Raw genomic sequence first — 72089 nt, forward strand, 5'->3', positions numbered from 1 at the left:
GATTTAACGACTACAAAAAGGAGCCTTTGCCTGACCCCCCGAATATCGAAACCTTCGTCTCTCATAAACATCCATCACGGACCTTTAGGTCATCTCTCGCTATGAAACTCCAAAACACACACCAGAGGAGTGTTATACTTCCCGAAACCTTATCACAAGTATTTACAGGAGACCTTTCGGGAATGTCATACATACAACAGACAAGGTTCAAGCACGGAAGCTTGGGACGAATACAACCAGGAGCGAGTCCTGCCATGAACTTCGGGCCAGGGTTGCTTAGGAGGACGAGTGAATGTCCTACCATCCGAAAAGGCCTAGTCCCGTAAACCAAACCCACATGCTTCCTACCGAGCTACAAGAACTGTCAGGTCAAACCTGTCGAACTACTCAACAATGAAATTGAAGAACCAAGCTTCTCACCCTGGAAAGCTCTGGTCTTATTCTTCAAATAGAAAGGCAAATTACTCGTAATTCCATCGACTTCAGAGGCCCCGACAATATCTCCAGTAGAAACCTTTACTATCTACCTCGCATAGACGAATAGGCCGACCAACCGCAAGGAACGAGATAACCTTCAGGAATTGGACCTGAGATCTGAATATCACCAGTCGCGAGTATTGAAGAAGGATGTCCGAGGACAATCCTCCAATTTCGATGCGGATGCTGAAAGTTCATAGTGATACCCCTCGGATAGGACCAACCCAATCGTAGAATTCATGAACGTAATAAATAGGATATGCCATTCTTACTAGGATCAGTTCGTTATTGTCATTATAAATGACTTGCTTATCTACCCTCGTAGTAAGAAGGAAACCAAGGAGAGCAACTACAACAAACCACGAAAGCAATACGATCAGAGAAGCATTACCCAAAGTTCTCTAGATACGAGTTTTGGAACTGAGGAGTCCAATTCCTAAGACACATCATTATCAAGATGGAAACTCATAAGGACCCTTTCAATTGGTCAAAACCATTGAGAAATAGTCAGCACCAAAGACGTTAGTAGGAATACGCCAAAATTCTGGGTCTCGTTGACCTACCGTCTTAGTTCCTTTGGAACTTCTCGTAAAATACGGAACTCCCTCCCAACTTTGACCCTGAAGGGAGCAACCCTTGACTGGGAAGAGAAGCAAGCAGGAGAAACCTTTAGAACTCCAGATTAAGAAACCAAATTCCTCTGGAAGCCTCACTCTGGGAAGGCTCAGTACGCTTCGGAAAGCATGGAAAGCCAATACCCCAGATATTTATGCCTTTCGAGATTCTTGTCAGAATCAGCCCAGTAACTCGCTACTTCAATCTACTCTCACAAGCTTGATAAAGTACACTTTACCCGACACATCCCAAACTCACAAAAGTAGCTATCCGACGAGACTCTTGCAATTCCCCTCGATGAGATCGAGTTCCACAAGAGCCTCATCTTCTTGGAAGAACCGTAGTGACCATGGACCAAGGTCAAGCGGATGAAACAACGCCACTTCCCATTAGTGAAAGTTCACTAGAATACTAACCAAGGACCTGGAGTCACTTGGGAGCGCGAGAATCAGTCGATTAGGATGTATCCCCACCTCATGGTTCAATTATTCATGCCTACTCCTTGCCTAAATTCAAATTTTGGGACGAAATTCCCTCTAACGGGGGGACGATGTGACAACCGTCAATTTCCGGTCAAGTCAAAGTCAACCGAGTCAACAAGTCAAACCGTTCGACTCATTTTGGCCGTGGGTACTAGAGTTTATGTTAGGTAAATACTAAACAACTCGCTATCCTAATGAAAGATCATAAATCAAAAAGTGCGAACATCTAGATTTCCTTAACCTAAACCTGTGGTACGTGGTGAGCCAAACCGATAAAACAATGTTGCATACTCATCGGGAGTGTGTAAGATCCTTAAACAAGGCTTAACATGTTTTACGGACCTTGCGTGGTGAAGCCGGACACTCACAAATGCCACACACAAAACCTCTCTCAATCGTACTCAATCTATCTCTCTCTATTTAGAATCTCTCCCAAATCTCTCTCTGTATGAGAAATCTCTCCAAGAATGTCAAATCTCTCCCAAATCTCTCTATGTATGTGAAATCTCTCCCAAAACTCTCTTTGTATGAGAAATCTCTCCATGTATGTTAAATCTCTCCCAAATCTCTCTAAGTATGTGAAATCTCTCCCAAAACTCTCTTTGTATGAGAAACCTCTCCATGAATGTCAAATCTCTCCCAAATCTCTCTAAGTATGTGAAATCTCTCCCAAAACTCTCTTTGTATGAGAAATCTCTCCACGTATGTCAAATCTCTCCTAAATCTCTCTAAGTATGTGAAATGTCTCCCAAAACTCTCTTTGTATGAGAAATCTCTCCAAGAATGTGAATTCTCTCCCAAATCTCTCTCAAAAGTTTCCGTAACTTTTTGGAGTCATTCGGGTCTCCGACCCTTAACCGGGTCAAAAACGGCTTGAAACGGGGTAAAATCGAGTAAAATAGGCTTAAGGGCCCGAAACCCCTCTTAGGGTCGAAAGTCCTCTTAGGGACCGAAACCCCTCTTACGACCAAAACCCTAAGCAGCTGAGACTCAGTAGCCGAATCTGAGAATAGAAACCTCTCGGACCGAACCTTGGAAGAGAAGCCTCTCGGGCCGAAACTGAGAAGAGAAGCCTCTCAGGCCGAAACTCGCGAGACCGAGTCTCTCCTCTCGGTTCCTTCTTCTTCGCACTCTCGGTCTCTCCTCTTGCACTCTCGGACTCTTCTCTCCACCTCTCGGTCTTCAATTCTAGTCTCGGTTCCAAGCATCAGAGGCCGAGACCTCGACCAGAATTCGGAAATGCGACACTTTTCACCCATTTTTGATATTTTTAGCATTTTAAGCTCGTTTCTCGAGATTTTAACGCGGGATTTTCACCCAAACTCGTATTTTAACATAATAAACCCCAAATATTCATAATTAAATCATATTTTCATGAAAATCCTTATTTAAATAATAAAATCTAGTGGATGAATAATTAAGGTGGAGTGTTGACTTTGCTTTACCTTATGACACAAGCAACCACTCCCATACCCACTACATGTCACTATTCACCATCAGCCCATCCATAGTCACTTCATAAGTACTTTCTCATTATTTCCAACCATTTCCCACGCTCTAAGAGATGGAACATCCATCCACTCTCCTCACTTCTCTCATTTGCTCTCATTTCACCAAGGATCAAATTCCACTTTTTTCTCAAACTTTCTCTATCAAATTCGAGATTCAAGGCTGATTATCAAGCTTTCTCACACTCTTGGTAAGTATAATTCATCCTCTCTATGATTATTTCACTTCCTTCTACTCCAATCATTGATTGCTTACACAAATTACATCATTTTGGTGTTAGATTCTCGAAAATCTTCAAGGCATCTTCAAGTGTTCTTGAGTTGAACACTTCCCTAGTCCAACATTCATCCACTAACATCACTCAAGGTGAGTTAATACCCCTACATTTCATGTTTTCTCAAGTTTTCAGCAGGGGGGGGGGGGAATACAAGTTAAAACACCAAGAACATAACTAAACTTTTCTAACAGCCTTCATCAGAAAAGTTCAACTCCATTCACGGACTGTTTTGGGCAACTTAAACATTTTTGTTTTAAAAAATGTACAAGGTTCAAGTATTTCAAGTTCTTAGCTTTAAAATGACTACTTGCACATCTCCATACGATTTTTCTATAATTTATGGTGATTTTTACAAAACTGCCTATCATTTCAAACACCAATCCGGACCAGTCTGTGATTATGGACTTTTTCAACCAAGTTGGAGGTCATTAAAAATCATGATAAAAATTATGAGTAAACTAGACACATTTTGGGAACTCTCAGAATTTACGTATTTAGTGTTCGACTTCGTATGATATTTCTATGACTTTTCTAAAACAACGCAAAAAGGTTAAAGTTAGTTAACGTCATATAAATTTCATAACACTTTGTATTATGTTGAGCAAAGTGTATAACAATAAGTTCTAAATATTGAATGTGTTTCCTTGTTATTTTATCATCACAAACTGAAACTTAGTCATTCATGCTATGATTATTTATTCATTTAGAACACGAATATTAAGCTATAATAAGGATAGTTTAATGGATTCATAACACTAATGCATTTTCATAAAAGAGTTCTTATATATTACGAACGTTTTGGATAAACTATAATAGGTATAGTTTATGATTAATTACATAACACAATCGTACAAAAAGGGTACATTCATACAAAAGGTTTCACACTTAAGCACACCACACGTAAACTTGTTAACCCAAAATTGTGAGACAATCTCTTTTCGTACGTCTGAGTGCGGGATTCCTGGTAGTTATAATTAGAGTATCCTTGAGGTAGAACGTGATAGTTGTGTATAGATCTATATTGGGTTTGACACCCCACACCTTGCTGCTAGCTACAGTGGGACCTGCAGGTCTACGGGTGACAAATGTCATTTCAGTTTCGCGATGCCTGAGAAACGTCGTGGCAGGTTCATTCAGTCATAGTATGATTATAGCGACTCACATAGGAAAATAACAATACATAAAGTTTACGGGATTTTTATAAAACTTAAATGGGTTTTATGTCAATTTAAAATCACTTTTTATGTCAATAAGTACGGATATTACTGTACACGTTAGGTTTTGGTATTTATGACTACACATCATTTGAAACCACATTTATATCTTTAAGTATGGCCAATGCTCGTTATTTCATGGTCCTGGGATTTAGGACTACATATACATAAAGTATTAACAAACATAAGAATTTACGGGGATTTCATCTAATTCAAGCGCGTTTATGTCGATTTAAACACATATCATTTTCTATCAGTAAGAGAGGTTACTTATACATTTTGGTCTTTGGTTATAAGACTACATTACACAGATTTTAAAGAAAATATCGGATTTTCTGGATACATATTCTAACGCTTTTACAAGGAAAACGGTTTACTTCTCTAACGAAATCTCTTATGAACTCACCAACCTTTGTGTTGACACTTTTTTCCAAAACTACTTGTATTCTCAGTAATTCAATGAAACAGGAAATCAAGAATGTTTTGAGGATGGGACGATAATTCATCAAATAGTTCATTTTGTATCATAATGTAATTGATGTGAATCATGTAAACATATACTTTGAGGTAACTTTTCTAATTATATTTGTGATGGTTGTATTTACTTTGAGCACTATTATACACGTTGTTGTGATACTCTACATGAAGTCCTCCACCCCCGGACGTTTCCGCCATCCTTGGTTTGGGGGTGTGATAGATTGGTATCAGAGCATTGGTTATATTGAACTCAGTATATCGAACCACATAAGATATACACACTATAAATACATTGGGACTAAGGTCTCTGATTTAAAGATTTTAAAACAATTATACTTTTAGAAATAAATAGTTTCTTGTTAAAAGTATACATGCACGCATACATATTGAGGTCAGTGTCATTGTAAAGCAAAACAAAAGTAACGATTGTTGAATATCATAGCTAAGCTTAGGGATGTATGGTCAGTCTTGGGAGTGGCATAGCCTGATCAACTATGCTGGTCCGAGGAGTGATTAGCACATGCCCAAGAATAGTTGTGATATGGCAACAAGTCTAAAAACTTACCAACACTACCACAATGAAAACATTATAATAGAACATGAGTTTAAAATACTATAGGAGTATTTTGTAATATCATAACTTATCTGAAAGCTAAATAGATCCTTAATAATAGGTCTATTGTCCCTAAATGGTTACTTTAAGGTTATATATAACTTAGAAATCATAGACTTAGAAATTGTGGTCATTACCTTACTTCCTTCTCCTTGTTTGGATGTGGACCTAGGGTGGGATCACTTATTTGAAGGTCTATCGTATCTTGATATATGTAATTAGTAAGCACTATGACATTGTAGAAGTAACTGATAAGGATCACCCCTATAAGTAATTGATTATAGAGTTAGACGCCTAGTAATTATCTCTTCCACTCCTATTCTTGCAAGTACAGCATAGCAAGATCCTACTTACCGGATGACCCTTACTTTCCTAATCCGAACTCGAGGAATGGTGAGTGGATATGAGAAGAATCAGAAGTGGAACCGAAGATAATTGATCCTCCATGCATAGAAAGTGTTCCGCGAACCGTTTCGACTACATCGAACCTATGCCTGTTGGTCAATCGTGATCGATGGTTGAATGTCGATAACAATGACAACAACCACCATGTATTTACGTACGTCTGAGTGCGGGATCTAATTCCTGGTAGTTATAATCAGAGTATCCTGGAGGGAGAACATGATAGTTGTGTATAGATCTATATTGAGTTTGACACCCCACACCTTGCTGCTAGCTACGGTGGGACCTGCAGGTCTACGGGTGACAAATGTCATTTCAGTTTCGCGATGCGTGAGAAACATCGTGGCAAGTTCATTCAGTCATAGTATGATTATATCGACTCACATATGAAAATAACAATACATAAAGTTTACGGGATTTTTATAAAACCTAAGTGGGTTTTATGTCAATTTAAAATCATTTTTTATGTCAATAAGTATGGATATTACTGTACACTTTGGGTTTTGGTATTTATGACTACACATCATTTGAAACCACATTTATATCTTTAAGTATGGCCAATGCTTGTTATTTCACGGTCCTGGGATTTAGGACTACATATACATAAAGTATTAACAAACATAAGAATTTACGGGGATTTCATTTAATTCAAGCGTGTTTATGTCGATTTAAACACATATCATTTTCTATCAGTAAGAGAGGTTACTTATACATTTTGGTCTTCAGTTATAAGACTACATTACACAGATTTTAAAGACAATATCGGATTTTCTGGATACATATTCTAACGCTTTTACAAGGAAAATGGTTTACTTCTCTAATGAAATCTCTTATGAACTCACCAACCTTTGTGTTGACACTTTTTTCCAAAACTACTTGTTTTCTCAGTAATTCAGTGAAACTGGAAATCAACAACGTTTTGAGGATGGGATGATAATTCGTCAAACAGTTCATTTTATATCATAATGTAATTGATGTGAATCATGTAAACATATACTTTGATGTAAATTTTCCAATTATATATTTTGATGGTTGTATTTACTTTGAGACCTATTATACTTGTTGTTGTGATACTCTACATGACGTCCTCCACCCCCGGACGTTTCCGCCATCCTTGGTTTAGGGGTGTGACATTTGATATGTATTGTTTAGTGTTTTCAGAATTCTATGAAAAAGTCAAAGTCAGATCTTGAAATCATATACGTATGTCGGTCAAAATATGTTTGGGATTTCGATTTGGTATTGTTAATCATTATTCAAAGGAGATGGCTTGATAACGAGTTGAACAATCGATGATTTTGAGGTTCGATTTTGAAGTCAATGTTTTGGGTGACTTAAGAGTGAAGGATCAATAGTCAAAAATAGGTTTCGAATTGAGAGTTTATTGATTGTTCGATTGTAACCAAATGTAAAGTTTCGAATCTATTTCAAGGGTTCGATTGATTGAAATCGAAATTATTTTAGATTGATTGTTGATTGTATGGAGTCTCACGATCTCTTTTATATAGATTTGTGTTAATCTTTCAATCTTGTACGATTCTTTTATTGATAGGAAAGGGGCAGATTTGGTTAACCTATCGACAATCACCCAGATAGCATCCAATCCATCTGTTGTGTTAGGTATTTCGGTTATGCAGTCCATGGTAATCCTTTCCGATTTCCACTCGTGTATCACTGGCTGTTGTAATAATCCCGAGGGCTTTTTATACTCCACTTTCACTTTGGTGCAAGTGAGACACTTGCCCATGTAAGTGGCGATCTCTGCCTTAATATTTGGCCACCAATAATGTTGCTTAATGTCCAGGTACATTTTATCCGAACTTGGATGGCCGGAATATCGTGTTTTATGAGCCTCGTTCATGACTATCTCTCTGAATCCCCCAAATTTAGGGACCCACATTCTATTCATGAAGTAGTAAGATCTGTCCTCTTTAGCATCAAGGCTTTTATCCATCACACGCAACGTTTCATTTGGGAGGTTCTCTGTTTTCAACGGGTCTGATTGGCCTCTCTTTATTTGTGAGGTTAGGTGGGAGTGGATGGTTATTGATAATGTCTTCACCCGGCCACCTGAGTATTTTCTCCTGCTCAAGGCATTAGCTACCACGTTAGCCTTGCATGGGTGGTACTTGATCTCACATTCGTAATCAATTAGTAGCTCAATCCACCTTCGTCGCCTCATGTTAAGCTCCTTTTAGTTTAGAATGTGCAAGAGGTTTTTGTGATCCGTGGATATGGTGCACTTTGTACCGTAGAGGTAGTACCTCTAATTCTTTAGGTCAAAGACCATAACTCCCAGCTTGAGATCATGCATGGTGTAACTTAATTCATGTGTCTTCAATTGTCTAGATGCGTAAGCTATCACCTTTCCATGCTACATGAGGACATAGCCTAACCCATGGTTTGAAGCATCGCAATATACTACGAAGTCTTCGGTTCCCACCGGTAAGGGCAGCACAGGTGCACTATAGAGGCCTCGTTTCAAAGTTTGGAAGGCAGCTTCTTGCTAGTCCATCTAGTTGAAAGTTATACCTTTTTGTGTCAAGGTAGTGAGGGGCTTGGCTATCTTAGAAAATTTCTGAATAAATCTTCGATAGTAGTCTGCGAGACCCAAGAATTGTCGAATTTTTGTTGGTATCTTCGGAATCGCCCATCGTTCAACGATCTTTATCTTGGAAGGATTTAAGTGAATCCCTTCCTCACTGACTACATGACCCAAGAAACTTACACTGCGAATCCAGAACTTGCATTTGGAGAGTTTTTCATATAATCTTTCAGCTCTTAAAATTTCCAAGATTTGACGGAGATGTTGACCGTGCTCTTCCTTGCTTTAGGAGTATATGAGGATGTCATCGATGAATACGATCACGAAATTATTGAGGAATGGGCGGAAAAATCAATTCATGAGGTCCATAAATGCGGCGGGGTCATTTGTTAGACCGAAGGGCATCACAACAAATTCGTAATGACCGTATCGTGTTCAAAAGGCAGTTTTTGGAATGTCCTCTTGTCGGAATCAAAGTTGATCATAACCGGATCTTAAATCTATTTTGGAGAACTAACTAGCTCCTTGAAGTTGGTCAAATAGATCGTCCATCCGAGGGAGTAGGCATCGGTTTTTGACAGTGAGCTTATTCAGTTCTCTATAATCGATGCACATCCTGAAGGATCCGTCCTTTTTCTTGACAAACAAGACCGAAGCTCCCCAGGGTGAGAAACTTGGACTAATAAATCATTTTCTCAACAATTTGCTTAATTGGCTGGATAACTCCTGCATTTCGGCAAGAGCTAACCTGTAAGGTGATTTGGCAATTGATGTGGCTTCTGGTACGAGGTCGATTTGAAATTCAACCCGTCTTTCCGGGGGTATTCTCGGAAGGTCCTCAGGAAAAACATCTGGGAAGTCGCATGCTAGTGGAATGTCTTTAATGTCTATTTATTCTTTGGCTTTATCTACAACATGGGCGAGGAATGCGTAGTTCTTCTTATGCAAGCACTTATGTGCGTTGATGTATGAGATAAGTCGAAGATTGGTGCCAGGTTTGTCACCATAGATTAATAGGGTTTCGTGATTGGGGAGGTGAAGGCGAACGACCTTCTCGTGACACAGAATATCAGCATGGTGGGGGCTTAACCAATCCATGCCAATTATCACATCAAAACTCCTAATATTTACTAGCATCAAATCCATTTGAAATGAATGGTTGTTTAGTGATAAAGTGCATCCTACATGAACATCTTTGGTTGATTCGGTTTTCCCACTGTGAAGGCTTTGTTTAGCTTCTAGGGTTGTTGATTTAGTAAGTGTTTGAATGTGTTACTAAAGAAGCCACACTCGGCTCCGCTATCAAATAAGACGCATGTGAAATTGTCGTTAAGTTCGAACGCACAAGTAACAACCTTTGGGTCTTGAATTGCTTCTCCCTAATCCAAAGTCAGGACCCTTCGTGATCCTCCTGCTCCTTGATTGTTGGCCTTGGGGCAATCACGTCTGAAATGACCAATTCCTCTACATTTGTAACATATGTGAGTATCCCCAACATTACTGTTATTGTCATTGTTGTTGCAGTTGTTGTTGTTGTTGTTGTTTGGTTGTTGGTTCTGTTGGAGCTGAGATATGCAGTATCGGGCGATATGGCCCTTGCGGTTGCAATTTGTGTAATAAATCACCCTACACTCTCCATGGTGATGAAATCCACACTTGATACACTTGGGTAGGGTTCCTAAGTATTGTCTTGTAGTAGTTTGTGTAGTTGAGGCTGGAGCATGTGGTGTTGTGGCAACCTAAGCGGTAGCAGCGTGGACTGCCACAGTTTGCTGCTTTTTTGATGACTCTTGGCTTTTTCGCCTCTTTCATTTGTTGTATTTTCTCTTCTAGTTATTCTTTCACTCTTTCTTGCCTTCAGTTTCTCTGGTTTTGTCACCCTTCTTGGTGTCGTGGTCGTACTACTTCTTGGCTATCCTTTTAACACTGTCATACATTTTTGGGCCTGCTGCAATTACATTTCCTTGAATTGGAGAGGTCAGTCCCCAAATGAATCTTTCAATCTTCTTTCCTTCAGACGTGATCATGCCTAGACACAAGAGTGACAACTCACTAAACCTCGAGATGTAAGAATCGATGTCCGAGTTTTAGGCTGTGAGATTCCACAGTTCCTACTCCATCATCTGGATTTCTCCTATTGGACACTATTCTGCCATTATCATTTATTTCAGCTCATCCCAAGGCATAGCATTCACCACTACGAGTGTCATGGCCTCTACGTGACCATTCCACCAAGATATAGCTTGATCAACGAATGTGCAAGCTACAAACATGACCTTGCACTTCTTGGGGCATCCGTAGATCTTGAATATTGATTACACTTTTTCTATCCACCTCTTTAGAGTTATTATGCCTCCTGTCCCATTGAAGTTTCGAGGCTTGGCATTCATGAAATCCTTGTAGGTACGCAACCTTGTGGGTCGTTGGTTCATCCCCTGGTTTGAATTTCCATTTCCTTGCCCATTACCTCCTCTGTTATTCCCATTGTGAGTCTGTGCCAGTGCTGCATTGACCACAACTGACACTACTGCTTGGAACGCGGCTGAATTTATCTCTAGTGATGTTAGTGCCGTGTTGTTTCCATGATTTGGTCTCTAAGGCATCTTCTATCATGGAACGGAAAGATGTTGAGTTTCCAGTGCATTCTAGTTTCACGATTCCTTAATTATAGAACAATATCAGTGATTCGGTTGTGTGTAAGTAAGTGAGTGCATACAAGCAACATGTAATAAAAGTAATAAACCACATAAAACATAACAACATCATGAGAAAAGATATAGCGATTTTTCATTAGTGATAATCTTTTGAGTACATGAAAATTTGCCTATATAAGGCATACAATACACGAAGAAAATTAAATCCGACAGCGTAACAACTCCATGAGTAGTGTAGTCACTTAATCATGTAGTCAGTAGTACATAGAGTAGTACATAAAATAAAATCATAATGGTAGTAGTAGTATGTGAAAATTGGTCTTAGTAGAGGTGGGAAGGGTCTGGTGGTGAATTCACATGTTAAAATGCTGCGCCACGAGGTCATCCATCTCGCTCATCTCCCTAATGACCTTATCCCTCTCATGTTCTGCTTTCATGGCTCAGGCTTCGGCTACTAATAATTGTCGCCGAAGAGTGGCAACTTCCTCCTCTAATAAGCGAGTCCGACCGATGGGATCCCTCGGTGTTGTGGGGTAGTCCTGCATCACCTATGAAGTTGGAGGCTTGCAGGGGACTTCATTAATGTCCCCATCTTCCTCCATATCCCCGTCAGGTTCCCCGGCTCATATTCGGTCTCCATGTATTCCTCAGGTCCTACACCTAGATCTGCCTCCTGACCCATAACAGGTTCTCCTTCAATCAACCCATTGGCCACCATGGCCTGATAGTAAAGGATACCTTGCTGGACTTCTTCCATCATGACTGCACGAGAAACTTGAGGGGTGAGAAGTATGTATGGAGAGTGTATATCATTCAAAATACTCCTATATTATTTTTAATTGTCTATGTTTGGGTTCCTTAAAATCTTTTTGGATAAAAGGTTGGTTAGTTTCTGGATTCATTGCCCACCATGATCACTGCCAAACACATGTTGGCCATATTTTGAATAAATATAGTTGATCAGGCTCTATTTATCCCCAATACGACTACATAACTGTCCGGGTATAACCACGGTGTTCAGTTTCCTCCAGAAGCTCTTAGAATTATAATATTAATGCACACCTAGGTATTATTTTATTCAAAGTGTTTTAGTCCTATTGTATCTATAGTTTCATATCTTGTATGATTAGATATGCCAATTCACTATAAACAATGCTCTGATATCAATCTACCACACCCCGAACCAGACGACGGAAACGTCTGGGAGCCTGGGTGACTTTATTCTTGTAGTATCATCACAAAGTATATAATTGAGACATAACATCATCATCATCACACATGTAATATTACAACATTCATGTTTACATCGTATTTCAATATTACATGCCAAAATATTCAAAGTACGATGAAAATCAAAACATAACAAAATATCCATGTAGTCGTGTTGACCCACCTGCTCAACGGTTTCCTGAGAATACAAGTCAATTTAAAAAGGTCAACGTAAAAATTTTGGTGAGTTCGTAAGCGTTTTTGAGTAAAATGTTTTGTATTGCTTCGTAAACAGCAGAAAATCCGATATTTTATGTAATACAATTTGAAATATTTGAAATGTTTTTGTGTTCAATCTTGTATTAATGCATGTGTGTTAATGTTTTTGTGAGTATAGAGAGAATAATCCCAAACAACCTGATGTTATCTCCTTATGAGAATGTTGGAATCTCAACACCCGAGTTTGAGTACCAGCACGAGTATGTTACCGTGTTATCCAGAAAAGATGGTTTCCTTTAAATTTTATAACATTAATTTCTCTAAGTGAGTCGTCATAACCATACTTGATAATGGCAATTTTGCCTGTCTTGATGTTTGGTAGACGCCAACTTGTTTAAGGTATTGTTTGTCACCGTAGACTGGCCTAGTCTAACTTTAGCGAACAACTCAGGTTTGGGGCATCACCCTCTTATAGATCTATACACAAACTCATGCTATCACTCCGGGAGACTCTAGTTATAACTACAGGCTACGTTTATACACTCATTTGGTGCCAAATGAAACGTCTCACTAGATCCTTAATCAAATTTACGCGAAAAGAGAAAAGAACATATAACGTGTATTCCAGACCCAATAAACATGTACGCGGACAACTAAGGCCCACTAAGCATTGAATTATTTCCAGGCTTAAAAGGAATGAGAATATATATCATGGACCCAATATACATGCAAAAGGATAACTAAGGCCCATTTAACATGTATATTATTTCCAGGTCGAAATAGCATGTAAGGAGCATCCCAGAACCAATAAACATGTAAGTGGACTACTAAGGCCCACTAAGCATGTAAATTAATTTTAGACCCAAAAGGGTAAGAATGATGTAATTAATTCGTTGTTTGTTACGTTAGTGGTATAAGCTTCATTGGTTACCAAATTGACATGAAAAGCCCATTTTTTGTAAATACACTGTAACACCCAAAGTTTCGAAGACCAAGAAAGGAAAGAAAACCCTAAGTTTAGGGGTCGACTCGACGAGTCTAAGGAGGGACTCGGCGAGTCCGAGCGGGATCCGGGTCGGGGAGTAAGTGACCGACTCGGCGAGTCGACCAGGGTGACTCGGCGAGTCTGGTCTGTGCGTGGAAAACCCTAAATTCGGGACTTGGGGCCTATATAAATGTCTTAATCTTCTTCCTAGGGTTCCTTATTGCCACTTTAGCCCTGGATATCAAACCCTAGCCGTCATATCTCCTAGTTGAGCCTTGGAAGGTGCTTTAAAGCTTGGAAAAGGAAGAAGGAACTTGGAGGAGCAAGAAGGAGCTATAGATCGGGGATTGTGAGTTCATTTTGAGCACTTGGAGGTAATAAACTAGTTCCTGGACCCTTTTTGCACCTAGATCTATGTGTGGTTGTTGGGGCTCTTTTGCCATGATGTTATTATTTTGGGTTAGAAGCCGGATCTGGAGTTGCTACTTCAGATTCAAGTGTTTTAGGGCCTGGAGAAGCATAAAGTATCAGCCATTGTGTCGATTTTGAAGTCCCTTGGCCTTACACCCTAGTTAATGGCGTATCTTGCCTAGATCTCCTTCTCTACACGTAATGTTTGCAACTTTACGTAAGGAATAGACCTTAAAAGAGTGGATTTACAGTTTGGAGTCCATGCATGACTCAAAGGTCCTCTGCATGTATGTAGAACCGAATGGACTCGGCGAGTCCTTCGAGTGGACTCGGCGAGTAGCTTGAAGATGAGGAGGAACTCGACGAGTAGGATGAACAACTCGTCGAGTCGGATGAAGATAGGCATGGCCTCGGCGAGTTGGATGAACAACTCGACGAGTTGGTTGAAGATTGTCTAGGACTCGGCGAGTCTATTCTTGGACTCGGCGAGTCAGATCGCGAAACCCTAAACCCTTCGAGTCGAGACCCAAATCAGTGAGTCGGGTGGTGACTCAGCGAGTTGGACAGGACAGGAATTGGACCTAGTTGGACTCGGCGAGTCGAGTCGCGAATAAGAAAGACTCGGGGCATATGAACTCGGCAAGTCAGTAGATAGACTCGGCGAGTAGGGTTGACCCGGAAGGTTAACTTTGACCAGGATTTTGACCTTGACCAGATTTGACCTAGTAACCTTTGGAGGTCAGTCGGACAAAGTGTTATATTGATATTGGTAGCTTGAGGAGCTAGTGGAGCAGCAGTTCGGAGTCAGAGGTCAAGTAGCAGTCAAGAGGATTAGCAGCATCAGTTCAGCAGTCTCAGGTGAGTTTCCTTCCAGTATGGACGGGTCTAAGGCCACAATGTCGGCCCGTCCAGTTAGCAGTAGTTTCCGGACTTCGGCCCGATGCAGTAGTTAGTATGTTTGATGCCTTCGTGGCTCAGACAGGATTTATGTGCTATGTTTTATGTGTTATGTGTTATGTGTTCCGGGCTACGGCCCGATGTAGTATGCAGTATATGTGTTCATGCTAGTTGATATGTTATGCTATGCTATGTTCAGTCAGTTAGCCCGGACTTCGGTCCGATGCAGGGGACAAGGTCCCAGTCAGTTCCCGGACTTCGATCCGATGCAGGGGGCAAGGCTCCAGTTAGCCCGGACTTCGGTCCGATGCAGGGGACAAGGTCCCAGTCAGTTTCCGGACTTCGGTCCGATGCAGGGGGCAAGGCCCTAGTTAGTCCGGACTTCGGTCCGATGCAGGGGACAAGGTCCCAGTCAGTTTCCGGACTTCGGTCCGATGTAGGGGGCAAGGCCCCAGTTAGTCCGGACATTGGTCCGATGCAGTGGGCAAGGCCCAGTATGTTCTTTATATGTTTTTGTATGGTATGTGTTAGATTGGGGGAGCTCACTAAGCTTCGTGCTTACGGTTTTCAGTTTTGGTTTCAGGTACCCAGTTTTCAAAAGAGGAGCTCGGGGAGATTGCAGTGCACACACCGTAGTCAGTTAGCCTGGGAATGTTCGTCTCTGATAATGATATTATGTTTTGAATTAATACTCGAGAATTTATGTTATGACTTATGATACAGTTCTTATAAATATGATTCTAGTAATGCTTTTAAAGAAATTTTTGGTCGTGATTTTGGGTCGTTTCAAGTTGGTATCAGAGCCTTGGTTTGAGGGATTCAGATATGCGTTCGAATGTATTTGAACTCAAACTAAGGACACGATAAAGGATTTTCAAAAGAAAAACATTTTTGAAAAAGGGTTTTGGAAAAAGAACATAGAAAGAAAAGATTTTTTTTGAAAACGAGAAAAGGGTGTGGTGCATGCAATCAGCCGAGCTCAAGTAAGTACTCCCAATTTACCCATACAAGTTATGTTATTATTTTCAATATCAGTTTCAGTATCAGTTTCAGTTCAGTTTCAGTTCCAGCTTCAGTAGAACAACATGCTAGAATAGGACTAAGGATCTAAGATGATGCCTTATGTGCCTGCTTTATGTGTTCCAGCTTGATGAGAATTGCATGCTAGTAATGAGTAGACAGTAGTAGGATAGCCTGTGTAGGCTATGCCTGAAAGTATAAGCTTAGCATTATATGCTAGTGCAGTTTCTTGTTATGAGAATTGTTTTGCCTGAGTATGTTTCCCTTATCCGAATGCTGCTTGCTTTGTGCTTTGTGGGACTCTGAGTGATGAGAGTTAGCCATTAGGTGAATACGTTTCATCACATGTGATCAGGGTTGAATAATCTCAGAGTGCTGGATTTGGCCCTACTGCGCAGCTCTCGTTTGAGTCCAACCGTTGTAGGGACGAGTCCTTTACTTGAAGGATTATCTGAGCCTCGTCACATGTGATGGTATTCAGGTGGTGACTAATTGGCATTACAAGGAGGCCTTCAGCAGCTGAGGACTGTTTGGGTAGAGTTAGAGGTTCCCTAGGGCAAGCCTAGGATGAGAGTAGCAGAGATCAGTAGAAGAGTAAAGGGGACTTGGTGGAGTTGAGATAACTCTTGAGGAAAGTACGGATAGATGTGGAATGTAGTAGGGGCCCATACTACTGAAAGCAGAAGATCCGTACTCGATTCAAGAGGGGCCGAGGCGAAACCAAGGAACTAGTAGAGTATGTGAGAGATCCCTCAGCAGTAGTATGTAATTGATCAGGGATTGTTATATTTTCAACATGGTGACGTTGCGCGAGATATCAGTTGGCAGTTCAGGTGCAGGGGAGGGGTCTGGCTCGGGCTTTAGAGCCGGGCAGCTTGATGATCAAATGAGGGATTTCATTTCCGCAGAGATTATGCGCAACATCATCGACCAGACTCCAGTGATTTTCGGTTCAGTTAGAGAGGCTATTGTGGAGCTCATGGACAGTCATCTTGAGGCCTTTAGGGCCGGGTTAGTTTCAGGACAGATTGGGGCCCGTCTAGGTCCCGAATCTTATGGAGTTCAGGGATCCATCAGGGAGGGAGATCCCATTCCTAGTTCTCTGCTATCAGGGGGCAGGGGTGTGTGGGGCATTCTGTCTCCAAGAGAAACCATTGCATGATTGGATAGTTGAGGAAGTTTCGCGATTCATTCGCGAGGGTCTGCCAGACATGGTCGTGAGGATCACTGATAGATTGATAGCGAGGCTTCAGGATCAGACATTTGTTGTTCAGTCAGCAGACGTTACCGTTGGAGTAACACAGGAGCGAGAGTCGGGCAGGGAGTCGGAAGGGAAGAGGAAAATGGATGAGACTCAGGTTGCCACAGGTTCGAGTAAGAGGCCCAAGAGTTCAGATTTGAGGACGAGGAACTATCAGAGCCGCAGTCGATGTGGGAAGTGCGGAAGGACGCACATGGGTGTGTGTAGGCGTAGAAGTGGTGGCGATGCTGGGTGTTTCAAGTGCGGCCAAATTGGTCATTTTAGTAGAGACTGTGTTGTTACCATCGCCCAGGGACTTGATCCGTTGTGTTTCCATTGCAGTCAGAGGGGCCACAAGAAGGCCCACTGTCCGAGTTTGTATTCGGCAGGGCAGGCGCCAGCTCCTGCCCTTGGAACTTCAAGTACCGTCAGTGGTTGTCAAGGCCGGGCAAGGGTGCCTACGGCTTGGAGCCGAGTTTCTCCGGTAGATTTCAGCAGGGATTCGAGCAGCACTGAGTAATGGAGGTATGTAACTTTGTGTTTGTCAGCTTATGTTATGATTATATTGTTATGGTTTCTGCATCAATTGTGGTATAAGTGTTGTGTTATGGAGTGGCTTGCTTGTGATTACGTCATATGCCATTTTCATACCTCGGATAATTGGTTGGTAGTTAGGGGATGTGCTCATATGGAGAAGTTTCGAAGGATGCAGTAACTGTAGCATGGTAGGGAGAGATCTGGTTCGTTTCGCTAGTTCGGAGTGGATTGTGGTTTGGATGGAATGGTCAAATTCCTACCTGGCGGGCTTGGGTTCCCCAGTAGAAGTTTTGGAATGGTAGTAAACGTCGGGACCTCTTTTGAATGTGAAGCAGCAAGGGGTAAGCAGGATCGAAGTGGGGGAGAACCCTCCGGGTATACATGGATAAGAGTCACTCAGGATGAGTGCGCGGCCTCTGAGAAGAAGTGGTAGTAGCACAGTGCTGGATGGATTGAGAAGTTCAGAATTGAGAGTTCGAGAACTTTTCCCAGCAGTGGGTTCATGTAATGGAGATGGTTAGAAACTGGTTAGGAATCCAGGATTTGAGGACCACCTGTAAAGACTCAAGTGAGTGGAATGAGGAACCCGAGAGCGGGCAACAAGAGATGTTTTGTATTAGTAGCCAGTGTATGAGGCAGCATGTAGGTTGCGTAGATTCAGGAGTTGGGAGGTTGGAAACTTCCCAACAATAGCTTCTTGTATCCGGATTAGTAGACAGTTGGGTTGGGAACCAAGCCGGAGAATTCCTCGACGAAGCACTAAGTATATCAAGGATATAAGATGTCGAGGATGATGCAGAATTCAAAGACTGAGGGCTGGTTTGAGAAATCGGGATGAAGAATCACTAGCGGGTCTAGGGATAGTCAGGATGTCCTCGGGATAGTAGTAGTAGTGTTGTAAGCCTGCGGGGTAGCCGTAGCATTCACTAGCAGTCAGATGGTAGTAGTAGTGTTGTAAGCCTGCGGGGTAGCCGTAGCATTCACTAGCAGTCAGCTGGTAGTAGTAGTGTTGTAAGCCTGCGGGGGTAGCCGTAGCATTCACTAGCAGTCAGATAGTAGTAGTAGTGTTGTAAGCCTGCGGGGGTAGCCGTAGCGTTCATTAGCAGCCAGACAGTATTTGAGACTTGTGAATCCGCGGGTGTAGCCGTGGCTTTTATCAGATTGGTAGCAGCATGAGCGCGTGGTTGAAACGCGGGAATGTAGTAATTCCCACCCGTTCGGGTGCAGCGGTGGGAATATGGGAATCCACGGATTAGATTCGGATTTCCCAAATGGTTCAGTTATGGCTAAGTCAGCGAATCTTGGCTATAGATCGTCACATCAGTTATGAGATCAGAGTAGCAGTGGACCGTTGAGGTTCGGGTATGTTAAGGGCTACCGTCAGTCTGGGAGCCATCATGTTATTAGTCATAGAATGGATGATGTCAGGATGTGAAGTATGGACCCGATCGGTTGGATCGGAAGGTTGTTAGAGCCACAGTGACAGGATAACTAGTGGAAACTAGTCCTTGAGGAAGATTTCATTCAGAAGTCGTGGAAGCGACTAAGGGAGGAGTCCTTTGACTCCACAGTTGGATTTGAGTTTAGTGTTTCAGGCAGCTCAGTGTTTCAGCCAGTTCAGTGTTTCAGGCAGCTCAGTGTTTCAGCCAGTTCAGTGTTTCAGGCAGCTCAGTGTTTCAGGCAGCTCAGTGTTTCGGCCAACTCAGTGTTTCAGGCAGCTCAGTGATTCAGCCAGATCAGCGTTTTCAGGCAGTTTAGTGTTTCAGGCAGGTTCAGTATTGCAGACAATTCAGTGTTTGAAAGGTTTCAGAGTTTTGGGTCAGTATTGTATTTGAGTTGGAATACAAGTGTTGACGGTATAGTTGGTTGATTTGGAAATGACAAGTCTCTCTCAGTGGGATCAGCTGAGCCTTCGGCCGAGTATAGTGATATGTAAAGATAGCTAGGCAGGTAGCTTTTCTTTCAGGATGGAAGGCTCGAGTTAGTAGGAGCTGAGTAATCAGATGGCATATAAGCAAGCTATTCCCAGCAACATCGTTTCAGTATGAGCGGAAGAATGGATAGAACAGTTATAGATAGTCGAAGTATTTTCAGGAGTCGTTGGAAGCGACTAGGAGATTGCGAAGGGGTGTAGTAACCGGTAGGGTTCGGTAACCCAAATATGGAGACATCAGTAAGGACCGGGGGTGCTCGGCACCAAGTTATGTCAGATAGGGGCGTCGGTGGTTGTTGGCGGTATTGACCCGTACTGGAATTGGCGGGGGTGATGGAGTTGGTGAAGTATAGGACCTTCACAGTTACAGAGAAATAGTTGGTTATAGAACCTTGCCTTGGGAAGGCAAGGGATTTGCGCAAGGACAGGAAGGGGCGAACCCCTATAGGTTCAGTTCAGTACTCGGTGAGTACCAGGAGGATTGCCGGTTGAGTAAGTTGGGTCTCCAGGATGTTCAGGGTCAGGGTTGACCCGAGATGTTATCTGCAGGGATTAAGGTTAGTCGGAAGGATCGAGCTAAAGCCAGCAAGGGTAGGTAGCTGGTGTTGGAATAGTTGGTTGGGTTTAGAGGCAGCTCGCGGGCAGTGGGCCATAGCTGACTTCGAGGACGAAGTTTAGTTTAAGTGGGGGAGAGTTGTAACACCCAAAGTTTCGAAGACCAAGAAAGGAAAGAAATCCCTAAGTTTAGGGGTCGACTCGGCGAGTCTAAGGAGGGACTCAGCGAGTCCGAGCGGGATCCGGGTCGGGGAGTAAGTGACCGACTCGGTGAGTCGACCAGGGTGACTCGGCGAGTCTGGTCTGTGCGTGGAAACCCTAAATTCGGGACTTGGGGCCTATATAAATGTCTTAATCTTCTTCCTAGAGTTCCTTACTGCCTCTTTAGCCCTGAATATCAAACCCTAGCCATCATATCTCCTAGTTGAGCCTTGGAAGGTGCTTTAAAGCTTGGAAAAGGAAGAAGGAACTTGGAGGAGCAAGAAGGAGCTATAGATCGGGGATTGTGAGTTCATTTTGAGCACTTGGAGGTAATAAAATAGTTCCTGGACCCTTTTTGCACCTAGATCTATGTGTGGTTGTTGGGGCTCTTTTGCCATAATGTTATTATTTTGGGTTAGAAGCCGGATCTGGAGTTGCTACTTCAGATTCAAGTGTTTTAGGGCCTGGAGAAGCATAAAGTATCAGCCATTGTGTCGATTTTGAAGTCCCTTGGCCTTACACCCTAGTTAATGGCGTATCTTGCCTAGATCTCTTTCTTTACACGTAAAGTTTGCAACTTTACGTAAGGAATAGACCTTAAAAGAGTGGATCTACAGTTTGGAGTCCATGCATGACTCAAAGGTCCTCTGCATGTATGTAGAACCGAATGGACTCGACGAGTTCTTCGAGTGGACTCGGCGAGTAGCTTGAAGATGAGGAGGAACTCGACGAGTAGGATGAACAACTCGTCGAGTCGGATGAAGATAGGCATGGCCTCGGCGAGTTGGATGAACAACTCGACGAGTTGGTTGAAGATTGTCTACGACTCGGCGAGTCAGATCGCGAAACCCTAAACCCTTCGAGTCGAGACCCGAATCTGTGAGTCGGGTGGTGACTCAGCGAGTTGGACAGGACAGGAATTGGACCTAGTTGGACTCGGCGAGTCATGGATTGACTCGGTGAGTCGAGTCGCGAATAAGAAAGACTCAGGGCATATGAACTCGGCAAGTCAGTAGATAGACTCGGCGAGTAGGGTTGACCCGGAAGGTTGACTTTGACCAGGATTTTGACCTTGACCAGATTTGACCTAGTAACCTATGGAGGTCAGTCGGGCTAAGTGTTATATTGATATTGGTAGCTTGAGGAGCTAGTGGAGCAGCAGTTCGAAATCAGAGGTCAAGTAGCAGTCAAGAGGATTAGCAGCATCAGTTCAGCAGTCTCAGGTGAGTTTCCTTCCAGTATGGATAGGTCTAAGGCCACAATGTCGGCCCGTCCAGTTAGCAGTAGTTTGCGGACTTCGGCCCGATGCAGTAGTTAGTATGTTTGATGCCTTCGTGGCTCAGACAGGATTTATGTGCTATGTTTTATGTGTTATGTGTTATGTGTTCCGGGCTACGGCCCGATGTAGTATGCAGTATATGTGTTCATGCTAGTTGATATGTTATGCTATGCTATGTTCAGTTAGTTAGCCCGGACTTCGGTCCGATGCAGGGGACAAGGTCCCAGTCAGTTCCCGGACTTCGATCCGATGCAGGGGGCAAGGCTCCAGTTAGCCCGGACTTCGGTCCGATGCAGGGGACAAGGTCCCAATCAGTTTCCGGACTTCGGTCCGATGCAGGGGGCAAGGCCCTAGTTAGTCCGGACTTCGGTCCGATGCAGGGGACAAGGTCCCAGTCAGTTTCCAGACTTCGGTCCGATGTAGGGGGCAAGGCCCCAGTTAGTCCGGACATTGGTCCGATGCAGTGGGCAAGGCCCAGTATGTGCTTTATATGTTTTTGTATGGTATGTGTTAGATTGGGGGAGCTCACTAAGCTTCGTGCTTACGGTTTTCAGTTTTGGTTTCAGGTACCCAGTTTTCAAAAGAGGAGCTCGGGGAGATTGCAGTGCACACACCGTAGTCAGTTAGCCTGGGAATGTTCGTCTCTAATAATGATATTATGTTTTGAATTAATACTCGAGAATTTATGTTATGACTTATGATACAGTTCTTATAAATATGATTCTAGTAATGCTTTTAAAGAAATTTTTGGTCGTGATTTTGGATCGTTTCATACACAAATTCGGTCCTAAAACCAAAAATTTACAATTAGGCCCATTTTTGGTTTAAATGACATTTTAGGTCCTTTAAGGACAAAATTTGCATTAAAAGCTAATTTTTGTAAAAATAATATTTTTAACTCCCCTTTTTGTCAAAACTATTATTTTTCAGCTTGATTTTTATGAAAATGTGCATTCTTGGCCCATTTATAAATAATTTTATCTTTTAGCCCAAATTCTAACAAATTCACATTTTAGTATGTCTTAGCAAAAAATTTCATTTTTGGCACAACTATGTTGAAAATGACACTTAAGCCCATAAAAGCCCAAAAAGTTACAATTTTAGCCCAAGGCCGTGAGAAGCACAAATAACGCCCAATTGTGAAATGTTTTACATTTTTAGTCATTGTAGGGTCCCAAATTCCATAAACATCCATATTTAACAAAATAATCCTTTTTGAACCCCTAAAATCATGAGTTACATAAAAATACCCCATTTTTGGTTATTTTGTCACTCTTGGCCCTCTTATGCAATTTTCTTAGTTTTAAGGAACTATGATGTATTTTAAACCCATTTCTTTGCAAAATAAGTTGGAAATGAGTGTTATGTTCTACAAATAGCATCATATATTTAGTAAATCTTCAAGTTCATGGAATTTACAACACATAATCACATGTATATCATGAAAAACAAACAAAATCATACATACACAGATATATCTACACAAAACAACTTGTATTCTCCCCCAAAACATAGTAAAAACCGAAAATAGGGGGTATGAACTCACTTTGCTCTGGAGATTTCAGTGTTTTATGAAGAAATGGGAAGATCTCGGCCGTTTTTAACCTTTCTTGAGTATATTTCGAACATAAGGTGGATCTAGAGCATGGATCATGAAATGATGTGGGTTAAGAAGAGATTTCTAGTGTAACTCGAACCAAAAGTTATAGAGTTTAACAATGACTTACCAAGGATGTATTAGCTTTGATGGAGAGTCCTTTATGTAGCCTTAAAACTCACGATAATTTGGAGGATGAAGGAGAGGGGTTATTATGCTAGAGAGTGTTTGAAGTAACTAGAATTGAGAGTGAAGGTGGTGGTGGGAGTTCTTGGCCATAAATAAGAAGGAAAGGGGGGGGGGAGAGAGAGAGAGAGAGAGAGAGAGAGAGAGAGAGTGTGTGTGTGTGTGTGTGTGTGTGTGAGTGATGAGACTTCCTATATGTATGAGATTTCATAGTTGTATGGTGGATATTATGAATAGATATTCAGGATGCAAATGGTGAGGTTTCTTCCCCATAATTTTCCATTTTTTTTTGTTTTAGAGTGTGGGTCGTGAATGAGGAGGGTTGGGGTTTATGGCCTAAATACATTATACATATAGGTTTATGGCCCATCATTGTTCACAATAGTGGTTCACGACCCATGGGGTCCTTCTTATAGGTTTACGGCCCAAAATGATGAAGAAATGGGGTTCACAGCCCATTAACGCTCATGATGACAGGGTGAGATATTTTAGGCCCAATAAGGTCCATGAGAAGTCTTATGACCCAAAAATGCTATTATTTCATGTATATGGGTCTATTTATGGTCCAAATAAGGTTCCTCGACCCAAAATAGTTAAATTGAGAGTTTACTGGCCTATTAGGCCCAATCATGAGGATCCTGGTCCATTCTAAGTTTAAACCGGGTTATTAGGGTTTGAAACCAATAGTTGAGTATATGAGATGTATTAAGTTTGGTTTGGACTTCACTCAGGAGTTTTGAATCAACTGGATATTTTTTATTGAGCATAGAATATGATATCCACTTAGATTACAATGTTGCAAAAGTTGATGGTTACATGAAAACAGAATTTCATAGCTAAAAATGTTAGTTGGGACACTAATAATGTTACATTATTCGCTATGTGTCAATAAGAAATAGGATTTCAACATTCTTGGTTGGTTAAGAATAAATTCTGGTATAGTGAGCCTTGTAGATAGGAAACTACACGAGAAAGAATTTATACTAAGGATTGGGAGGTGAAATTGTTATAGAATATACGTATGGAGTAATACTAGTGGAGTATAGGAAAAATATTTGTATATGATTACTTGGACATGTCTATATCTATTAAATGGCTTTTGTAATTTTTAGGAATAGTAACTTAAGAACTGCCAGATAAATTCTTGGGATAAGTATGATTAGGTGTGGAAGGAAGTATGTGTTCGTACTACCGAAAGCACAGATTCGTACTTAAATCAAGACGAGTCACAGGGTTATCAAAGCACTAGTATGTTGAATATGTTTGTTTAGGTCTGTCATTACCATCATTTCGGTAATGGCTAAGAAGATGAATGTTATTTCTGACCCTAGTAGTCATGTCAAATTAATTCCAACTAATCTACGAAGTAAGTTCGACGTAGCGTCCGAGTTTAGATTGAAGGAAAAGATAACCAAAGTGACCGATCGAAGTATCACAGTCACTGTTAGGATTAATCAGCCTATAGCTAGAAGTGTTACATGCAATAATGTGATAATATCACATTAGAACACAAAGGACAATATCTTTCATGTAAGAATCTGACTCAAAGAGACTTGAGTCTATCTGTTGCATCATATGATGAAAGGTTATTAAAACATGACCCATTGATATGTTACGATAGTTAAAGTAAATACCTTATCATAGTTTAAGTCAGTTCTAAAAGGAACAGGAGCCTGCAATGGATATGTAATTTTGAAGAAAGAGCATGTGTAGGATTGAGCACCATCAACAGTCGACAAGTCTAAGAGTTGAAAACTCAATAAAAGAGACATAAGAGTAATGTTTACTACCTACGATGAAAAGGTAACGTGCAAATTCATTATGTAATCCTTGTTCTGCTAATAATTATAGGACATATTTTCTAAGGGGGAGATAATTGTAACACCTGTAGATTTGGGTTGGACGGTTAAGATATAATAAAGTGATAAAAATGATTTTTGGTAGAAGATTATTTAGTATAAATATCGTTACCAAAAGTTATAGTATATGTGTCAAGGATTTCACACATATAAAGAAATTCGAAATCTAACTGCGTATGAAGAAGTTATGCTTCTTTGAAGTTTCACGATTAAACCGACACGACTCTACGTGTCACAAAAATTGAATTTTAGATAGATAGCTTTTAGCATAAGTGATCTAAATGAAAGTCCTGGTAGTCATAAAACTGAGAGCATGTATATAAAGAACATCCATATCTGAGTTGATGAGACGAAGTTATAATTTTTCAAAGTATCAGCACAACAGTGCGACACATAAATCAAAATTCTAATAGGTTGATCGTTAGCCGAAACAATCTAAAAGACAATTGAAGATCTCTTGAATATGAAGTCATTGATGACAAGACAGTCTAGAATGGAGTTCATAGGAAGAAGGTAGGAATTTCACATGGACTTCAACACTCTAAATCGTTCTAAAGTTGATTTAATATTAAAGAAAGAATGAGATTTTGTGACCTTAATGATAGTTGTATAGCTCATCGAGAGGATTCTAGAGATATAAAGAACATCGAAAATGGAGCTTATATGTGAAAGTTACGGTCGTCATATGATCTGCATGGAATCGCATGCGTTGATGATGTAGTAGCACCAGTATGCGCCACGTGGGGTGCTGCCCTAAGGCGCATATATATATATATATATATATATATATATATATATATATATATATATATATATATATATATATATATATATATATATATATATATATATGGCAGTTTTTGTACACATTTCCTACACACCAATCCTCCAATTTCATGTCAAACATTTTCCCTTCTTAAGATCCGTTTTTTTTGGGTTTCTAAGTATTTTAGGCAGGCTCTGTGGGATTTAGAAGTTCGACTTTTTTTAGGGCTTTTGTCCGCGTGTTTTTTTTCTAGTTTTCATGAAAACCTCAGTAAGTTACGCTACATTCATTTTCTTTCAGTGTCACTTATATTTATAGTCTTAAGTCGTTATTATGAACATATACATAAGATTTATCAATAATTCCAAATCATAGTACTAATGGATCTACTTACAGGAGAGGTGTCTAGAATGGTCATGTTGGCTTGGTTGTTGGATTTCGGGAAAGACTATATGTCGAAATGGTCCTGCCTCCCAAACTGTCCTGCCTGACTGATCTGTATTTGATATAACTACCAGAATACATTGGGATTATTGAGGTTTCCAGACTATTATTTAAATAGTTGCCATGATTATGAAACTAGGCTATGGCTTAGTGTTATACATTTAGGTATTTGAAAAGAGTAAAGGATAAGTGCCGCCCCAACAATGAGTCATATACTTCCTTTAGGTGAGTGCATAATTACTTTTAGCTTACACATAGATACAATTATTATAAAGGATTAAATCTTGTGCGTGTTGTCTTTGATGTGTTTTAGTATATTTGTAAAATATGATATGATTGTTACTTCATTTAATCGTATATTATACTTAGTAATATGATTTGGTAGTAAGGGTTGTGCAAAATAATAAATAAGAGATTGTGATAGGGCATGTGAGATAGTGATTGTGATAGGTTAAGTGAGAGTTGTGCAAATTAATAAGTTGTGACTTGTTGTGCCTATCCAAAGTACTAACATACTGTCGTGCCTATCAAAAGTATTGTTGTACTGCCATGCTATGTCCAAAGTATTAATATACTGCCTTGCTTACCCAAAGTACAATTGTACCGTTGTGCTGTGTCCAAAGTATTACCATACTGTTATGCCTCATCACTTTGGAAAGTATGCATAACTAATGTTAAGGATCCCTTAGAGATCATTATTCTAGGATGAAGATGAGAGAATAATGAGAATCGGGTAACTGGGATATTTAAATGCTAAATATTATATAATCAAAATAATATAATATTGTGGGTTGAAAACCCTATGTGCTCACCAGATTTCCCAACCTAATCCACTCGGTTTCTTTGTATCATAGGTAGTGATACGAAGGTACTGGTAGATGATGTAATTAGATGTTAAGAGATTTAAGGAGTTTATAGGATGCTAAAAATATTGATGTATGGCATATTTGTGCTTATGTTGATGTATCAGTTATGACATCCCAAGTTTTAATAATGAAAAACATTTTCTTCGGAAATACTTTTAATGGGAAAAAATTTGCATTTATGAAGATTGCTCTGATTTAAAATAAGCATAAATAAAAAGTTTTAAAATCGCCATATATTTGGGGATGTCACTAGAATTGCTTTTGCTAGTTCAGAAAACTGACCTTCAAGATAAGGTGAATTAATTTCCTTTATCCCTCACGGTTGATCCGTATACCATTCTTTTTCAATTTTAGAATGTTGCCAATTTTTTTATTAACACTCAGATCTCTTTTTTGGCCATATCTTCTAACGACCCTCCACTAGAAACATTTATCAGACGTCTCTCCATAGGTGTTAAACCTTCTTTGAAGCAGTTGTTCAACTAATAATCGGTTATCCTATGTTGCTGACACCGAACCTACAACTTTTAAATTGCTCCAAGTACATGTTTACAACTTCTCTTTTTCCTTGTTTGATACCAAGGATCTCTCTGCGAAGGTTTGATACACACGCTTCCAAAAAATACTTCTCTAAAAATAACTTTGCAAGCGCTTTCCGCGTGGTTATGGAGCCTGATGGGAGATGATACAACCATTATTTTGCCGAGTCTTACACTAAAAAGGGGAATGCCTTTAGCTATATCTAGTCTTCTGTTATGGTGTGTGGCTTCATTCTTGAACAAATCACATGAAATTCCTTGATGAATTTATGCGGGTCATCTTTTTCTAGGCCTTTGAACATGGGAAGGAGGTGTATTAGCCCAGATTTCAGTTCGAAATTTTGGGCTTCTTGAGAAGTAATACAAAGAGGTTACTAAGTAACCTCTTGTGAGGCCCAATGTCGGAGGGTTTTCTCTTTGCCATCTCTGACACTCATGGTTGATTTTTTAGATTCGGTTTCTAAAGAGTCTGTGGATTTAGATTTTTTAGAAGATGGTTAAGAATATTTTTTAAATAGGTTGTGAGAAGTTGAAGATGGTGGTACTTTTGGGAAGGATGTGATGGTAATTTATAGTTCTTTCCACAAGGCACTGCCTTGTAGTGTGGTGATTTCAGTTTGTGATCAGGAAGGATGGAACTAAGGAACCCACATGTTACTTCTTAAGTTTGGTTCGTCTTGCTGGTATCAATAAAAGGGAAAGCGCTACCGCTGGTCAACTAGCATGGTAAGTAGGTCCATACAGTTGGCTCCGGATGTACCCTCATAATAAGGGAACCGGGTAACCAAGTCGCGATCCGAATGAATGGTAGTTCGATGGGCCTGTCTTTTGCTCCCAGAGGTGCTGGTTCGAATCCAGTTTGTGCCTTCAGCTTCCTTGTGGTTTTCTCAATTTCTGGATCGAAGACTAGAGGTGTACCTATACAAAAACTTATGGGCATACAAACTATTAGCAATATCATGTCTTTGACAACAATGCCAAGTTGTTAAAACGCTATATGGGGCGCCATAAGGAAATAATAATTTCATTGTCCGAATGCACTAAAGGGTAGCATAGAGAAGCAAGATAGAATCCTCAAGGATACAGCCTATAACAACCTAATACTTCAAGTCAATATAATAGTCTAGGTCAACCATTGTAACTATTTTTAAAGTAATAAAGAGAAACTATTTTAATATTATGTGCATTTATTTATTTATAAAGATGTATAAACTAAGAAAAAAATGATCGTCAAAAATAAAATGTTAGATAAACTCGATATCTATGAAGAAACTTCTAGTGGTAGTGACTAGGATTCCGGAGATATAAAGAACTCCGAAAAACCGAGATATAATGAAGAAGTTATGACCTATCGAAATTTCATGACGGAACCGACATGATGTTGTGTGACGTGGAAAGTGAACTTACAATAAAATGCTTTTTAGCCTTAGGTATCAAAATAAAAACTGTAGTATACGATAAACCGAGAGTGTGCTTAAAAAGAACGTCCAAATCTGACATCGTATGACGAAATTATGATTTTTCTAAGAATCGACACAACAATATACAGCCCGAAATTCGAATTAAAGATCGAGCAATTTTTAGTCGATACGACCTAAACGAGAATTGAAGTTCTCATCAATAGTAGTTCAACGGTAAAAAGACAGACGAAAACGGACTTCGTATGAAGAAGTTATGAAATTTTAACGGACTTTTCCTTTCCCGGCCTGTTAAAAATATACTATTAAAAATAATTTCAAAATCAGCCGACGGAGTCTAAACAAAAGTTGTAGAGTACGATCTCACCTATGCGTGGATATAAAGAACGTCAAAAACAAAACTCGTATGCGAAAGTTTTGAATTTTTGAAGTTTGAAAAATGAAAGTCCGAAGTCATACGACCAGCATATGAGGAAACTTGGTTCGGAGTTGGTCACGTCACCCTATTCCTTCGCATGGGGGGTGCGTGTATATAGCTTAAGCACATCCGAAGCTCGATACCTGATTAGAGGCCACATACCAATGCATAGCGTATGAAGGTATGCTCTAGATACTGGAGTATGCCCAGCGTAAGGCGAGGCCTCAACCACCTATAAATAGGATGCGAGACATTCGGGTGTATGTTACAAAATCTCTCACACTTTCACCCTCAGTACCCTTTTAAGCCATTTTAAACCCCCCAAAGGTTAGGGAACCTGCCTAACCCCAAAGAAAAACCCTGGAGCCCTGAAGTACTTGAGAAATTAATCTTTTTCAGTCGAAACTCTGGCTGAGCAGAACACGATTTCCACCAGAAACTCATGATTTCAAGTAACGAAGCGCTACCCAAATCACCACTTAACAAGTGAGTTCATACCCTTACACTTTCTAAACCTTTTTCCATGTTTTAAAGGGGGGAGGTGGAATACAAGTAAAACACAAGGAAACTTGTGTTAAAATACAAACCATTATTTATGTTTTCTTACACTTTATATAACTATTGTGTGAAAACAAATGCATACAGAACATCTTATGATACAACATTTATCAATTAAAATGAAACATATATTGTAAACTATAATAGATATAGTTTGGGTTACATTCTCATTATCTTACCCCATTCAGGGCAAACCAACGATTATATAAAAATACGATTATTTTTTATTATAAATATGATGAATTGGGTAACAGTTTCATGCATGAATATTTTCAATAACAAAACACGTATCTCGTTGGAAATTTGTGAGTCATTCTTCTTCGTTGTACCTACCCAAAGCATACATGGAAGTCTTGTTTTATAACCATAGTCTCCTCCCAGAGAGCGTGATACTTGTATATAGATCCATATGGGATGGATGACTTCGCACCCTGGATGTTAGCTACAACATGACCGATAGGTTGTGGGTGGAAAATATCAAACATAATGACGCTTGATGAATGTCACATCAGGAAAATCATTTGTTAGCATGGTTATGAAAACTCACATGATAAATGGCAATCCGTTATTTTTATGTGAAATTAATATTATATTTATTTTACGTAATTAATCAGCACATCAAATGGTTTTATTTTTGAATAAAACTACATGTTACAAAATTAAGTATGGCATTTATACATATACTATCCAGTCCTGGAATATATAAGACTACAATTTAGTTTTATGGAAAATATAGGATTTTCCGATATAGATATCATTACTTTAAAAACAAACAATTACAACTCAGTTTTATGCAAAATATAGGATTTTTCGGGATAGATACGATTACTTACAAACAAACAGCTTACAGTTCAGTTTTATGGAAAATATAGGAATTTCTGGAAACAAACGTGATTTTGTCTCATTGAATGGCATACAAATGCTTATGAACTCACCAAATTAAATGTTGACATTTTTTTCTCAAATAACTTGTATTCTCAGGAAACTGGTAAAACAGGTACATTCATGAGTTTTTTAGAAGGCGGAGCATTATAAACTCATGTCTTTTAACTTTTGTTATACATTTTGGTGTCAATATACAATGATTTGAACACATGTAAAAACTTATACTTTATTAATGCATGGTTGTTGTACTTTGATTACTATTATGCAATTGTTATGATACTGTACATGACGTCCTCCGTCCCCGAATATTTCTGTCGTTCAGGTTTGGGGGTGTAACAGATTGGTATCAAAGCATTGTTTATAGTGAACTAAGTATATCCAACCATAAAGATATACAACTATAAATACAATGGGGCTAAATCACTCTGACTAAGAGTTATACTTTTAAAATATAACAATATTTTTATAAAAGTATACATACATGTTTACATACCAGGACAAGTATCACAAGAAGAAAAAAACAGAAGTATTTAGATGTCCAACACTATAGTAAAATCTAGACAGTTATGTAATCATATGTGGGATAAATATATCCTGATCAACTATATTTATTTGAGATATGACCAATATGTGTTTAGGAGTGATTGTGATTTTGCAACAAGTCCAAAACATACCAATAAACCATACAGAGAACATTTATCAATAAAAATACTATAGGAGTATTTTGTAATACTATAAAACAATATGTTTACATTCTTTCTATTCTCATATAGACATTACGGTAGGATATCCCCTACACAGAGATCCCCACATCCCTGATCAAGGGAATAATGGTTAGGTTGAAGATGATCTTGAAGAGGATCCCCAGGAGGATGGGGATGAAAAAGGAGATGGATGAGGATTCCGACGAGGAGCCCATAGGGATGTCAATAAGTCCCGTGGGGGCCCGTCCCTTTTGGGGGATTTTTTTAAAAACTCAGGGGTGGGGGCGGGGGTGGGGACAAGGTTAACCCCCATTTTATTTTCGGGGGCGGGGGCGGGGGTAGGCAATTCCGAAATTATTTTCGGGGGCGGGGGCGGGGGTGGGGACAAGGTTAACCCCCATTTTATTTACATATATTAATTATATAAATATAATAAACAATAACATGATTTTGAGCTTCCAAAATTCATCAAAAAACATGTTTTTAAGTTAGTATAATTTTTTTTAAAATGCTATAACTTTTTTATTTTTAACATGTAAAATTTTGCTATAAATAATTGTTTGTTACATAAAAAATAACTTATTTTAGCCTAAATAACAACTTCTTTTTAGCCCAAAAAAAGGTAGCTCAAAATTAATCGGGGGCGGGGGAACAGGAACGGGGGTGGGGGTAATAAATGGGATTCGGGGGCGGGGGCGGGGGTAGAAAGGCTGAACATTCTAGGGGCGGGGGCGGGGGAACGGGGAAATTTTGGGGGCGGGGGTAGGGGATGCACTCCCCGTCCCGTTTTCCCTCGTTGACATCCCTAAGAGCCCAAGGTCTACAACGCAGCTCTTATCCCTGTTCTTGGAAAACACTTTCAAGGCCCAATGCCCCAATGGGCCGAGTAATTGAGACAATAGAGTCGAGAATAGGGCCAACGCCATCCTTTCGATATCGAAAGAAATTTCTACAAACTCTAAGGAGGAAGTTCGGCCGAAAGGGCGCTCCCTATCATAATATGCCACTTCTCTTCACAGACTGATAATTCACAATTATCGATCAACCAAATTCTGGAAGTTAACACTACCTCTTAAGTATGTCGTTAATCTTCGTCGCCTGGACGGAGACCATGAACAAACCAGACACCACACTGAGATGCTTCAAGAAGAGATGGCTGATACTCAAGTCGAAATAAGAGCACTTCGGGAGCATCAAACTACATTAGAGAGGCCTTGATGGGAAAAGATCACCATGTGGCAAAATCCATTGCTTAGATTCGTACCAGCCGCAAGTAGTGCTTACAACACTCTCAGTTTTCATATAGACTACGACCTCATATATGTATACTACTTTTATCTATATGTAAAACTCCACCCTACGATTAAGTAGATACACTACTCGTAGGTCGTAATGCTGTCAAATTTTCCCTAATGTTGATGTAATATAGACCTATATCCAAGTCAAATTTTTCCAACTTTATATACAAAACTATATATCAATGAAAATGACAAGCATTCTACTTCAATTGGAGTTAGCACAATTTTCTAAAACATTTTTTTTCATAACATCTTAGTTGCAGACTTAAAACAGACCCATTATGTTCAACAATATATTTAGCCTTAATTACATACAACTTGTATACACCAAGAGAAATTAAAAGGAAATGATATAGAATACACAATACAAATCCAATACAAGTGTTTCTATAAACAAAATTGGTGATTGTTTACTTATATTAGTAGAATTTTATTGTAAATCGCTTAATAAAACACTATATCAATCAGGATATGTTGCATTTAAAACCAAGATATATCTCATTCAATATCACCTAACTCATAACTACCATAAAAGAACTTATCATCATTCCATCATTAAATCTTTTAGAAAAAGATATCGCCAAGAAAGAATACTAGACGTTTGAACAATACTCCACCATCTCCACCATCGCCAACAGCTCCAGAATATGATTTCGTTGTGTTCCAAGCTGCGGTAACTGCTCCCATAGTAGCCGTTATAACTTAAATAAACGCATGCAGTGCTACTTGAACAGGGAAGGGTACTAACCACTTGAACCATGGAGAAAGCCATGGACATCCTAAGGAGTGTTCCTACAAAGACTTTACCAATGGGAAACCTAAAACCTTCAACAGAAGTGGAGGAGTAATCGCACTGATGCAATGGTTCGAAAAGACTAAATCAATCTTCAAAGTATGTGTGTGTCCATAAACAAGTAAAGTTAAATATGTAGCATGCACCTTTTCTGACAGAGCTCTTACTTGGTGGAAGAGCCATGTCAAAGATATAACCCTCACAGTGGAAAATTTCATGAGCTATGAAGACCTGAAGATCTTGATGTTAGAAGAATATTGGCCGAGGGGCGAACTAGAAAAATTGGAGCATGAGTTGTGGACCCTTAAAATGAATGGATCTAACCTCGCTACCTACACGGCCAGATTCTGTGATGTCTCCATATTGTGTCCCGAGATGATTACCCTGGAAATGAAAAAGGAGGAAAGATACCTATGGGGATTGTCACTCCAGATCCAAGGGTATGTAATAGCTTCCAAGCATACTACTTTCGACCGCGCAAAACGTTTGGTGCAACAACTCATTGACCATGGAGTCCGTCAGGGGACGATAACAGCCACTCCTAAACAACCGAAGGAAAGTGAAAATTGAAGAAGGCCTTGGTAAAAAAGAAAGAACAAAACAAAAGAGGAAAACTCCAAAAGACAACAAGTGGTGGTAGCTCACGCCATCATTATCCCAGCAGCCCCAAAACCCTCTAAGCAATGTGCTGGGAATCTTCTGAAATTAAATAAGTGTAACTACCACCATGTCGGTGCATGTCGGGAAATTTATTACACAAAGTGAAACAAGAAAGGACACACAATCCGTTTCTGCAAAGAACCAGCTCAACAAGCTGCCCCAACCGTGAATACAGGAGTGAACCGCACTTGCTACGGATGAGAAGAATCAAGGCATATTAAGAGGGATTTACCAAAAACAAGGAATGTAGGGGTAGTACGAAGGGTAATGACGATGGGACATGAGGAGGAAGTGGCAGACCCCATAGTGGTTATGGGTACGTTTCTCCTCAATGACTCTTATGTATGCATACTATTTGATAGTGGAGCGGAGAGGAGTTTTGTGAGGTAACAGTTTAAACATTTACTCAATCAAACACAAAAATAATTAAATGAAACATTCACCATCGAGATGGCAAATGAAAAGATGGAAAACACTAATGACATATATGTAGACTGTACCCTCTCACTAAACAATCGTTCTTTTCAAATAAACCTCATGCCAGTCTCAATAAAAAGTTTCGATTTCATCATCGGCATGGATTGGCTATGTCCCCATCGTGCTGATATTCTATGCTACGAAAAGTCCGTTCACCTTAATCTACCAAATAGCGAAGCCCTCATCATTTATGGCAATAAACACAATACGAACCTTCGCACCATTTCTTGCATTAAAGCTCAGAAAATACCTACGCAAAGAATACCAAGTATTCTTAGCTCATATTGCGAATGAAAAGCAAGAAATGAAAGACATCAAGAGAATTACTGAAGTCTGTAATTTTCCTGACATTTTCCTGAGGATCTTCCAGGAGTACCTCCTACGCGACTGGTCGAATTTAGAATCGATCTTATTCCTGGAGCTACCCCCAGTAGCCAAATCCCCGTATCGCCTAGCACCATATGAGATGCAAGAATTGCCCATCCTACTAAACGAACTACTCAGTAAGGGATTTAGTCGATAGAGCTTCTCACCTTAGGGAGCACCGATCCTATTCGTAAAAAAGAAGGATGGATCGTTCCGAATGTGCATCGATTATCGCGAACTAAACAAGTTCACCATTAAGAATCGATATTCGATACCACGAATAAAAGATGTGTTCGATCAAATCCAAGGATAAAATTATTTTTCAAAGATCGACCTGAGATCCGGATATCACAAATTACGAGTCCAGGAAAGCGATGTTCCTTAAAACGGCATTTCAAACATGTTATGGTCACTATGAATTTGTAGTGATGCCCTTCATACTGACGAATGCACCCGCAATGTTCATGGATTTAATGAACAGGGTATGCCATCCTTTCCTATAAAAATTTGTGATTGTGTTCATAGACGATATACTTATCTACTCATGAGGGTAGGAAGAGCATAGTCAACACATTCGACAGGTCATGGAAACATTACAAGCAGAAAAGCTTTATGCGAAGTTCTCAAAATGAGAATTTTAGATTTAGAAAGTAGATTTCTTAGGTCACATGGTCAACGAAGAAGGAGTACACATGGACCCCTCCAAAATTAAAGCAATCAAGAACTGGTCAGCACCAAAGACACCAACGGAAATCTGCCAATTTTTAGGCCTTGCTGGCTATTACCGCAGATTCATACAGAACTTATCAATGATCGCTAAACCACTTACTACCCTGAATTAAAAGGGTGTAACTTTCAACTGGGGAGAGAAACAAGACGCTGCATTCCAATCTCTGAAACAAGCTCTATGAAGCGCGCCTATTCTATCTCTACCTGAAGGGATAGAATACTTCGTTGTATACTGTGATGTATTTAATCAAGGGTTGGGATGTGTACTTATGCAGCAAGGAAAAGTTATCACCTTTGCCTCACGACAACTAAAAACTCATGATGTCAACTACACTACTCATGACCTTGAGTTGGGAGTGGTAGTATTTTCTCAAAAGATCTGGAGACACTACCTCTACAACACAAAGTGCTCCATATTTACAGACCACAAAAGTCTTCATCACATATTCTATCAGAAGCAGCTCAATATGAGACAACGCTAATGGGTTGAACTACTCAATTATTACGAATGCAAAATTCGTTATCATCCCGGCAAAGCCCATGTAGTAGCAGATGCTCTTAGTCGTAAAGAGTATTCAGGTCGTAGAGTAAAAGCACTAACCATGACTATCCATTCCCATCTATCAACACAAATCAAAGAAGCTCAATTAGAGGCCCTGAAACCAGAAAACGTGATTGGCGAAACTCTAAGAGGAATGGATAAAAACATAGAAATCAAGAATGATGGAGTTTCTTATCTAATGAATCGAATCTAGACACTGAAGTTTAGTGGATTCAGAGAAGATCTCAATAAAAATAGCCAAATAGATATAGATAGACCAACTTTACAGTTCAACTATCCATCAATTCGGGTCTATCAATCCTATGTTTCATTTCTTCTTCTACCTGTGAATAATTTGTCCAACCTGTAGATCGAATATGACTAAGTGACTCATGAATTATCTGATTGCTGATTATGGAATCCTTTTCTGTTTGCCAGTCGTCCCCCTCTTCAAACTCCGATTCGTCTGTCACAATGGTATTATTGAAACTTTCTTGAATATGAATAACCCCCTTTGGTATTTTACGTGTACTCTTACGTGAACCAATACATCCACATGAACCTTTTTTTGGTATAGCTTTTGCCATATTTTATCTTCTTATAAATTTGAGTCAGAGATATATGGATATATTTTCATGAACAAATCACACAAGACTCGATACTCTGTTCATCCAGGCTCAAAAAAGATGTATATGGACCTTAAGAAATTGTATTGGTGGCCGAACATGAAAGCAGAAATTGCTACCTACGTGGGCAAGTGTCTGACTTGTTCCAAAGTAAAGGGAGAATACCAAAAGCCCTCATTTTTATTACAACAACCAGAAAATCTTGGGTGGAAGTGGAAACCGATTACAATGGATTTTATAACCAAATTACCCAACACAACGAGTGGTCTTGATACAATCTGGGTTATCATGGACATGTTAACCAAGTTCGCACACTTCCTACCAATCAAAGAAACAGGCAAGATGGAAAACTGACCAGAGCATACATCAAGTAAGTAGTATGATTACATGGAGCACCAATATCTATTATCTATAACAGAGATAGTCGATTTGCCTCTCGGTTCTGGCAGTCACTTCAAAAATACTTGGGAATTAGGTTAGACATGAGTTTCAGCTTACCACTCACAAGTAGATAGGCAGAGTGAGAGAACTATCAAGACACTAGAAGACATGTTGAGAGCTTGTGTGATCGACTTTGTTAAAGCATGGGACAACCATTTACTACTTATCGAGTTCTCATATAACAACAGTTATCACACCAGCATCAAGGCTGCTCCATTTGAAGCCCTCTATGGCCGCAAATGCAAATCACCCCTATGTTCGGTGGAAGTGGGTAATACACATTTAGCTAAAGGACAAGTTCCTAACAACACTCTCACTGGTCCAGAGATCATCAGGAAAATGACTGAGATGATTGTTCAAATCCGTGAACGTCTGAAACCCTCTCGAGATCGACAAAAGAGCTATGCAGACAAGAGACAAAAACCCTTGGAATTTCAGGTGGGAAACCGTGTTTTATTAAAGGTCTCACCCTAGAAGGGTATGATACGCTTCAGAACCCATGGAAAATAAAACCCAAGGTACATCGGACCATTTGAAATCCTCGTAAGGATTGGCCCTGTAGCTTATATGCTCGAACTACCTCGAGAACTTAAAAACGTACACCCTATCTTCCACATATCTAATCTAAAGAAGTGTCTATCTGAAGAGACTCTTGTGATTCCACTTGATGAAATCAAGTTTAACGAGAGCCTACATTTCATGGAGGAACCAGTAGAAATCATGGATAGGAAAGTCAAACAAACAAAACAAAGTCATATATAAACAGTGAAGTTTCGCTGGAATGCCAAGCGGGGACCTGAATTCACTTGGGAACGGGAAGATTAGATGAAACAAAAATATCTGCACCTTTTCCCTAGTCCATGAGTATCACTTTAGAAACAATTTCAGGACGAAATTCCCTCTAACGGAGGGATAATGTAACAATCAATATTTGAAGTCAGTGTAATAGTTTAGGACAACCATTATAACTAGTTTTAAAGTAATAAAGAGAAACTATTTGAATATTATGTGCATTTATTTATTTATAAAGATGTATAAATTAAGAAAAATTAATCGTCAAAGATAATATTTTAACTAAACTCTATATCAATAAAGAAACTTATAGTGGTCGTGACTAGGATTCCGGAGATATAAAGAACGCTGAAAACTGAGTTATAACGAAGAAGTTATGACCTATCGAAATTTCACGACGGAACCAACATGATGTTGTGTAACGTGGAAAGTGAACTTACAATAAAATGCTTTTTAGCCTTATGTATCTAAATAAAAGTTGTAGTATACGATATATCGAGAGTGTTCATAAAAAGAACGTCCAAATCTGACTTCGTATGAGGAAGTTATGATTTTTCTAAGAATCGACACAACAGTATACAACCCGAAATTCGAATTAAAGATCGAGCAATTTTTAGCCGACCCAACCTAAACCAGAATTGAAGATCTCGTCAATAGTAGTTCACCGGTAAAAATACAGACGAAAACAGACTTCGTATGAAGAAGTTATGAATTTTTAATGAACTTTTCCTGTCTCGGCCTGTTAAAAATATAATATTAAAGATAATATCAAAATCAGCCACGGAGTCTAAACAAAAGTTTGTAGAGTACGGTCTCACCTACGTGTGGGTATAAAGAATGTCAAAAATTGAACTCGTATGTGAAAGTTGTGAATTTTTGAAGATTGAAAAATTAAAGTCTGAAGCTGTACGCCCAACGTACGAGGAAACTTGCTCCGAAGTTGACCACGTTGCCCTATTCCTCCGCATGGGGGATGCGTGTATATAGCTTAAGCACGTCCGAAGCTCGAAACCCGATCAGAGGACACGTACCAATGTGTTGCATACGAAGGTATGCTCTCGATACTGAAGTATGCCCAGTGTAAGGCGAGGCTTCAGCCACCTATAAATAGGATGCGAGATATTCGTGTTTATGTTACAAAATCTCTCACACTTTCACCCTAATTACCCTTTTAAGCCATTTTAAACCCCCCAAAGTTTAGGGAACCTCCCTAACACCCAAAGAAAACCCCGGAGCCCCGAAGTCCTCAAGAAAATAATATTTTTCAGTCGAAACTCTACCTAAGCAGAACGCGATTTCCACCATAACTCATGATTTCAAGTAACGAAGCGCTGCCCAAATCACCACTTATCAAGTGAGTTCATACCCTTACACTTTTTATAACTTTTTCAATGTTTTAAAGGGGGCAGGGGAATAAAAGTAAAACACAAGGAAACTTGTGTTAAAATACAAACCATTATTTATGTTTTCTAATAGTTTATATAACTGTTACGTGAAAACATATGCATACAGAACATCTTATGTCACAATAGTTATCAGTTCAAATGAAACATATATTGTAAACTATAATAGATATAGGTTGGGTTACATTCTCATTATTTTACCCCTTTCAGGGCAAAGAAACAATTATATAAAATAGGATTATTTTTATATTATAAACATGATGAATTGGGTAACAGTTTCATGCATGAATATTTTCAATAACAAAACATGTATCTCGTTGAAAATTTGTGAGTCATTCGTCTTCGTTGTACCTACCCAAGGTATACATGGAAGTCCTGTTTTATAAGTAGAGTTTCCTCCCGGAGAGTGTGATACTTGTGTATAGATCTATACGGGATTGATGACCCCACACCATGGCTGTTAGCCACAACATGATGTCAGGTTATGGGTGACAAATATCAAACATAACGACGCTTGAAGAACATCGCAGCAAGAAAATCATTTGTTAGCACGGTTATGAAAACTCACATGATAAATGGCAATACGTTATTTTTATGTGAAATTAATATTTTATTTATTTTACGTAATTACTCAGCACATCAAATGGTTTTATTTTCGAATAAAACTACATGTTACAAAATTAAGTAAGGGAATTTATACTTATACTATTCAGTCTCGGAGTATATATAAGACTACAATTAAATTTTATGGAAAATATAGGATTTTCCGAGATAGATACGATTACTTTAAAAACAAGCAGTTTACAACTTAGTTTTATGGAAAATATAGGATTTTCCGGGATAGATATGATTACTTACAAACAAACAACTTACAATTCAGTTTTATAAAAAATATCTGATTATCTAGAAACAAACATGATTTTATCTCATTGAATGGCATATATTTTCATACAAATGCTTATGAACTCACCAACCTAAATGTTGCCAATTTTTCTTAAATAACTTGTATTCTCAGGAAACCGATAAAACAGGTAAATCTACGAGTTTTTGAGAAGACAGAGCATTATAGACTCATGTCTGTTAACTTTTGTTATGCATTTTGGTGTCAATATACAAGGATTTGAACACATATGTAAAAACTTATACTTTATCAATGCATATTTATTGTACTTTGATTACTATTATGTAATTATTGTTATATTGTACATGATGTCCTTTTCCCCGAATGTTTCCGTCGTGCAGATTTGGGGTTGTGACACAGCCTAATAGCCAATGCCTCTTTGGATAAGGCACATACTAGTGAAAAACAGATAAATATAAAAGGTGGATTTTTTTATTAATAATAAAAACCTAAAATAGCAGTGAAATAAAGTAAATAAAATTCTGTAAGAAAAAACAAATTCAGTTCTGATGCAAATTTCCTAGTCATGCGATCAACATAAACCTGATTATTCAAAATGTGTTCTATCTAAGCTGATACTAAAAACTACTAACAAGCTCTAGTAACTTTTCTTTTACCTAGTTAATTAACTAAAACAATCTCTTTAGTTAATCCTAACTTTTTACTAATTCAATTAAACAAACTCTTAAATAAAATCAAAAAATTAGCCCTAAGATTTTGGTAAAATTCCCAACAATATTCAATACTTGTCACAACCTTGGAAGTGTAAAAATATGAAATTTAAGTTTATATCCAAGTTTAATCATAACTTGGAACCAATCTGATACTTGTTACTTATTACTAGTTGATTAGAACAATTATGGATTCTATTAACTGATTAACTAGAATGACTTAATCTTATATTAGGTGAACAAGCTAAAGAGAACTAAAATCAAACATTCATTATGATTAAAAGTGAAAAATCTTTGTAGAATCACAAACTAAAAACCAGGTCTAATGATTGATTACATGAAAAGTAATAATCTATGTAGAACTGAAATCTAGGGTTTAGCGAGACATGACTAATATTTAATTTAGAACAATAAAAAGAGACTTTAATAAGCTAAATCTTACTAAACTAAATGTATAAGATGATCCAAAGCCTTCAGATCTTCAGAAATTTATGAAAACATACAAAAATCACCTAAAAAATCGACTAAAAAGGATTTTTCATCGTATGGGAACCGGTAGGGCTTAAAATGATCAGAGAGGTCGAATTTATATGCAAGCCAACAACTTTCGGAGCAAGAAACATAAATACTTGATCGAACTTTTAAAAAAAATGTGATTGCATTTTTTTTTGTCAAAATCACCAGAACCCCGATTAATGCGTCACATTTTTGGGCTTTTTCATCAATTTGATTTTTGAGTCCAACAATGTTCGATACATTTAAGCGATCACATTTTTGGTGAAATGTGATCGCATTTTTTGTCACGGTTTAGTCGTAATTTTTCCATTCAAGCAGCTTACAGTCATTCCTCAACGTCATTCTTTGGTTCGAACTCTAATTAATCTCCAATTTTCCATCAAAAGTTTCTCCCAAAGTACCGCCCACTCGAATTATCTACAAACAACATAAAAACATGAGCAGTACGGGAATTCTAGCGACAAACTTGAGTTGAACATTAATTGAACTGATACATATGAAAAAGCATAAAATATGTTGAAAATTTCTAATAAAAACAATCCTAAAAGATGCATAAAATGGAATCTATCAACCACCAATCTAATCTAGCCCTACCCTCCTTGTTTAAAGATCCAACAACTTCCAATTGTTATTGCTGCTTCTGTTCACCCCTGGTGACCACCATCAACTTCGTCGTTCATCTATCATAACCACCATTAGTTATCGCCTACATAAATCAAATTAAACAAAACAAAATCAAAACATAAACTTAAAATCAAAGCCTAAATAAAACCTTAAGTTTAATATCAAACCTTACACGAAATCAACCCTTAAATTTAACTGAAATTAAAGCTTAGCCTAGAATCAAACCTTAAACTAGAAATCAAGACAGACGCTCCCCATATTTTCTTGTCAAGGGTTTAAGAGGATTTGTGGTTATTTGAAATAGATAAATCAAGATACGCAGAGACGAGTCTGAAAGAGGTTAAAATCCACATATTCATCAAACTCCACATTTTCGTATCATGGTTTATGTATGAAAATCCCAAAAGATGTTTCCTTTTCAAGGAGCTGAAGTTTGAAATCAACCCCAATGCTCCTAATGTTTTCTTGTCAAGGGTTCAATCCTAAATTTTTTCTCATTTTCTTCTCAAGTTTCAATTCATTGAAGCTTGGAATCAACTCTCAACCCTCCCTACATCTTCTTCAGGCAATAGGTTTATGTGTTTTAGTGGATTGATGATGGTTTCAAGAATGATAGGGTTGACATGTATTTGTCTACCTCTATCCTATTATGGCGGCTAACATACTTTTGACTTCAATTAATTTAGGGTTCATGGCTTAAGAGAAAAGTGGAGAAAGATATGTATGAGGAATAGGTGGGGTGGTGGGTAATGGTTGTACCTAAGATTTTCGTCATTGTATAGTCTCTTAGTAATTAAATAAAGAAAATAAAAAATGCAAAATAATATCTAGGAATGATAATATATTCATTTTAAGTGCGAAATTTTTGATATTTAACATGTGTAGTGTTATTCTAAGAAGTTAGTTAGTAGTTTATTAATATGATGGTTAGTTTCCCTAATCACGGTTAGTACTGCAGTTAGTGTGGATGAAAGTATCAATAACTCAATGTAACAATATCAATGTATTCGATAATAATAAGGTACATTTCAATTTCATTCAATCTTCTATAATTGAAATGGTATTAGGGAATTAAATACTTTTTTCCATGGTCAACTTTTTCTCATGAATTTCTTAACGACTCATCATGAAGCCCTATTCTTATTCATAATCTGAATTCTACTTTTAATTCTTCTGGTTATAATACTTCATGGAAAGGAAATGATTTTCCGAATATTTTTCTTGTTTCAATACTCCTCACTGTTAATGATAATTACCTTCACTGGAAGTTCTTTGCTCAGATCTCATTAGGAGCTAATAAGAAACTTGGTTTCATTGATGAAACTACTAGAAACCTACATCTAGAAACACTGAGACTTTAAATTAGATAAGTACTAACTGTGTGGTTTGATTATGGCTACTAAACTCAAGTTCGAAAGATATATCAAGAGCATTCATTTTTGGGAATACAGCAAAAGAATTATGGGAAGAACTTCACGAATATTTCGAAGAAAGGAGTGGACCATTGATCTATCAATTGTAGAGACAAATTGTTTCAATGACTCAAGGTAAAGTATTATATTTAATTGAAGCATGTATGGGATGAATTCAATTATCTAATACCTCTACCACCATGTAATTAAAGAACCACTAAGAATATATCTAAAATTATATCAATGACTAGACTGATGTCATTGTCTTGCATTATGAAAGTTATGGAATATTTTGATTATGTTTATGTCATTATCTTGCATTATGAAACTATTAGAATAAGTTATGTTGAATTAGAATGTAATGGAATTAGTTAATGCAAGGTTGGAATGAAAATGAAATGAAAAAGGAATGTAATTGAGGAATCGAACGTCAACGAGGAGCAGTAAAGGGATTGCCACCTTGCGGACAGCGAGATGGTGATTTGGTGCATTCTCTATCGTAAGTTGTAGGAAATGTACTTTGGTTCTGCGATGTGGCATTTGGGTGCCATGGTGCAGTGGGCAAAGTACATTTCTATGCAGATTGGTTGCCACGATGTATCGAAATGGGAAACCTTGTCTTCGTTTAACCTACTGTGGAGCGGTGGGGACCTGCCCGCAACACGGTTACAAGCAGAAAGAAATTCGAGAGTTAGGGCTCATTTGTTCATTATCACCCCTCATCTAATATAAAGCTCTTCTCCAGTTATTTCATTATTCAAGGGACATATAGACGTGATTAGCTTGCAAGAGATGAGGTAAGGGCATCTCAAAGATTTGTAGTAGTTAGTTTCTTCATTTTCAAGCATTTGAAGGCTTTAATGGTGAAACTCGAGTTTAGGGTTTTGATGACAGATTCTGTGACAACCCGATATTTTGAGACAATAGCTAGTCAAATTTAAGCCAAAATTTAACTTTCCTAAAATCATATTTGGGGTAAATAAAGTGGTAGGACTCGTATCAAGGTTTTCGTACATATAAACAACACAAAAATCCGAGTTATAACGAAGAAGTTATGACCAATCTAAAATTCACAGCGAAAGCCGGCAACGCTGATAGACGTAAAACGCAAAGTTTCGATACAATAATTTTTAGCCTTAGGTATCTAAACAAAAATCGTAGATTATGTTAAACCGTGATCATGCATAAAAAGAACGCCCAAATCTGACTTCGTATGAGGAAGTTATGATTTTCCGAAGTTTCTAACCTAGCAGTAGACAGCTAAAAACTCGAAACAGAGATCGAGCGATCTTTAGCCGACACAACCTAAATGAAAGTTGGAGAGCCCGACAATAGGAGTATAACCATAAAAAGTCTGATGAAAATGGACTCCGGATAAAGAAGTTACGGATTTTTTAACGAAGTTATCGTGTCCCGACCCATTAATTAAAATATAATTAAAAATAAAGTCAAAATTAGCCGACGGAGTCTAAATGAAAGTTGTGGAGTATTTTCTCACCTTCGCGTGGATATAAAGAACGTCAAAAACGGAGCTCGTACGCGAAAGTTACGGAATTTAGAAGAGGATAGGCCGGATTACACCCCGCGTTCTCTGGGAGTACGCCCCGCGTACTAGACCCAGAGTCGAGTCCCATCGGCCCACCCACTCTACGCTTAGCTAGCTAGGAGTCGTAAGCCATGACGCATTCTTACGCCCAGCGTAACGAGGTACGCGCTGCGTAAGTGAGTACGCCCCGCGTACTCACGCCCCCAGCACTATAAATAGATGGCATAAGCTTCGAATTTTAGACACACTTTCTCAAATCTCCAATTACTCTCACACACTTCCAAGCACTAGAAGCTATTCCGAAGACCTCGATTTCCGCACTCGAGCCCCAAAGAAAGTTCGAAGCCCCGAGTTCTCGAGAATCTCGTCACTCTCTGGTCGAGGTGCCGCCCGGGAAAATGTCGTTTTCTTCAAATCACGCACTTTCTTCGGTGAGTTCATACCCCTATAATCTACATTTTTAAATGTGTTATCAATATTGTTTTAATATACACTTTTAAGGGGGGGGGGGGGGGGGAATACAAGTAAACACACGATTATTATCGTGTGTAACTCAAAGTTTCACAAAATACTCATTTTTATCAAGTAAATCATATGTGATTCACAACCATTATATGAAATCTTTCGTACGGAAAACATAACAAGATATCGTCTGATATATATTGAAATTAAATATGTTGGTATACGTATACGAATCAAACAGTTTATTTATACCTTGAGTACAGGTGTTCATTTATGTCACCACAAAAATTTACACATTTCACAACAAGTGAGCATTACACTAGGGTTACTATACAAACGAAACGAACCTTTGGAAAAACTATAATAGTCTACAACAAACATTTATACATGTTAAAAATTCTTTATCAAACTGTCTTATATAATTTATGATTCCTTTCAATCACTGTTAGAATCATGTTTCAAACAAAGGTCTTCCTATATTTAAAACTGTTCTTATCAAACAAACTACTTTCAAATCATTTATAAACTGACATCAAGTCATCGTTTTCTTATTTATTAAACTTTTCAAAGGTTTTACAAAAACTTCTTTTATATTTTTGTGCTTGCCTATACGTGTATACTTATATAAGTAATGTTTGAAGGACTTAGGACGGCTAGCTCGCTTTATTTCCTTTTCCTCGTTGGGATGTGGCCTTAGGGCATCGGTTATCCATCTGAAGGTCGTCTAAATATTAGTTACATATATGTACATATATAGACATGAAAGTTTCCGTCAATTCGTTCAGTACCTTTGAGTAGCAAAGGCGTATTTCGAATTATACACACACATTATCAATAACTATAATAGGTATAGTTAAGACATACTATTTACCATTCCAAGTACCAAGAGTTATACAAGATTCAGTCTATTCATGAGTCAATACAAATACATTACATACTGTGCGAAGAGATACAATTATATACGATTAAAAAGGCATACAATCTTAAGACATACAATTACAGAAGCTTACAACTTCAAGACATACCATTTCAAGGAATACAATTACATGATATAGTATACTAGATATTCATAACATTTTATATACTACAAGTACCATATCAAGAAGGTATATTCATATACAGAAACAAAATGGACTTTCATACGTAAATCTATTTAGTACTAAGAATTGTGAGACATTTCAGCTTCACGTAGGTTCGAGTATGCATTTTAAGTCCTGTATTATATACCATAATCCCTTGGAGGGGGAGCGTGATACTTGTGTATAGATCTATACGGGATTGACAATCCCGCACCTAAACTGTTAGCTACAGTTAGACCGGCAGGTCTGGGGTGACAAATGTCATAACATTCCAACGCCTGAAGAACGTTGTTACAGGCCATCAGTGTCAATAGTACGGTTATAAAACTCACATGAAGTATTAAAAACACGTTGATTTACGGAGTTTTCATATATCTTAGCGATTATAACTGTACACAAATCTACTATTTTACGACATGAAAAACATCATGGTAGTTCATCTTGGGACTTTTAAACTACCACTCACTTACAAACAAATATTGGAATTCTGAAGCAAACATTCAAAATAGTCGGGTCTTGGTAGAAGGCTACATTTTATACTAGTAGAAAATATGGGATTTTCTAGAGTTTCCAAATGTTTACAGATATTTACAAACATGTTCATTGGTACAAACTTTCCTTCAAAAACATTTACAGGTCTTTCAATTACAGCTTTACAAATCAAAGTCACATAAATACTTATGAATTCACCAGCGTTATTGCTGATACTCGCTTTCAAAATAACTTGTATTCCCAGGATACGGATAGATAGGTACGACTACCAGGTTCTGTAAAGACAGATAAATCAAGACTCGTCTTTTATTTTTGAATATTCATTTTGTAGAATTATACTATGAAAGAACTCAAATGTAATTAAAATTTTACTATTAATGCAATGGATGATGTTGTTTCTTGTTTACTACTTTGCATTGTTGTGATACATTACATGACATCCTCCGCCCCAGAACGTTTCCACCATTCTCGGTTTTGGGGTGTGACAGATTGGTATCAGAGCATTGTTTATAGTGAATTTAGTATATCAACCCATAAAAGGTATACAAACTATAAATATAATAGGGATTAAAATACTCTGATAAAAAGTCTATACTTTTAAATAATGAAATACTTAAGAAAGTATACATGCCTGTATTCACACTAAAATCAGTGTCGCTAAGACAGAACAAAAGTATTACAATTGTTGGGCAGCACAGGTAGACTTAGAGACATATGGTCAAAACTGGGATGATATAGCCTGATCAACTATATTATCCAAGGGTTGACTAGCATGTGCCTAAGTATGGTTGTGAGTTGCAACAAATCTAAAAAAAAACTTACCCATAACACCTCAATGGGAACAGTAGAATGTAAACCTAAAATACTATAGGAGTATTTTGTGTATTCTATAAACTACTTATGTGTTAGATTCGTATACCCCAAATTACCATATAGATAACATAGCTGGACCCCATCCCCACGACAACTCGTACTTCCCGAACAAGGGCAGTGTTGGATGGTTCAGAGAAGAACCAGAGAATGATCATCCAATCCCTTTTGAATGATCACCATACTGAAGATCTTTCGGACGATGATAACTCTGAACTCGAGAAGGAGAACTTACCCTCGGTAACTTCCAATTCAAACCCTAACCCTCGTCTAGCTCTTCATGGCCCGACACTTCCTTGGGTAGTATGCCTAAAAACATGGAGCACAGAGCAAGATCAACCTATGTCATCAAAAGGAGACCGAAGTTACTACCACTTAAGCGAAGGGAGCTCAGCAAACAAAGTTCTAACAATACTGATCCGTAGAGTTGGTCAAAACGAAATTCAAGGCAGGACGGCGCTCCATTATATCAAAGAAGTTAAATACCAATGCAAGAATGCACACCATCTACACCAATCATCTTGAAAACACTCGTGAGAGAACTAAGAGAGACCATGAGACCCTGCTGCAAGCATTAGCTGAAACGCAAGCCGAAGTCATAAGAACTCCAACGGGTGTACGAAGGACACCTTCTTAATAATAATGGAACACTAATTGGCTAACTGAGAGTTCACCAGAAGGATGACCTCCTCCAGAAAGAAAGGCCTTGTTTCCCTACCTTGTTTAAATGGACTATTTTTCTGTCTATGCCCGATGCAGCATTTTCTATGAAACTATCTTGTACTATAAGTACTTTTAGTTGGGCCTTTATGCTGCTAAAACCTTCCTAATCTAGATATGATGTAAGACCTTCTTCAAAGTCAAATTTTTCCTAAGTTTATTACATCGTAAAGCATCGATGATATTGACAGTCGGCTAACTCCCGAGTCACCTTTGGTTCAAAAACCCTCATCATACCTTCGTTAATATGTTTTAGTCAAGTCATTGGACTATAGTAATTTAACTTCGGAGGCGTTTCCATGTCTCTTCTAGCGGTTGGATCATGTTATCCACCAACCAGCTATACCTCAGCTGGAACGACAAACGTCTTGAAAGACCATTTTACAAACATACTTCTACTCTATACTATGATTGCATCATAAGGATGTAGATCAAACCGTCATGAACATACTTCCAATCCGTTCTAGGACTGCATCATAGGGATGTAGGTCAAACTTTCGAGAACATACTTGTACTCTTTACTTAAAGCAATCGAAGTACATCTAGAGTCAACCAGAATCGCTCACAAAAATCTTTATCTTTTGTATTATAAAAATCATGTCATCATCCGGAAACGATCCACCGAGCAACGAAAACCCTATCCTCCATATCGACGCCGCTTCATTTCAAGCTGTAGTAGCAGCTGCGGTGACAACTTTCCTTACACACATCAACTCAGGCAACATAAGCAAGACCGACAAAGAAGTCGAGAGTTCCGATGGTAATACCGAAACGGGAAAACAACAAATGGCAACTCATGCAGAACGCTTTAGGAAGCAGTTTCCAAGGTGGTGTAATGAGGAAGGCACTCGTGTCCACATAACTCTGGCTAAACACCTCACTCTCGCCACCAAGGCTAAGTACTAGCCAGTCATGCCACCAATACGGGGAGATAGGACATCTCAAGAAGGATTGTCCTATAACAAAGAACTCTGGCGCAGAAGGTAGGATTCTCAAGGTACTACGAACCCACGCTAATGTAATTTAGGCATTTCATTATAACAGGCTTATAAACCATCCAAAACTAGCACAAATCATAGTCTTATCCTTTGCGGGATCCCGTCGATATAGGGATGCTCGTACTGTGTATACTAGCCATTTATAGTATACCTTATTCACGACAATAGACTTGTAGTAGTCTAAAGTACTGTGACTCTGTTGATGGTTGCACGGTTGTGTTTTGTCTGTAAACGTTTCATATTCAAATCAAATGTCTTTAAGTTTCCTTATGACTCCAACATTATCTTACGACTTGATTCAGTTTGATCCTCACAAAAAAAACAGCTTCATACGTACATCTCCTTCTCCGAAAACGTCTTTCTAGCGAAACCATCATCCCGAAACACCAAAGTACCCATGTATAGAATACCTCACAGTTCTTTTCTTTTCCAAAGGAATCTCCGAATTACCACTTGTACAGTACGCCAAGTTCAAATCCAAAGAGTCCATACGGTTGAACTTCGCTGATGAACGTATACATAGGGGTGATATATAATCAAGGTTCTACAAATTTGGAATTGACAATTCCGCTTTAACTTCTTTTTCCTCGATGGGATGAGGGCTTAAAGAAGAATCATTTATTCGACTACCTTTTCAATCTTAATTATAAACGACTCGTATACCCGAGACTGTGATGGATGAACCAGGTATGAGTTCTACTATGAACTTCAGAACGGAGACTGCCCAAAACTGCAAGTGATCGTGCATCCATAAGAATAAACTTAGAAATACCTATCCTTTTCCCCTAATTCATGAGTAGTCATACTTCTTTTTCACGACAGCTAATCCACCCCCAAATTTTGACATCATAATCAGTAGTACTTGATTCAGTCTACATCAAGCCAACATCAGGTGCTTTGATAAAACAGTTCGTCCCAACGTCCCCAAAACAACGAAGCCCTAGTTATTTACAGCCACGAACCCAGTACAAACCCTCTCATCTTTTCGTGTATGCATACTCAGAAATGCTTACAAAAGGAATATCATGTATTCCTTGCACACATCGCCAAGACGTGCCAAGAAATGAAGGACATTCAGAACATCCAAGAAGTACGCGGCTTTCCCCGACACCTTTCCGGGAGGACAACCGAGACTACCAACACGGCGTCAAGTCAAACTCAGAATCAACTTAGTTCCAGTAGCCAAATCACCTTATTATCTAGCTCCACCCGAGGTGCAAGAACTTCCTATGAGCTTAACAAACTCCTCAGAAGGGGATTCTTTAGGACAAGTTTCTCACTTGGAAGAGCACCGGATTCGTCTGTAAACAAGAAAGAGAATTCCAAACGCTAAAGTAAGTCTGATGCGTCGCACCAATATTACCCCTCCCAAAAAGGGGATAGAATATTGCATGGTGTAATGCGATACATCTAACCAAGGGCTTGGTTGTGTTATTATGCAAGGGGAAAGATCACTACCTATACCTCAAGACAGTTTAAGACCCAAGAATTTGATTGTTCAACACATGACCTTGATTCAGGAGCAGCGTTGATTACTCTGAAGATCTGGAGAGACTACTTGTAGGGTACAAGGTGTAATACCTTCACCGAACACGGAAACACACAACACAACTTCGACAGGGAAAGGATATCATACTAGTGAAGTCAAACGAAAGAAGCAAAGTCGTATCCCATTAGTGAAAGATTCACTGGAATGCCAGGCGAAGACGAATGTCTTCTTAAGAACACGAGTATCAAATAGAACTCCTATCGGTAGCATGATTGTTAATACTACTTAAAACTCGAATTTCGGGACGAAATTCCCTTTAACAGGGGGATGATGTGACAACCCGATATTTTGAGACAATAGCCAGTCAAATTTAAGCCAAAATTTAACTTTCCTAAAATCATATTTGGGGTAAATAAAGTGGTAGGACTCGTATCAAGGTTTTCGTACATATAAAGAACACAAAAATCCGAGTTATAACGAAGAAGTTATGACCAATCTAAAATTCACAGTGAAAGCCGGCAACGCTGATAGACGTAAAACGCAAAGTTTCGATACAATAATTTTTAGCCTTAGGTATCTAAACAAAAATCGTAGATTACGTTAAACCGTGATCATGCATAAAAAGAACTCCCAAATCTGACTTCGTATGAGGAAGTTATGATTTTCCGAAGTTTCTAACCTAGCAGTAGACAGCTAAAAACTCGAAACAGAGATTGAGCGATCTTTAGCCGACACAACCTAAATGAAAGTTGGAGAGCCTGACAATAGGAGTATAACCATAAAAAGTCTGATGAAAATGGACTCCGGATAAAGAAGTTACGGATTTTTTAACGAAGTTATCGTGTCCCGACCCATTAATTAAAATACAATTAAAAATAAAGTCAAAATTAGCCGACGGAGTCTAAATGAAAGTTGTGGAGTATTTTCTCACCTTCGCATGGATATAAAGAATGTCAAAAACGGAGCTCGTACGCGAAAGTTACGGAATTTAGAAGAGGACAGGCCGGATTATGCCCCGCGTTCTCTGGGAGTACGCCCCGCGTACTAGACCCAGAGTCGAGTCCCATCGGCCCGCCCACTCTACGCTTAGCTAGCCAGGAGTCGTAAGCCATGACGCATTCTTACGCCCAGCGTAACGAGGTACGCGCTGCGTAAGTGAGTACGCCCCGCGTACTCCAAAATTACGCCCCGCGTACTCACGCCCCCATCACTATAAATAGATGGCATAAGCTTCGAATTTTAGACACACTTTTTCAAATCTCCAATTACTCTCACACACTTCCAAGCACTAGAAGCTATCCCGAAGACCTCGATTTCCGCACTCGAGCCCCGAAGAAATTTCGAAGCCCCGAGATTCCCGAGAATCTCGTCACTCTCTGGTCGAGGTGCCGCCCGGGAAAATGTCGTTTTCTTCAAATCACGCACTTTCTTCGGTGAGTTCATACCCCTATAATCTACATTTTTAAATGTGTTATCAATATTGTTTTAATATACACTTTTAAGGGGGGGAATACAAGTAAACACACGATTATTATCGTGTGTAACTCAAAGTTTCACAAAATACTCATTTTTATCAAGTAAATCATATGTGATTCACAACCATTATATGGAATCTTTCGTACGGAAAACATAACAAGATATCGTCTGATATATATTGAAATTAAATATGTTGTTATACGTATACGAATCAAACAGTTTATTTATACCTTGAGTACAGGTGTTCATTTATGTCACCACAAAAAGTTACACATTTCACAACAAGTGAGCATTACACTAGGGTTACTATACAAACGAAACGAACCTTTGGAAAAACTATAATAGTCTACGACAAACATTTATACATGTTAAAAACTCTTTATCAAACTGTCTTATATAATTTATGATTCCTTTCAATCACTGTTAGAATCATGTTTCAAACAAAGGTCTTCCTATATTTAAAACTGTTCTTATCAAACAAACTACTTTCAAATCATTTATAAACTGACATCAAGTCATCATTTTCTTATTTATTAAACTTTTCAAAGGTTTTACAAAAACTTCTTTTATATTTTTGTGCTTGCCTATACGTGTATACTTATATAAGTAATGTTTGAAGGACTTAGGACGGCTAGCTCGCTTTATTTCCTTTTCCTCGTTGGGATGTGGCCTTAGGGCATCGGTTATCCATCTGAAGGTCGTCTAAATATTAGTTACATATATGTACATATATAGACATGAAAGTTTCCGTCAATTCGTTCAGTACCTTTTAGTAGCAAAGGCATATTTCGAATTATACACACACATTATCAATAACTATAATAGGTATAGTTAAGACATACTATTTACCATTCCAAGTACCAAGAGTTATACAAGATTCACTCTATTCATGAGTCAATACAAATACATTACATACTGTGCGAAGAGATACAATTATATACGATTAAAAAGGCATACAATCTTAAGACATACAATTACAGAAGCTTACAACTTCAAGACATACCATTTCAAGGAATACAATTACATGATATAGTATACTAGATATTCATAACATTTTATATACTACAAGTACCATATCAAGAAGGTATATTCATATACAAAAACAAAATGGACTTTCATACGTAAATCTATTTAGTACTAAGAATTGTGAGACATTTCAGCTTCACGTACGTTCGAGTATGCATTTTAAGTCCTGTATTATATACCATAATCCCTTGGAGGGGGAGCGTGATACTTGTGTATAGATCTATACGGGATTGACAATCCCGCACCTAAACTGTTAGCTACAGTTAGACCGGCAGGTCTGGGGTGACAAATGTCATAACATTCCAACGCCTGAAGAACGTTATTACAGGCCATCAGTATCAATAGTACGGTTATAAAACTCACATGAAGTATTAAAAACACGTTGATTTACGGAGTTTTCATATATCTTAGCGATTATAACTGTACACAAATCTACTATTTTACGACATGAAAAACATCATGGTAGTTCATCTTGGGACTTTTAAACTACCACTCACTTACAAACAAATATTGGAATTCTGAAGCAAACATTCAAAACAGTCGGGTCTTGGTAGAAGGCTACATTTTATACTAGTAGAAAATATGGGATTTTCTAGAGTTTCCAAATGTTTACAGATATTTACAAACATGTTCATTGGTACAAACTTTCCTTCAAAAACATTTATAGGTCTTTCAATTATAGCTTTACAAATCAAAGTCACATAAATACTTATGAATTCACCAGCGTTATTGCTGATACTCGCTTTCAAAATAACTTGTATTCCCAGGATACGGATAGACAGGTACGACTACCAGGTTCTGTGAAGACAGAGAAATCAAGACTCGTCTTTTATTTTTGAATATTCATTTTGTAGAATTATACTATGAAAGAACTCAAATGTAATTAAAATTTTACTATTAATGCAATGGATGATGTTGTTACTTGTTTACTACTTTGCATTGTTGTGATACATTACATGACGTCCTCCGCCCTAGAACGTTTCCGCCATTCTCGGTTTTGGGGTGTGACAGATTCTTCTAAGTAAACGTTATGTTTATATTTAACTAAGTGTCTACAAACTTAATCCATGAGTTTTATTAAGTTTTAATGGTTAAAATTCCATATTTGATTCTAGGGTTTGAAACCCTAGAAATGGAAATGAAGAAGATTATGATTTTGTATTATAATCTAGTTAAGATAAGTGTTTATGAGCTTGATTAGAAACATTTGAGCAAAGAATGGTCAAGATATGGTTTTTGTCCAAAATATAAGTTTTTCGATAAATATCACAAGTGATGTCTTAATGGATTAAGACATGTATCAAATGCTTAATGTATGTATATGTACTATGTGATAATAAGGAAGGATTTGAAGCCTCAAAATTGAAGCTTTGGAAGACTTGGAATTAGGTTACTATTCTTCAACCTAAGGTGAGTTATACTCTCTATAGAGTATGATAATGTGTTAAAGAACATGTGAATGTTTGGATGTAGTTGTTAATTACATCATTGTTAGATTTTAATATGATACATAACCTGTGTTATGTTGTATGATTTGTATGCTATGCATGCAAAGAGTAAAGTCAAAGATCCCTAGGAAGAGTATGTTATATTTGTTGGATTAAGGCATATGTCCTAACTAAATTGGTATAATGTTTATGGATTAAAGTAAAGCCCTTTTTGGGTTGCCTAATAACCAGGAAATGGCTTGGATTGATCAAATGAGAGAGATAAAAGATTTATTAGTATATTATATGATTAATATATTAATTAGAAATGGTTATTAATTAATTAACAATTAATTAGAAATAGTCAAAATTGATTAATTATTGATCATAATTAAGTTACAGTTAATTCGGGATTAATTAAAACTAATTGAAGGTTTAATGGGTGAATTGTAATTGTTCAATAGTTGAACAAAAGAGCCAATTCTAGAACCTACAAATGCTTGAACGGTTTTAGGAACCTCTTTAGGGTTTCTAGAAGCCTCCTGGTAGCAGATAAGGAAATGATTTGAATTAGGGATTAAATCTTTTATTTAATTATTTGAATATGGCTTTGTTTGCAAGTTACCTAAACTATAAATAGGACCCTTGGGGAACCTAAATTCATGGCTTCTCATTCCTATAAGGTGGATAATGAAATTCTCCTACTCTATCCTCTTCACTTTCCCCTCCAATCCTAAGGTTTCAATAGTTTTGGGAGTGAGCCACTAATAGAAGCCATACTTTTGGAGCTACATTTTCAAGGAGACTACAAGGGGTATTTGATTAGCTTGCTTCGACTCAAGCAATAGGTATGTTGTTCTATTTATTAATTTGATTCATAGGGTTGATAGTTTTTGTTTAATAAGTACGTTTCTATTAATTGAGAAAAGACATAAATCCAATTTATATTGTACGTACCATTAAGAGTTAAGTGAAATTTCGCATGTGCAAATTAATAGTAACCTAAAAACATCAATAGTGGTATCAGAGCCACGCTTTTCTATTCTTGGTATATAGAAGATGAAACGAGAAAAAATATCGTCAATCTGTATTGCCATGATGTGGCAGTTCTCTACAATGTTGTGGAAACTGTTTGAAATTTGAATTTCAGTATTTTCTTGACTTATTGAAAATATAAGATAATTATTAGTTATCTAATATTATTTTAAATAATAACTAGATAATTAGAAATTCTAACTTGAATAAAAGGAAGTTTTAAACAAGGTAGTTATCTATTATAAGATAATATAATTATCCTTTAATAAGATTTATATTAATAATTAAAAGTTTAATTAAAAGATAATTATTAAATCTTATTTAGTTTAAATATTAATTATTCAAGTTAACTGAATTAGTATGAATTTAACCTTTTAATTTAAAACATTTTAGAATACACCCTATACAAATGTATAAGAGCATAATACTATACTTATAACAAAAAGTCAGTCAAATCAATAGTAAACATCATTCACGACGCCACATTCTAAAAGAAGTATAAGGAAGCGGCCTACAAAATGACTGTTAAATGGGTCTCCTTTTCATCCACTGCTTCTTTGTGTGGTGGATGGTCGTTAGCTGTACGTGATTGATAGGAAACTAATCGCATTAAAAGTATAATCTATAAAGTACTTGAACCTTCTATAAAATCTCACTCTAGTTACTTTAGGAAAAATGTGAAATTGTATGATAATCCATAAAACGCACATCATTCTTTGCAGTTGTTAGTGGAGTGTGTGTGTGTGGGTAACTGACACACTAATGTGGGACTAAAAATATGAAATGATGGCACATACTTGAATTTATGGTTGTTGATGGAGCATGTATGGTTAACCGGTACATCAATGCGAGATCATAAACGTACTCGAGGATGTCACGCAGGATTGCATGGTTATTCATATATTATTTGTAATCCTAGACATCCTACACACAAATCAAAGATCTTAATTCGAGATTAACACGCGATTGATTTTTCAATGAATGTCAGAAGATCTAAGAGCTCCATGTCGATTAAAATTGGTAAAATGCTTTACCTACTTAAAACATGATCTGACTACGACATCCCTCTTCATATTACAAATCGTATTTATGGATCTTAGCCTTAATTTAAAAATTGGGTTAATAGATATGGATTGAGTCAACTTTTTTAAAATTTCTCTTTTAGGTTATATGGAAATCCTATCTCACCTCCTTGCTCAATTTCAAATTCTAGCTTCTCTTTGTTCTCCATTGAGAATTGCTAATTTGTTATGGGATCTTCCTCGATGTTGATATTGTGAAAGATCTCCACAATGAGTATATCCCTAAAATTAATAATGTTTCCACTTGGATAAAGTTGTTATCCCTATAAAAGGTAGATTTGTCAAAAAGGTCTCTTGCATCATTATGTCTATGTCCTCGATGTTCCAAAAGGATTTTGTGAACATGTGAACATATGAAATGAATTTGTATTTGAGTGAATTGTTTTATAAAAAGAGAAGAAAATATTGATTTGAAAAACATCAAAAGTTCCTAATTTCATTCGAATTGAATAAATGAGTTTTGTATGTAATGAATGAGAGCTACATAGACAAACTTAATATCTTACTGTTATCCTTGACAAGATTCTTGCTATAGATCTTGTGCTTGGATCCTTCATTAGTTCTTATGATAACTCTGACTTGATTTATCATATGAATAGTGTGGAAGAAAACATTGATGATATTCTTAAACTTTCTCCTTAATGAGAAAACTAGAAAGGAATTATATTTCTTATCCAAGTTACAGTTATCACATTTCTAAATGTTTATGGAAAGAAGAAGGAAAGCTCGAATCCTAAATGAAAGGAATAGATCCAACCGCGACTTTCCGCTATGAAGGAATGAAATTGGTGTCTCCTCTATTCCACTCAACCTTGATTCTAAAGAGTCAAGTTGAAGTTAATGCAATGACAAGGATCATAGGAAAAGAAGATTTCCTAAGTATTTGAGATGGTAAAGTCAAATGTTTGACTCTACATCAAGTACCTGATTATTCAAACTCCAAATACATCCAATTCATGTTTCCTTGATGCATGATGGATAATCACATTTTGATGGCATTGTAGGATCTATCGGAAAGAAGGAAGCTAAACATAAGAGCTAAAGCTAATCGTTGGAATAGACAAGTGTCACATGTCTTGATGATTAAGGATTTTGAGCTTATCCTTGGTAATGGAGTTAGGATAAAACTAGTTATTTGCTATCAATCTTCGGAGATGTCTACAAAAATAAATTTTCATTTTATGCGTTGTAGAAACATGAATTTCAATTTTCATTTCATAATGGGAAGGTGACAATTCTAGTTTGTAAAGATGGTTTTTTTATTTGTAAAAATTCTTCTTGCAACTAGAATTAATGAAATTGTAGTTTGTGTTTCCAATAATAACATCGATGACTTGAATATTGATTTCTCTAATAGTTTAGATATGATCACGCTTGTGGCATAATCGCCTTTACAAGTAAGAATCGCATCACCAAGATCCAATTGGACTAGGCTTGGAATCATTCGACTTTGAGTTGAATGGTGTATGCGATCCTTGTATGTTGTCAAGAAGACTTAGTCACCATTCATATTGACATGAAATTGAGATAAATGATTGTTGAATCTTGTACACATTAATATGTGTGGACCCATCAGATCCACCACAAGGTACGATATATACTACTATGTCATATTTGTTGATAGTTTCAGTAGATGTGGTTATGTTTATAGGATTAATCATAATTTTAAAACTTTGAAAAGTCTTAATGAGTATCAAAACAAAGTAGGGAATTAATTGAGCATGAAAATAAAGCATCTCCAATCCGAAAGGAAAGGCAAACGACTTAGTATCGAGTTCTACGATCATCTTAGCGATTGTGGAATTGTTTCCATAATTGGATTCTCCAAGGACACCATAATGTAATCATGCTACTAAAAGGAGAATCGGACACTATATGGTTCGATATATGATGAATTGTGATTCGCTATCACAAATTTTTTGGGAATATACACTTGAAATAGTAGAGCATATTTTGAACCTTTTATCTAACTAAGTAGGTTTGAAAACACCTCATGAAATGTGGAGTTGGAAAGCTCCCTCACATTCAAATTTGGTGTTGTAAGGTCTTTTATTAGACAAGAAACCAATGATCAACTTGAATCGAGAATTGAGAAGTGTTACATTGTCGAGTATTCACTAAATACTTTTGATGTATGTGATGCTTATAGCTTGAAACGAATCTTCCTTGAGAGAAAGAACATATACATATCAAGAATTTAATGGGAGCCATATGGGACTTGAATAAATTCGAGATATGACAGAAAATAAACCTAGAGTTGGATTTACCTCTCACCTTGAGGTTGAAATACCAGTTAATTAAAATGAGATTTCCTTTCCTTTTCGCAAAATCTAGTAGAGTTAGAGCACGTCGTAAGTTTTATGAGTTTCATCTAATCGTGGAAGGAGTAACGTTGATTAGTGATAAAACAATGATCTATTTGGATAATCCTAATAGCTACTAGGAAGTAATGGTGGGTCCTATGGTTACCATTAGAAGAGTCTAAGGATAGCAAAACATAGTCCATGAAGGATAACCAAGTATGGAATTTGTTAATCCAAAGCCTAGTCTTGTGACATTGATTTGCAATTAGATCTTCAATGTAAATACTAACATAGATATGAATATACACACATTCAAAGCAAGTATGGTGGAAACGAGTTTTACTCAGACTCAAGAAATTGGTTATGAGGAAACATTCTCACCAGTAGTTGAGAAAGGGCCTATTTTGTTATTTATCGCCTTCTTTGATATAAGATATGGTAAAGTGGATGTTTAAAAAAATTTCCTCAATAGTAAACTTTCAAAGGATATATGACATATTCTGAAAGGATTTAAACATGAAAAGTATCCAAATAAGAAGTGTAGGCTCTAGAAATCTATTCATAGATTTAAGAAATCACAACATAGCAAGGAATCTGTTCTTCCATAAGAAAGTCAAAGAATGTTGTCTTTTAAGAAGTTTAAATTAATATTGAGTACATATCAAAGCTAGTCGGAGTGTCATTGTCTTCCTAGTATTGCATGTTGATCACAATACTACTCATAGGACATATAGTCTCTAAGTAGCAAAGTGCAAAATCTTGAAAATTGTTTCGCTATCATGAAAAAGGGAAAGTGACATTGATACTTGGTATTTGGATCTAAGAGTATATGTCAAAAATTTTAATATGATTCAGTCAAAGCATAATGTGTTGGAAGTTTTTTGGAAAATTCCAAAGGGGTTGTTCATATGCTTCATAGCAAGGAGTTGAGTGAATCTCAAAAGTCCTCTGTACTAATTATGAAAATGATAGGATGAGTCGACTTCTATATGATTTAGATTTAGGATTGATCATGAATGATTGTCAAGAACATTATGAAGTATTGAAAGATACCAAGGAATGGTTTCTTGTAGACAGTAGAGAACATGATTGAGAAGATTTATAGTGATATGAATTTTATAAATTACTTTAAGTCATAGTCTAAATGGATATTCATTTGAGTTGTAGCATGAAAGGCTTCATCTAGAAGATGGTGTTAGATTCGAAAATGCAGGTAAGACCATATTAGTGCAAGTGAAGTATCCATAGAGAATACCTTGACTATAAAACTTCATAGTTGACTTTGGATTTACTTTGTGTAACAAATTGTCATTCAAAATATTATGTGAAGGTGAAGTCATGTTGACGAAAGATCCTTGAGATCACAGAAGGTCAATGCATAGAAGGTGGAAATTCAACTACATCCAAGACAATGTTGAGAATGGAGATCTAGTTGTGAAGTTAATATCTTTTCGATGATTCATTCACAATAGTGATTACTAAAGGAAAATATGATATGCATTCTAAGAGCAATGACATGAGAAATGTTGACAAGTTTAGTTGTTATGTCAATTACCCTAAAACATTTATACTATAGATAAATCTGTAACTGTTATGGTTATTAAATAATTGGAATTATTTATATTCAAATAGTATGATGTTTTAGGGTAATTGAATATTAATTTATTCGAAATGCCACAGTCGGTTATACTTATGGGAGTAGGTATTAAGTTAAGAATATCATGAATTATTTGTAGATTGTCCATGGTTAGTGGACATTGAATAAAAGAGGCAATTCTGGAACCTACCAAGGCTTGGACAGTTTTAGGAGCCTCTTTAGAGTTTTCAGAAGCCTCCTGATAGCAAATAAAGAAAGGATTTGAATTAGAGATTAAATTTATTATTTAGTTATTCAAATATGTTTTGTTTGCAATTTACCTAAACTATGAATAGGAACATTGAGACACCTAATTTATTTGCTTCTCATACCTATAAGGTTAAGAACGAAATTCTCCTCCTCCTTTCCTCTCTCTCCTTGAATCTTAGGGTTTCTTTAGTTTTGGATGTGAACCATTAGAGGCGGCCATACTTTTGGAGCTACTTTTTCAAGGAGACTACAAATGATATTTGATTAGCTTGTTTCGAGTCATGCAAGAGGTATGTGGTTCTATTTCATCGAGTTTATAGTTTTTGTTTCATAGGTACGTTGCTACTAATTGAGAAAAGACTTGGTTCCAATTTAGGTTGCATATACCCGTAAGAATTAAGTGAAATTCTGAATGTACAAACTAACTGTAACGTGAAAAATCAATAAGATTATGCATGGAAATAAAGATGATGATGAAGATGACCGGTTGTTTATCACCCAACATATGTATAGATACTTGGTTGCTTACATGACAAGCCAGATTATGTTATGTATGATTATGTTGTTTATGTTTATGTATAACTCACCAGACTTATAATATGACATATTGTTTACATGTGTTTAATAGGTTCTGGTGGCAAGCATTAAAGAGTAAGGACTTAGAATTATCAAGGACTATGGACTAGACTTTTGTTTCAGCATTTATCGTTGTTTGCTTAGTTATGGTTATGATATGAATTTGGTAACACCCGTTATGTTTTGTTGGGAATACTTTTAAAGCTTTTGAAATTTTGGTTTCTTTTTGGCATCAATGATGCAAACTCTGATAATATTCCCAGTATTTTGATTATTAATTTTTTATGAAAAGTACGGGTTGTTGCACTTGATCCTTTACCTACTGTACACAAAGCTTATGCGATGACTCTTCGAGTTGAAAAAAATAAAAAGAAGTACAAATTAATTTTTCTGCTCTAATATAGGTCTCTATTATGTTTATTAAATGTTCAAATTCGAATAACAACTATAAAAAACAATACAATATTTATCAATCTAATGGCGAGAATAAATACAACATGAAAGTCCAAAATGATCGATATTGCAATTTTTGCAAAATTAGTGGCATACGAAGGATTAATGCTTTAAACATACTATCATCATGAATGGTATGAGGAGTACAAAGATAAAGATAAGAAGAAATCCAATTACAATTTTGCATACATGACTGATACTGAACATATTCTAATCCTTTCAAAGAGGTGGCAGATCAAGAAACTAGTGCTCTAATGGATAAGTTCAGTAAATTTATAAAAAAGGTCACAATGTCAATATATATATAGTGAAAAATTCGCTCATTTGGGAGACTTTGCAGGTATGAAATTAAAGTTTTCTTTTCTTAATTCCTTAAGATTTTCTCTTAGGCAAATATGCTTTGATTCTTCATACTGAAGCCATAACCCATATGTGTAAAAACTTATATTCTTTAACATCACTTAAATCTATATCTTAGTTTACTCCTATATTTTTACCTAATGGATCGTCTAATATAGTTACTCACAAGGGATCAGTTGTGTTCAACTGTAGATTGACTCTAGAAAATACACTTCATGTTCCAGATTTGAAATATAATTTGTTATTTATGAATGCTTTAGATACTACAAAAAAATTGAATTTGTTTTCCAACCAAAAAATTGCATCTTGCAGAACCTTCTGACTAAGGAGGATGTGGCAAAAGGGAAGGATATTAGATCTATATGTGTTTGATAAGGAATCTATTACAAGAAGTAGATCTGCGAAATAGTTGTTATCGTTTGTAATGAAAGCGACAACATCAAGATTCATATGTTACTTGGCATCATAGACATGGCCATTCTTCATAATCTATAAGTACTTTGATTTCTATACCATTAACTCAGAAAAAAAGTTGAATCCATGTATTTCTTTTCATAAGAAACTATTTCCTAACAATAGTTGATGATGATCTTTCAAGGGCGACATGGAAATTTCTAATGAATGATAAAACTTAAACTTTTTTTTACTTTATTAAACTTCGTGACTTTTGTTACCAATAATTTTAACACAAGTGTTAAGATAATTCTTACTAACATAGGATATGAGTTTGTTAACAAAAAATCTCAACAATTCTTAGCATCCAAAGGAATAATTCATCAAAGGTTTTTTCTTACACATCCCAACAAAATGGTATAGTTGAAAGAAAGCATCGACATTTACTTCAAGTAGCCAGAGCCATATGTATACGGTCAAATATGCTAACGTAATTCCTCATAAAGAAAAGTTTGATTCAAGAGTAATAATGTATTGTTTTATTGTCTATAACACCAGACAAAAAGCTTACAAATTATATGATCTGAATGACAAAAGGGTCATTATGACCTAGTATGTGATTTTCCATGAAAATAATTCCCATTTCAAAATAAGGCAGGTGACATTTCATAGCCAATTATTCCTAACATCAACATGGATGAATTTCATAAAGATAGAGACATACAAACCACTCCTTTTGTTGAAAATCTAAAAGATGATCCATTTATGACACATGAAGATGATTATATACAAGATAATGATTACAACCATGATCATGTGGATATTGGTGATGAAGTTTATGAAACTGGCGATACGGCCCATGCAAATAACGCTACAAATATTCTACAATTCACGTTACAAGAAACAACACAAGAGTTAAGAAGAATACTTATTGTCATAAGGATTGAGTGATGCGTTGTTCTGATAATTATGCTAATCAAAACGAAAACCCCAAAGAATTTCCTCACCGAATTTTCCACCAACATTTCCATATATCCAATTTGAAATACTTACAAACTGCCTAAAATCTTTCTAACATCTATTTCAAAAGTAATATAACATACTTTCTATGATGACGCTTCGGAAAGTTTTGAATGGGTGAAGGTCATGGAAATTTAACTCAATGCATTAGAAAATAATAATACATGGAGTATTAGCTGAAAGCAGGTTTATAAGGTTAAATTACATCCAATGGAACTATTGAAATTAAAGGTATAAAGCAAGAATACTAAGAAATGGATATAATCAAGCATATGGAAATAACTATGCTAAAAGTTTTTCACCAGTGACAAAGATTGTAACAGTAAGAACTTTATTGTCATTATCTAAGAGGTGGCCTTTATATCAATTAGAAATCAACTATACATTTTTTTCCATGGATTTCTTGATAAAGATGAGTATTTTACTCCACCAAAAAGCTATCACAAAGCAAGGGCGTATGAAGTATTCAAATTAAATAAATCACTACATGGCCCGAAACAACCAAGAAGGCAATGACATACTTAATTTTGTAATAAACTTGTCAGTTTGGGTTTTAAAAAAGCCTAAAATGATTTAAAAATTATTGAAGATGTTAAGGAATAACTTAGCAAGATGTTTACAACTAAAGATCTAGGACACGTCAGTTAATTTCTTGGAGTAGAATTACTCAAAACATAGAATGGTTTATATGTGAATCAAAGAAAATGTATTTAATTTAGATATTATTGTAGATGATGGATTAACTGGTGTTACAACATAGAAGATTTGTGGGTAGACTAATTTCGTTCAAGTTTACAACGCCTGATATAAGTTATGTAGTACATCAATTAAGTCAATTCTTACATGTCCAAACTTATTTACATTGTGTGATTGCAGTACATGTTCTAAAATAAACACAAGGAAGTTCTTCAAAAGCCTTGTTTTTTGCAAGGACATCCTCACCAATAACAATCAATGCTTATAGTGACTCAGAATGGGCAATATCTACTGATTCAAGAAAATATCTTTCGGGATATTGTATATTTCTTGGATCGTCTTTGATATCATGGAAAATAAGGAAACAAGAGATCATTTCTAGATTATCATCTGAGGCTGAGTACAAAATTTTAACCTCCATAGTTTATGAATTGCTATGGATCAAATATATCCTCAAATCTTTAAAAGTTTCATTAAAGATTTCAGTTTCTTTTTTTGTGTGACAACAAAGCTGCTATTCATATTACTGAGAATCTCATTTTTCATGAGAAAACCATGCATCTAGTTACTGATTATCATTTAGTATTTGATCAATATATAAACGTGGATTTGTACATATCAACAAGATATCAGATTGTAGATGTTTTTTACAAAGGGGTTATGCAATTCTCAATTTCAGAGTTTGATTTCCATGTTGAAACTTCATGGCATTCATCAAGGTTAACTTGAGGGGAGGATTTTGATATTTAACACATGTAATGTTATTGTTAGAAGTTAGTTAGCCCTACAAGAATAATAGGAAATAGCAGCGACAGACACTTTTAGTGGCGACATCAAACAAACGCGTTTTTTGTCGCCGCTAAAAGTGTCTATCGCCGCTAAAGGTGTCGCCGGTAAAAGCTTATGTTGGTGATCCGCGTCATTTCAACTCTAACCGTCGATTTAGGTGGTGATCCAACGACTAGGAGGACATAGAAAATCCCATGTTATGTTCTGGCGATCCGCATCATTTCAACTCCAACCGTCGATTTAATTGATGATCCAACGATGTAGAAAACTCCGGATTGTTTTCCCTGCAATGTGTCGCCGCTAAAGGCTACCCGTCGCCGCTAATGGCGTCGCTGCTAAAGAGGTTCGACAATAAAAATTTGCTTCGTCTTCACTTTCTTCCCTGATCTACTTCTGTGTTTTCCCTTCTTCTCTCTTCTCTCTGCTCACCACCTTCGATCCCATCGGAATTTCAACGAAATCTTCGATATTTCACCTCTCTTCCTTTCTATTTTCCCCCTTTTTCTTTTCCTTTTCTCTTCAACCCCATCGGAATTTCAACGAATTTTGAGACCCCCCACCATTCTCGCCAGAGTATACCGCCACCACCACTGTTCATGACGAAATATTGATAATTTTGATATTTTAGATGTGTATTTGTATTTTGTGTTTGTAGATGTGAATATATATATTTGTATTTGCATTCGTATGTATATGTGTATATATCTTGAATGTATTTTATGTATGTATATATGTTTTTGTATGCTCACTTATATGTATATGTATGTAAATTATGTATGTGTATGTGTTTTTTGTATGTATATGTGTATTTTGTATGTGTATTATGTATGTATGTGTATTTGTATGTATACAAATACATACAAATAGCGGCGACACCTTAAGTAGCGACAGATATTATTAGCAGTGACACGCCTTTAACGGCGATAGAAAGCAATATCGTCGACCAGTGGAGCATTAGCGATGAACCAACAGCAGCGACCCTATAGCGGCGACATTTTCGACCTTTAGCGGCGACGCTCGTCGCTGGTAATACTTTAATTTCTTGTAGTGTAGTAGTTCGTTAATAAGATGGTTGGTTTACATGATCACAATTAGTACTATAGTTAGCGTGGATGCAAGTAAAAATAGCTTAATGTAACAGTATCGATTCATTGAATAATAATCAATTGCATTTCAATTTCATTCCCTCTTTTATAGCTGAAAGGAACAAATGAAACATGCACGTTTAAAAATCAACAAGGATAGTCCAAGTGAAAAATGATAGTGTCAAAATGCACATATCATTGAGTCTATTCTTGTAATTTACTTTTCTAATTAAGATATTTATTACAAATAATTATTGCATTGCTATCCCAGTATTGCAAAATACTATATTTATTTAGTTGTTTTTTCACATTTTTGGTTCAAGTTTGGCTGTTTCGAAAAAAAGAAGAACGAATCGATGTGAAAAACAAATACATTAGGTATGAACGTGGCAATTTTCAAGAGTGCAAGATATGGTTGTTGAAGAAACTAAAAATACTGTTTCGAGAGGTTTCACATGAGATATTATAAGAACATATTAACAGGCCTTCGGATTCTGTGCTCATCTGATTTGGTATGATTCTGAATATTGAAGTTATTGGCATATTGATCTTAGTTGTTTATTTTTATTTATTTATTTATTTTGAGTTGAAGAATGCCATGAGCATGGGTCTTCCAAAGGCATTTGTAAAATGGTATATCATTATGTTACTAAAACTTACTAAATCCTTTATAAATTACGAAAGTCTGTGAAGTTTATCATAAAACAAAATACTTTGTATTGGTCATTATAATTTTATGACAAATTCACATTAATTATCCACATTTAAAAAAAAAAAAAGACCCAAAATTTTTTGTTCAAGTTTGCTTTCATTTTTGGTTCGTCGATCATTTAAATCAATCTCAAAACAAGGTGTTTTTTGTTTTTTTTTTAAATAATCATTTTGACCTTAAAAAACAATAAAAAGAATACAAGACAAACGAGTAATAACAATAAAGTGATGTAATATATATATATATATATATATATATATATATATATATATATATATATATATATAGGAAACGATTATTTGGAAAAAAAAACCTTAAAAAACCCTAAAAATCATAAAAATACATAAAAAAATACCAAGACATCATGAAAGATTTTTTTTTTTTATCAAAAAATCAAAGCATTTTTTACAATTTCGCTGAAAAAAAAAATAAAAAATCAATACTTTTTTTTTTTTGTAAAAATATTTTTTTTTCAAAGAAATTTTTCAGCGATTTTGAACTAAAAGTTGCGATTTTTTGATAAAAAAAATTCAAAAAAAAAAAGTTTTGTGATCTCTAAGTATTTTTTTTTTTATGCATTTTAATGATTTTTAGGGTTTTTTTTAAGGCTTTTTGTTTTCCATAAACCTAAACCTATATATATATATATATATATATATATATATATATATATATATATATATATATATATATATATATATATATATATAGAGAGAGAGAGAGAGAGAGAGAGAGAGAGAGATCAATTGAGAAAAAAAAAAAACGATTGAACATGGAGGAATCATTTTCAACCAATTATTTAATTAGCATCTTAACTTAAAATACACGGTAGCGAACTTGTAAATATGATATGATATCCTTCAATCACAGATATGTAACTGTGGATAATTTGATAATAATTCAAATTCATTACTATTCGATCGTTCATTATCCAAATTTCTTCTCCAACGTTCAACGATCATCCAGATTTTTTTAATTAAATCATCGCTCAACATCATCTATTGTTAATCAATCATCCATCTTCGTCAAAAGCACGTTCATCAACATCATTCAACAGTAGACAAAAAAAATTCGTTTTTGGTTCTTTCAATCCAACCTTCAACTATGCTTGAATATGAGAATATCTTCAATATCTACGATTAATTTTACTTTCAGTGTCATTAGATCAGTATCATCGATAATCAACAGCAGTTTCACTTCATATCATTCATTCAACATCGATCATTAAACAAATCTTCAAAATTAAAGTTAGAAAAACATCAAATAATTTTTTTTTTGAAAAATTTCATATAATTCTCTATCAATCTACTATTATGTAAGTTTTAAATAATCAAAGTATCATGTTTTTAGCATTTTTAAGAATGCTTACTTGTATGCACTCCAACTGTTTGATTAAATGCATAAACTAACTTACTACGTTATATTCACATATTAATATGTTTTCGCACCTTAATCAGTGTATGATTATTAAAACACAAAACAAATATACAATTTTATATGTTATTTGTATGTGAATAACATATAAAAATTATATATATTTGTGAATATATCTTGTAATATGCATATGTTAATACCCTGTGTAATATTCATATGTAAATAAACTGTGTAATATTCACATATGAATATATCATCTAATATTCATAAGTGAATATATCATCTAATACTTACAAGTGAAAATACTATATAATATTCACAAGTGAATGCATCGTTTAATATTTAAATATGAATATCATGTATCATATTCACAAGTGTATATATTATATATTATTCATATATGAATATACTGTGTAATATTCATGAATGAATATATACCATGCAATATTTAGATGTGACTAGAATGTGTAATATTCACAAGTAAATATATCATATAATTTTCAATTTTCAAATATGAATCTACCATATAATATTCATATGTGAATATAATGTGTAATATTCATTTGTGAATATAACATCTAATATCACATGTAAATATACAATATAAAACACATATATCATATAATATTCACATATGATTATACATTCATATGTGAATATATCATGTGATAATTAGAATGTAACAAATCGCTATTATTATGAACTAAAAGTATATTTTTAACATTTTTATGTGTATTCACATGTTTTTCAGGTGTCGTTATAACTCAATAAAAGAATAACATTTCAATCAATGGTTGGTACATATCTCAGTGGTTTACGATTGGTTGACGTAATTGAGAATATATCATTGACGAAGATAATATATTTTTATATTCACGTGTAAATGTTATACAATTTAATATATTCTTCATTTTGATCGTATTAAATTCAAATACAAATGATATTCATTAACCAGTACAATATTGTTTATCTTAGTATAATATTGATTTTACGTGTAATTAATATTGTTACATTATACAAAAAAAAAAAAAAAAAAAAAAAAAAAACTATGCACAAACCAATTCTTATAGTGTATTATTTATTTTTAGATATAAATGTTGTATTCACAAAATAAATAAATCAACATGTATAGTTTATTCACATAAATAAAAATAACAAATTACAATAACGATGTTTTTATTAGTATGATTGAAGTTAATAACATCATCAGAAAATATACCGTAATGATTTCTAAACTTTATTCATATATGAATAATAATGATGTCATCACTAATATGAATGAAAATTTAGTGACATCATCAAAACAATTTGTCGCAATGAAGTTTAGTCTCGGATTGGACGAAATTCGCATATTTGATATAAAATGGTGCGATTTACAAAACTCACAGATTCGCTGTGACGTACGGTGTTTTTCGGCAATTCGGGACTGTTTGGGGACTCAAAATGACGTTTTTCTATTTTTATTATTTTCTAAAAAAAAAAAAAAAAAATTATCATTTATTCACAAATGAAAATAACATTAATAAAAATATATATGCTTATATAATTATGTTATTAACCTAAAAAGATTAGTTGTATGTGAATAAATATATATTCTTATCAAATATTTTTTTATCTTTAATTTTATATATTTTATAGTCCTCGATTTTATTGACAGTTTTATTTATTTGTGAATAATACACACACACACACACACACACACACACACACACATATATATATATATATATATATATAAAATATGTTAATTACTTATTAATTACAAACTCGCTTAGGTCCTTAAAATGACGTATTACCTGTATTCATTTGTGAATATTACATGTATTCACATGTGAATATATTTTTTTATATATTATTCACATATCAATTACATACTTGCTCTGTGTTTTTTAAAAGATATACATTGATTCTCGTATAAAGGCATATTCACTTGTGAATATTACATGATATATTTAGTTTATGCATTTCATTGAACAGTTGGCATGTAAATAAATTAACTTATATAACTATGGTAAAAAAAATTCACAATTGAAGCGAATAGTTACAAAACAAATCAAATCCTATCAAAATTGATTAAGAATTAATAGGTTTATATCAAAAATTGTGAAAAAAATATATGAAAAACGAAGTTTTTCAAACATGAAAAACGATTTTTAAAAAAATCTTCAAATATATGGTTATGTTGATGAACTTTCGATTGCTACCTATTGTTTGATATTGGCGAAGGTTCCTTTGATGAAGTTTCGATGATTGGTGATCAGTAAATGATGTGAAATCGATAAATGTGAATTATTTTAAAGATTTGCTTGATGTTAACGAAACTGAACAAGATTGAGTCACGAGTTACACTTAATAGTACAAATAAATGTTTTTAATGATGAATCACAACATTTTGATGAATAAACAACGATTTTTGATGAAGAATTGATGTTTTTATGAAGTGTAGATGTCTTTTTTTATGAAGAACATGTGATTTTGATAGCGAACAAGTAGTATAACATATGATGTTGATGAAGAACATATGATGTTGATGAAGAAC

Source organism: Lactuca saligna, chromosome 8 (genome assembly GCF_052625555.1).
Source record: "Lactuca saligna cultivar CGN05327 chromosome 8, ASM5262555v1, whole genome shotgun sequence".
Taxonomy (NCBI): domain Eukaryota; kingdom Viridiplantae; phylum Streptophyta; class Magnoliopsida; order Asterales; family Asteraceae; genus Lactuca; species Lactuca saligna.